Source organism: Benincasa hispida, chromosome 12, assembly GCF_027475165.1.
Source record: "Benincasa hispida cultivar pf3 chromosome 12, pf3_genome.v1.1, whole genome shotgun sequence".
NCBI classification, from domain to species: domain Eukaryota; kingdom Viridiplantae; phylum Streptophyta; class Magnoliopsida; order Cucurbitales; family Cucurbitaceae; genus Benincasa; species Benincasa hispida.
Window position 1 is genome coordinate 86,246,081 of NC_143489.1, and position 72,089 is coordinate 86,318,169.

Genomic DNA, 72,089 nt, shown 5'->3' on the forward strand with positions numbered 1-72,089 from the left:
ACTTCACGGGACAAAAGACAAAAATGAAAGGAAAATTGCAAAAACCACCCCTGAACTATAGAATTGGTTACAATCACACCCTTAAACTTTCAATTTGATCATAATTACCCTCTTATAGTTTCAAAATGGTTGCAATTAGGTCCTTTTATTAAATTAAATTACCCTCTTGTAGTTTCAAAAGCTATATGATCATATAGCAAAAAGGTAAATGATCATATAGAAAAAGCTATACGATCTTATAGCTTGTGCTATGCGATCGTGTAGCTTTTGCTATACAATCGATTATATAAATTTGTACGACCTAGTATATGACTCTATACGATTGATTATAAAAAGTTTCTTTCAAATGATTGGAACGGTAGAGACGAAGTTGAAACGAAGGTGAAAACATGTAGATACGATCGATGAGCAGCGAACGACGTCGAAGACGAAGGGAGATGTTGAGAGAAAATTGAGAGGAGTACTCGAATGCAAATGCGAATGGGAATGGGAAAAGGCAAGCTTGTAAACGAGAAGGAATAGGTACTTCTTTAGTTTTAAAAAGTAAGGGTATATCTGGTATTTCACATGTGGAAAAGGTCAGCCATAGAAAAGATTTTTTGTTTTTTTGGCTATTTTATGAAATTTTCTCTCTAACATTTTATCTTCATACACTTCTCATCAAACTTCATCAAATTGGTTTCTAATGAAAACTAGCACGACTGAAATAGCCTCTTCAAATTTTCACTTTATAAAATTAGTATGTATTTTTAAAACTCATTCAACTAGTTTTTCTCGAAACATTTCGGACAAGATCTACGATCGAGATTTTGTTAAAAAATCAACTTTTGGCCATTATGTAAATTTCCAAACTTTCAAATAAATTTTACAATTATACAGATGGGTCTAAGTGATTGCATTTTAATTTTTAAATTTTGGGAAAGATAATTTTGCCAAAAAAATGGTAAGATAGGAAAATTATATAAAATCTTAGTATTAATCTCGAGTATATTAGCACTGAGATTCTATATATTTGAGCTTTCTTGGTGAATTCTCGGGCAGTTTAACATCGAGTTTCTATATATTTAGGTTTTCTCAATGAATCTTGGGCAAATTAACATCGAGATTCTATACATTTCTCATGTTTTACTAAATCTTTTGCTAAATTTGTTTTTCTCAAATTTTAAAAATTACAAGTCAATCACTTGAAAACAATTTAGATACTTTGGAAATTCAATATTATTGTGGAACAACTTAAAGAGTTGAAAAGTTACATAAATATTTGATATAATATTTGGTTGAATTTGTAAAAAATTTGAAAATATAAAAAAAATTGGTATAAAATTTTTTAAGATTGCACAATATTTGAAAAAATAACAGAATATCAATGTGTAATGGTCGAGATGTAGCAAGAAGGTCCAAATCAATCTAAAAATGTTGCTTTTTTTTTTTTTATCAAATCTCGATGACCGATCTCGCACGAGGTGGATCGAGAAAAACTATTCTAACGAGTTTGAAAAAAAAAATGCTTGTTTTAAAAAGTAAAAACTTGAAGAGACTATTTCTAACCGTTTATTATTTAATTCTTTACTTTTAGTTTTTATACTTCAGAATTTGTAACCATCATGAAAAATTTATTAATCACTTTGTTGATCTCTATAGATAAGAAATTGTTGTACTTATCAAAATTTGAAATTAAATTATTACAAATTTAAGAATAAATTGTTGCTTTGATGAAAATCCGAGAACCTACAATATGATGTTGATTCAACAACTTTGTACTAGCTCACTTGAGCTTCAAGGTTCAAACTCTTGTAGCCCCTACAGTTTTTAACACATAAAATTGAAACATTGTCAACATAGTCGATCAATTGCAAATTTTCGTTTCTTTTTCGAGTTTAGCAAATAAAGGCAGAAAGATTCGAACATGCATTTTTTTTTTATAATCAAATACATTAGGGAGCGATGGAATACAAGTTTGTGGGGGCCAAATTTGGGCCTTTTATTAAAAGAAATTGACATGCTATATAGGAGGGATTGTCATAAAAAAGAACCACCCTCCATTTAATATTTCACATAAATTTCCATTACAGTGGGAGGAATCTCCTCGACGAATATAAAATTTTCCTGTATGTGAAATGTAATGAACACATAAAGTTGGACAGAACTATGTAAAAAGAGTCATATCCCTTCTTTTCTAAAAGCTTTCTACTGGAGCCCATCCTTTCTTCTCCAATTCCAGTCTAAGAGCCTGAAATTATTATGCAAAGCCAAGAATCAATGGATTAAATAAACACTCTTTATTTGGGGGTAATCAAATGAAGTAAGATGCCAAAAAAAAAAGTATGATATTTCCGTTTTTAGGGATTCATTCACCTTGATTCTCTTTCTATTGATATCAAAATCAAAGTTCCCGATTCGGGATGCTGATCGGTATTCTACTATCGACTTCTTGCCTGGTGGAAACCAAAACTCGACGTCATCCACAAACTAATTTGTACAAAGAAAATTAGTCACTTTCAGTTTCCCCCGAGTGCCATTAAGCTGTCTATACTTCACAAATGAGTTATAAACTTAAACATACCCCTAGTATGGGACTTTCATATTCCACTAATAAATAGTCATCTTTCTGCTCTACTATCTTCGGCGTAAACTTGTCGGGTTTTGTCGATTTTATCTGCAATGAAACAGAGGATTTCACAAACCGACACTAATCGATTGGCTTTTTTGTTACAGCAAAATAAGCTGAGAATTTAAAAAGGAAGGAGAGGTCCGTCTTGGTTTTTACCACTTGGGTAAGTTCCTGCATTGCCACTTCTCTGCTTATAGGATCTTTCTTGCCTCTTCCTTCTTCTGGGTTATAATTCCTGCCAGAATTAAAAATTAAATGGAATTCGATAATCATAACTCATGACAATCCTCAGAACAGAGAATTAAACCAACATCTTGAGACATCTCATCAATCTTAGAACTATTGAGGTAATCAACAGATTTGAGTTCATAAATTCTTGATTACATAGTTTTGTTTTGTAATTAGGGGGTAGAAATTTAAATCTTTGACCTTTCAGACGAGAATATAATACCTTAACCAGCTAAGTTATGCACAAGAAATTGGAAGCACAAAGGTGAAGATTGTCATAATAGAGTTGTAAGTTAAGAGGCATGTTTAAAGATAGATTTCATACTGATGTGAGGCTAATTACAAAGTAGTAGTCCTCATAACGAAAAGATCAATCACTTGAGCTGACAATTTTGCTGCTTTACCTTACCGCCCATGATATTATTCTTTAACTAATAATAATAAAAATGTCAATCATTATATTACCATTGATCACATCCCATTTTTTAATCAAAAATAAGAAAAGGCACGTGTTTTGTGTTCCAAAATAAAAATTGAATTCCCTGTTAAATGTGAAAGGTCTAACATGTTGTGCTTAGTTTTGACTTTTCCAGTATGGTTTGGCCAACATGTTATCATATGATCATTTCCTGTTTGGTTCTCTATCGAGATCTATTTTCACATTATCACATGTTAAAATCATCATTTTAGAAAAAGTGTGATGCCGACATTTGAAATCACTCATTAAACTAAGTCAAACTTATACTACGATATCAACACACACTTTTCAATTTTTCTGTTAAATAATATTTGAAAGTATTCTCACTTTTTGGAAAGACTTTGCGTAAGAAAATGTGTTGAGTTACGCAAGAGAAATTTAAATGTGTTGAGAATTATTATCAAAACTTCATTGAAACTTAAATTAACAGGACTTTTTTAGTGGGGAAATGGATTTACCATGGTGGAGCATAATGGGTGAGATCGCTGACATTTTCTGAAGTAGATATACAGTTCCTAGTTGCTGGACACAGTGCCAAACTTGGTTGGTTTTTCTGCACACCAAGATATTCAGGCTTTTTCCCACTGCATTAAAAACAGATAACATCGCTCAATCAAAATTTGTATCCCTGGCTAAAACAAGAGCCAGATTCCCAAAATTTACTTCCCCTTGATTTCGTTCAATAACCTTTTCTTAACACACCTTTTCAAAATCTACACCAAAATTTGAAAAAAAAGAAAAAAACAAAACAAAACAAAGAAAGAAGTAGTTCTTGAAAATATATTTACGTAGAAACACAATACAAGTTCTTTTATGTATAAGAGCCTCAGATTTTGGTATAAATTATATCTTCCTCTTTCTGCTTCTACGTTTGTGTCAAACTAGTACAGATGCTACTAAAATTCAAAGTTTCGTCCCAAGAATTAAATTTACTAGACTCAAAAAGTTTGGTATTGAAGAATAGTGTAGTGACCATTGTAGTTAATAAGCTAAAGTTCAATTACCAAATAGGAAGTTTCAAGAGTACGAAACGGACAAAAATATTGAGTACACTCGTACAATTTGAACAAATTTTTCAATGTTGCAAAGAGAAGGGTATTACTTGAAAAAAGAAACATGGACAGATTGATAAATTAACACCACAAAATCAGACAAGAAGATGAGGCTTCCAAGTCACAAACAAAGTTAGCACAGATCATTAAACTTCAACCACGGCAGCAACGGAAAGTCCACCGGCAATTCGTCGAATAGAAAAACACGCTCGAATTTTCATTTCTCAAACAAGAACAGGATAATATCAAAACGACTATCGTCTGAAGACTCATAATACACACCAACATTAAGCAGAGAAACGAGAACAGGGAAATGCGTCGACATACCTCAAGTTAAAAATCGCTCCAATGACCGCTAATTCGCTACTCCGCAGTACTATTTCCCTTCAAGATGAAACGATTCACATTTAAGAAACTTCAATTCTTAAGGAAACAGAGAGAGAGAAGGAGAGAGAGTACCTTCGATTGATATTTTCAGCGGATTGGTCGCGGCTTTGGTGCTGGTGACAGAGGATGATACGGGGGAAGGTGGAGATGGAAGCAGAGCGTAAGCGAGCATTTCTGTAACGGTTGCAGAAACAATAAGGGCTTGAAGACGCCATTGAAGCCATTGAGAAAAACTTTCAGAGGAAAACAAACCGTCTCCGTCCACCTGCTCGCGATTGGGATTGGGATTGGGATTGAGTTGATTTTGCATTGGAGCAGTATTTATAGAGGTAGAGCAGCCGAAATTTGGTACGCGCAGGACCGTCATTTCTTTTGACCTTGGAAAATGAAATACGTACCAAAGTCTAAATAAAAAATGACCAACCTTTTAGTTTTGAACACCATTTCTTCCTAATATTCAATACCAATTACTCGTATTCAAGACCCTCCTCATTTTTTTATTTACAATAAAATAACCAATATTTCTTCTTTTTTTTAAACAACAATAGTTTTAAGAATATTAGTTATCTATTTTATTTTTAATAGATAGACTAAAAATATTTTTCCCCATTTCTAAGGTTGATTAACATTTTCTTTTCAAAGGTATTGAGTTAATACCTAGGGTTTAGGAATCGAACATCTGAAATTAAAATTGACAGTATATGTACTATGCCAGTTGAGTAATATTCATTTTGGGATTGGTTAACATTTTAAATAGCGGTTTTACCAATTAAAAGTGGTTGGTAAAATTTAATATCAATTTATAAAATCAATCCAACTAATAATGATATCAATTTAAATCCTAAACTTTTGTAAGTGTATCTGTCTACACCCTCTTTCAGATTTTCTTCTTCTAATATCATGTGTAATTTATACTTTGAGTCAATTAAACTCTTAAATCTTCATAAGTCAATCAACTTTTACCCTTCCTTGCAATTTCTTTTGAAAGCCATCCATGCATTCATTTTTAAATGTATATAGACTTCTTCAAATATTAGTTTTGCAAAATGAATAATTAGAGTAAATGCATTGACAGTTTTGATAGAAAATTATGACTAAGAATATAAATTGATTCATTTATAAAAGTTTGAGTTTAATTGATACAATTATAAGTTCTATCTAAGGTCTTTTCAAATGAAGCCTAATGGGAGGGTAGTTTTTTTTTTCTTTCTTTTTTTTGTTGACAAAATGATAGAGTGGATGGATAAATTGATACACTAACAAAAGTTCAGTTTAAATTTATACATTCAGAGTAAAAATTGATATTTTCCCAATTTCAATAATCAAAAGTAGCTTGAGAGCTTCTGAAAGTAAATTTAAAAAAGACAATTTAGCCTCAATCATGGCTACTAATAAAATCAGACTAGAAACTAAAAACCAGACGGAATAGTAGGTATAAACCCAAGCAAAAACATCAACATACTCTAAAAGCAAATCAATTAACTTCTAGTGAGCTTCTACAAAGATAATATGTCAACTTTAACTTCTCGACCTCTGTTTGCAATTCCAAATTAATTTTAGGGGTATACATGGATTAGATTAAGTCAGGTCAAGTTGAGAGTATATTTTAACTAATCCAAAAATTCGAGTTAGTTAGGTTGACAATCCAAAGGACATTTGTGGACTAGGTTGGGTTTGAAAGACTTTTTGGACTTAACCCAATTGTTCAAATGGTAAATTTCTTCTACCCAAATAACCGTCTTTTAAAAAAATGAACCCAACCTAATTATGGAACATTTAGGTTGGATTGATTCGGGTTGCTCGGGTCATTTACTTAAATCGTTGATCTAAAAGAAAATAAAATGTTACTACGTAAAAGTTTGAGCTAATTATTTTCGTATATTGAATTAAGATTAACAACTCAATTTTAATTCATATAATGTAAAATCTGTTTCCAAAGTACCAAAAAATTATTTGAAGGAGTTGTTAGAGAATAAATTATTAAAAAAACTAATGAAATTAAATAAATAAAATAAATATATGTATATCTAATTATATCATAAGTAAAAATATATATATACATTTTAAAGTTTATAATAAGCTCGAGTTGATTTGGGATTTTTAAGTGAACCCATGAACCAACTCAACCCATAACTTTTTCATTTATTTGAACCCAACCCAACCCGAAAGAGTTGATAACCCAACCTCAAAACCACACAGGTTGGGTTGGGTTGATCGATTTTCTCGGGCCATCAATTTTTTAAACACCCGTAACCCAAATGTAACTCAACCCTTAAAATTCAGAAATTTGAGTTGGGTTGGGTCGAATTGTCGGGTCATAACTTATTTTTTCTTCTTAATTAAAAATATGTAAATTTATATATAACACATGACTAATAACTAAAATCTCATAAAATTCAAATGCTAAATATCAAATATCTGTTATATTTATTACAAACTTTAAATAACAAAAATATCATAACAATTTTAAAAGAAAGATATTAAAAATTCACAAATAATCAATACAAAGTAATCAAACTTTAAACAGAGATAAATGTGTATATATATATATATATATAAATAATTTGAGTTAGGTTGGATCAACCCAAATATTTTTTAGCCAACCCAATCCAATAAAAATAGAAAAAAGTTTAACAAAATTCAATCCAATCCAACTCTTATATATATATATATATATTGTTGGGATTATCTGTTTATTTAAACATCCCTAGTTAATTTTCTCTGTTGGCTCTTCATGAGAATCCAATTGTTCTAACAGTAACTCAAAAATGGACTATCCATCTTATTATTGAAGGTTTGCAACCCTCTCATATCCTATCTTCCAATGCAAAAACTATTGAACTAGTGAAGGAGTGCCTCAAGTATTTGTTTTCTTCCTCCCTTGAAATGACTTTTAGCGGGATAAAAAGAGTATTTTTTTTTTTTAACTTGTTTACTTTTCTAAAATTTTCTAGTGTTTATTTATATCTTTAAAAAAAAAGGAAAAACAACATTTTTAGTCCTGAGTTTTGAAAATTGTATTTGATCCCTAAGTTTGCAAAATATACCTTTTTAGTCTCTAAGGGTGTGTTTGTTATGTGATAAAAGTAGAGAGTTGAGTTGAGTTGGTAATTATTATCTGGAGAGTTAAATTATCTGAGGAGTTAAATTATCTGTGTTTGTTGTGCAGAGTTGAGTTGAGTTGGTAATCATTGTCTGTGTTTGTTGTGCAGAGTTGAGTTGAATTGGTAATTATTGTCTGTATTTGTTGTGCAAAGTTGCGTTGAGTTGGTAATTATTATCTGTGTTTGTTGTGCAGAGTTGAGTTGGAGGATCTGATGCAGTTTTTTTGTGAATGAGATTAGTTCTATTTTTTTCTATTTATTTTTTAGTTTTATGCTTTGCTATTGTTGATTACTTTCAAATATACACGTATTTTCTCAAATCATTTATGACATAAACTAGACAATCTCAATTTTTTTTCTCAATTTGTAGAACATAATAGATTATTTTTCATATATTCTTTTCAAAAACTGTAATAATTCTAATTTTCTTCCATCGGTAAAACATACCAACAAAATATATTTAATATTGTTGCTCAATTAATTGGTATATTTTATATTGTATGTATATATATTGAATGTTTGTATATATATTGAAGATATATATATTTCATATTGAATATTTGTATGTATATATCCAAAAAAAAAAAAATCACAAAATATATGTTCTTTTCAATACTTATAATATTAGTTATATTTACAAACACAAAAATTACATATTTTCAAGTATGCAAAAGTTATCATTCTTTTCGACATGACAGTCCATTGTCCATTTGCTGTTATCCAAAAGAACTATAAACAAAATATAGGTGTGTGGTCAGTCTACATGTTTCTTCCGAGTAGACGGAGGCAGTACCTCTTCCGTGCGTGTTCTGGTACTGCAAGGAAGCAAATTGTCTTCTGAATGTCTATGACAACAAGGTCAATAAGGGTGACCTGATCATCCTCATCCAGGCCATCAATGTTGTATATGGCATTTACTACTTCCTTCCGACGCCCGAACTCCAGCTCATACTTCTCCTTTTACCACGATGCAAGTCTACCCATGTGTGTGCTCTGCATTTTAACAGTCGATCTCATGATGTCGATCATTTCAGCTTGGAATGATGGCCTCTTCCTCTTACTGCCTCAAGATGACTCGGAGGTACACTCGTTCTACCTGTAGATTGCTCTACTAGCTCTTCATCTATTTCATCTTGATTTAATGGTGATTCTGTCTGGCAAACCTCAGGGATGTGACAGTCTTGTGATCCAAGTCGAATCTCATCTTCAAACTCTCTGAATGCATTCGTCCCCATCACGTATGGGTTCTCACTTGATTGCCCTACTGCTCTGTCTTTCCCAAATACGGTGGAGAGGTCATCATATTGTGGGAATGACTTGTTCCACATCCCCTTCGCATTGGGATGACTCTACATTGATACACATACACATTATTAATATTTATATTATAACACGTACCCGTACATTTTTTTTCTAGAATCTTACCCGAACCCAAAGATCGAAAATCTCCTTCTCGACCTGAACACATTTGAACTCCTCGTTCCAGCCGAACCCCGACTGACTTAACATCTATGATACTGCGTTGTATTGTTTCTTTAGACTCCTCACCTTGCACTCAATGGTGATCTGATTCAATGCGCACCCGAGCACTTTTTCATGCAGAATTTGCTCCAAGTGTTGTAGATATCCCGGTCGAAACGTCCCATTGTCGAACCTCCAACCGGTCTCCACCAAATACAATAGAGCTTCCACCAACTTAGCGTCCTCCACCTTCAACCATTTATTAAAGAGTGAAATTAATTTAACCTCATTAATTAAAGAGTGAAATTAATTTGAATGTTAGTTGAAAGTAAGTAGCAGCCACGTTGGTAGTAAAGTTAAGTAAATACAAATAGTAAAGTCAAGTAAATAGAAATAACATATTTCCATAAAAAAAAAAAAAAAAAAAAAAAAAAAAAAAAAAACAATGAGGATCTTGCTCATAAGGATCTTCATGAGCAAGATCCTCATTTCTAACGAGATTTCCTTCTAGAGCGAGATCCTCATCACAAAATTAGCGAGATTCAGTCCACATTTCTAGTGAGATTCCTTCTAGAGCGAGATCCTCATCACAAAATTAGCGAGATTCAGCCTACATTTCTAGCGAGATTTCCTTCTAGAACGAGATCCTCATCACAAAATTAGCGAGATTTACTTCTAGAACAAGATCCTCATCACAAAATTAGCAAGATTCAGCCCACATTTCTGGCGAGATTTCCTTCTAGAACGAGATCCTCATCACAAAATTAGAGAGATTTACTTCTAGAGCGAGATCCTCATCACAAAATTTGCAAGATTTCACTTGTCGAGGGTTGAAGTTTTGACTTATGTACAACTCTTTATACATATTGTTTCCAAGTTTTTTTTTTTTTTTGTTTGTCGAGTTATGTATGTCGAAACTTCAACCTTCGACAACCCTAATATACATATTGTTTTCAAGTTTTTATTTGTTTGTCGAGTTCTCAACGTTCAGCCTCTACATTAATTGAATCCTTAACCCTCGACTTCTAACAAAACAACAATATTTCTCTAATATAAAAGGTCTAATATTTCTCTAATATAATGAGTTTTGAAAACAACCATATAAATATAAAAGGTCCTAGTTTCGAGGGATAAAAAAGGAGAGTTTTGAGTGGGTAAAAAAAGGGTTTTAATAACCCATAGGTTTTCTTTATGGGCTTAACAAACATAGTAATAAAAATCCACCCAACTCAATAACTCATACCCATTTATCAAACAGTATGTGATAAAAGTAGTTGAGTTGAGTTGGTAATTATTATCTGGAGAATTATATTATCTGGGGAGATAAATTGTCTGTGTTTGTTGTGTAGAGTTGAGTTGAATTGGTAATTATTGTCTGTGTTTGTTGTGTAGAGTTGAGTTAAATTGGTAATTATTGTCTGTGTTTATTGTGCAGAGTTGAGTTAAGTTGAAGGATCTAATGCAGTTTTTTTGTGAATGAGATTAGTTCTATTTTTTTCTGTTTGTTTTTTATTTCATTCTTTTATTTTTTTTAGTTTTATGCTTTGTTATTGTTGATTAATTTTCAAATATATACGTATTTTCTCAAATCATTTATGACATAAACTAGACAATCTCAATTTTTTTTCTCAATTTGTAGAACATAATAGATTATTTTTCATATATTCTTTTCAAAAGCTGTAATAATTCTAATTTTCTTCAATCGGTAAAACATACCAACAAAATATATTTAATATTGCTGCTCAATTAATTGGTATATTGTATATTGTATGTATATATATTGAAAGTATATATATTTCATATTGAATGTTTGTACGTATATATATCAAAAAAAAAATTCATAAAATATATGTTATTTTCGATACTTATAATATTAGTTATATTTACAAACACAAAAAGTACATGTGTTTCAAGTATGCAAAAGTTATCATTCTTTTCGACATGACAGTCCATTGTCCATTTGCTGTTATCCAAAAGAACTATAAACAAAATGTAGGGGTGTGGTCAGTCTACATGTTTCTTCCAAGTAAACGGAGGCAGTACCTCTTCCATGCGTTTTCTGGTACTGTAAGGAAGCGATCTGTCTTCTGAATGTTTGTGACAACGAGGTCAATAAGGGTGACCTGATCATCCTCATCCAGGCCATCAATGTTGTATATGGCATTTACTACTTCCTTCCGACGCCCGAACTCCAGCTCATACTTCTCCTTTTGCCACGATGCAAGTCTACTCATATGTGTGCTCTGCATTTCAACAGTCGATCTCATGATGTCGATCATTTCAACTTGGAATGATGACCTCTTCCTCTTACTACCTTGAGATGACTCGGCAGGTACACTCGCTCTACCTGTAGATTGCTTTGTTGGCTCTTCATCTATTTCATCTTGATTTAATGGTGATTCTGTTTGGCGAACCTCAGGGGTGTGACAGTCCTGTGATCCAAGTCGAATCTCATCTTCAAACTCTCTGAATGCATTCTCGCCATCACGTATGGGTCCTCACTTGATTGCCCTACTGCTCTATCTTTCCCAAATACGGTGGAGAGGTCATCATAATGTGGGAAGGGCTTGTTCCACATCTCCTTCGCATTGGGATGACTCTACATTGATACACATACACATTATTAATATTTATATTATAACACATATCCGTACATTTTTTTTCTAGAATCTTACCCGAACCCAAAGATCGAAAATCTCCCTCTCGACCTAGACACATTTGAACTCCTCATTCCAGCCGAACCCCAACTGACTTAACATCTCTGATACTACGTTGTATTATTTCTTCAGACTCCTCACCTTGCACTCAATGGGGTTTTGATTCAGTGCGCACCCGAGCACTTTCTCATGCAAAATTCGCTCCAAGTGTTGTAGGTGTCCTGGTCGAAACGTCCCATCATCGGACCTCCAACCGGTCTCCACCAAATACAATAGAGCTTCCACCAACTTAGCTTCCTACACCTTCGACCATACGTGTTTAGACCTCTTACCATTACCTGTCATTATGCTGCATGCATATGTTTGTTGAATGAAAAGATGCTATAAATTTAACACATGCACAAACAAAGGATAAACTGCTGAAATTATATGTTCCAATTTAACTTGTTCATTTAGAGTCTTGGCACAAAATATTTTCACGACATACTTGGAATGTTCCTTAATTAAATTCCATTCAATAGTAAAAGAAAAGTAAGCAATGAACATTAAATAATCAGGCTCTTTGCCATTGAATAAACACTTCGACCGCTAAGTCATCCCTGAACTTGGTCCATTCCTCTGATGATTCAACAAATTCAATATGATCCTCATCAAGATCAACTGATGCAGAATTCTCCTCATCGGGCACATCAAGCATTGCACCGATTCCCATGTGATCAAGTTGTGAATAAGGCAACATGCAGTTATTGTTCGACATTGGACTTGTATTGGGTAGAATGATTTTCCCCTAAGAATAGCCCACCGCCCTTTTAGCAACCCAAACGCTCGCTCGATCACGTTCCTTGCTGAAGAATGTTTCATGTTGAAAAATTCTCTTGCAGTTGTCGGTGTGTTCCTGCTCCACGCCAATCGGAGAGATGGTATCACTCCCCTCTGTACGGTGCCAAGAATCCTTCAGCGTTGGGGTATCCAGCATCACGTAGGTAATAGTATCCTGTACACGTTTCGAAATGTCATGCACATGTGTTGTGGCAGGTACACATGTTTAAATAACGTACACGGTTATTATAATACCCTTTGGAACCCTCAATCCGTACGGTCGCGAAACTATATCCCTAAGAACCTTTGAATCGACTGCAGACCCTTCCCACCCTGGCAAAATGAAGACGAACTCCCCATTTTGATCACACAGCGCAAGAACATTTGTGGCAATCTCTCCCTTTCTCGTCCTATATCGAGGTCGATCGACGACACTAACATTCACTTTAATGTATGTGCCGTCTAACGCACCTAGACAATTCTGTTTCTCTTAAGTGATCAGAATGAATTAAAAAAAAAAATCTATCGTTGCATGCATATTTATGACGTATTCATATAAAAAACTGAGTACTTTTTGTACTTGAAACCACTTCTATCTTCCATCGGTGCATATATTTGTGATCGGTTCTGGTTTTCTTAACAAAACAGTGTGAAGTTGTAAGACTGCCCTAAGAACTGCGTTGAAATATCTCGAAACTGTCTCACCATACCTCGAAAAGTTTCTGCATACCACTCGATTCTTGACATCGTGTGCAAGAATGTGTAGGAATATCACAACCATCTCTTCAACATCCATACATCTTGTTGGTTCCAAACAACCAGTCGATCGTAGCATATTACATAGAATCGTAAAGGCACGTCTATCCATTCGGGTGCTTTCACGACATGCCAAGTCACTCTTGTAAATTAGGCGAAAGGTCAACTACCTAATGTAGTGCCTAACATATGTCGGTTGTCTCTTTATCCTTCGGTAGTTGTTTAATAGCGTGGTTAGTGTTATGAACAACTGTATTTGAGAGTGCGAAATAATTCTCATGATCGAAAAGAGGTCTTCAATAGTATCCATCTTTATAGAGAAAGGGATACACAAATTGTTCCTAAAAGGGTAAGGTATTTGGCGGATTATGTTTCATGATTAAGAAAGAATAGCAAACGATATCAAGCGTCGGTATTGGGCATATTGGGTTATAGTTTAGATTTATGGTGTTATTTCCCAATATACCTATAATAATCTAAAAATACATGTTTTCAAGGGCTTAGTGGGTTTTTTCCTAAGGATAGGGTTGAAGGTATTTTAGTTAAGTCTTTTTAAGGGCCTAGTGGGGTTTTTTTTTTTTTTTTTTTTTTTAGGGCCCAATGTACCTATAATAATCTAAACTTGTCATAATCCTAGTTCCTAGAACAACAAATTTTCACCGAAAGATGTGTTAAAACGATGTATATAGAAAAAAATATGCATTTTTCCATATTTTCAAAACTTGGTGAACCGATTGTATGAATATTGGCGTGCAATATTTTTTTAATTCTTATGTCACTGATTAGAAACTATAGTTTTCAAAAATTAAATATTAGTTATAATATTAATACCATCGTTTCATTACAATTACATAATTTTTAAAAAAATCAATTTTGATTGTGAAACGATAGTAAGACATACTAATTAATCCTGAAACTAGCTTGATAATAACACACCAAAATGTATAGAATATGATCTTATTGAAGCTGAAAAAAAAAAGAGAAAGAATTAAAATGAAGGTATTATTAGATAAAAAAAAAAAATTACATAACAGTACTATTTCACCCATAATTCATCAAAAATTTGAGAAGTATAAGAGGAGGTGAAAAACAATGAGGATCTCGATCATGAAGAGCGAGATCCTCCTCATGAGCGAGATCCTCATTATTTTTCACCCATTGAAATGAACGTATTATTAGATAAATAAAATTACATAACAGTACTATTTCACCCATAATTCATCAAAAATTTAAGAAGTATCAGAGGAGATAAAAAACAATGAGGATCTCGCTCATGAGGAGGATCTCGCTCTTCATGAACGAGATCCCCCTCATGAGCGAGATCCTCCTCATGAGCAAAATCCTCATTATTTTTCACCCATTGAAATAAACTTATTATTAGATAAAAAAAATTACATAATAGTACTATTTCACCCATAATTCATAAAAAATTTGAGAAGTATCAGATTAAAAAATATAATGTCGCCAACCATTAATAAAAAAATTTGTGAACTAGTATTTCAAAAAAAATGTGACCAACAATTAACAAATAACATATTTCCATAAAAAAATAAAAAAATTAATCCTAAAAAAAAGAGATACTCTGAACCTCAAAATAACAAACTTCCTCAAACTAATTAGGAATGATTTGTTAGTTTGGACCCCACAAGAAACACAAAATAATGATAGATTAGAATTAAAATAAAATAAATTGAACTAAGAAGTAACCAACAAAAAAAATAAATTGAACTAAAGAGAAACCAACAAAAGCATACCTCTTTTAGTGGAGAAAGACCATGGAAATATGAAACGTGGAAAAAGACAATGGAAATATAGTGGAAAAAGACAATGGAAATATAAAACATATGAATGAGAAGTCATCTATAAATAGAAGAGGGAGAAAGAAGTGGTTGTTGGAGAGAGTTGGGTGCATTTATTAAAGAGTGAAATTAATTTAACCTCATTAATTAAAGAATGAAATTAATTTGAGTGTTCGTCGAGATTTTCTTCTAGAGCGAGATCCTCATCACATCACAAAATTAGCGAAATTCAACCCACATTTCTAACGAGATTTCCTTCTAAAGCGAGATTTTCATCACAAAATTAGAGAGATTCAGCCCACATTTCTAGCTATTTATACATATTGCTTCCAAGTTTTTCTTTGTTTGTCGAGTTATGTATGTCGAAACTTCAACCTACGACAACTCTAATATACATATTGTTTCCAAGTTTTTTTTGTTTGTCGAGTTCTCAATGTTCGACCTCTATATTAATCCAATTCTCAACTCTCGACTTCTAGCAAAACAACAATATTTCTCTAATATAAAAGGTCTACTATTTCTCTAATATAATAAAATTTGAAAACAATCATATTAATATAAAAGGTCCTAGTTTTGAGGGGATAAAAAATGAGTTTTGAGTGGGTAAAAAAGGAAATTTTAATAACCCATAGATTTTCTTTATGGGCTTAACAAACATGGGTAATAAATACCCACCAACTCAACTCAACTCATACCCATTTATCAAACACCCCAAAGTGTTTTTAAAGTAGGTTCATTTGATCTATATGATTTCAAAATATACATTTTTAGTCCCCAAATTTTTAAAAATAGGTTTAAACAGTTCGTGCATTATTTATTATTATTATTTTAAATTAAAATAATTTTTTCAAAGATTACCTCTTCTCTCTAAATTTATTTTTTAAACATATTTTTGTAATTCAAAATGTCATATAATTATATAAAATGAAAATAAAAAATAACACAAAGGCCTTTTGAACTTATTCTTAAAAATTTGGAAACTAAAAAGGTACATTTCGAAAACTCATAGAATAAATGCACCTATTTTAAAAAGTCAATGACTAAAAGGATATGTTTTAAAAATTAGACGTAACGTACCAATTCTTCAAAATTTGGGGATTAACAAGGTAATTTAAAAAAAACAATTTTTTTTTAAGCACCAACAAATACTTGAAGGTGCTTTTAAAAGAAACACTTGATCAGTGCTTCTAGCAAAAGTACTCACAAACGAACTACTTTGACCTTAAGTTCACCCATAATTCTTATATAATTGCATTCTTTAATAATAAGAAGAATTTTCAAATAAAAACTTCAATCAATCCACTCACTTTTCATTGTATAAATTTTTAGAAGCTATGACTCCACCTAAGAACCATTTGAAAATTAAGCTTACATATACATACTACTACAAGTTTCATCCAATCCAAGCCAAAATCTGAAGTAAAAAATAGTTTTAAAACTTATTTATATTTTTGAATTTTGGAAAGAAAAAAAGAAATCAAAACATTTAAACTAAGCAAAAAGCATTAATAAAGAAATTGTAAGAAACCAAATAAATTTTAAAAATAGAAAATTAAATTAAGATCATTATCAAAAGAGTCTATTCGATTAATACAATTCAAATTCATTATGGTTAGGTTTCTATGGCAAGTTGATTTGGATTAGTTGAGAAATTATACAACTTGACTCGAAGAAGCAAATTTGTAATATAAATCGAATCAAACAAACTTCAAATATTCTTCATGAGAGGAATATACCATCAAATTTCACTTTAAAAAAATACTCATCTCTACTGAAAAGGCTCTCTCTTTTCTCAAGTGCATAACCATATCAAAGTTGATTAAACAGGTACACTGACTTGTTCCAACCTCTACTAATGTATGCTATAACTTAATAACATAGTCCAACATTTACGACATTTAAGACACCAATAACCTTTCTTCCTGGCTGAGGGATTGAATCTCCACATTTACAATGCAAAGTAATGTTCTAAAAAAGAATAAAATTCTATTAATTTCCCTATTCAGTATATCCAGCTCAAATGACAAATCAAAATAAGGTAGTTACACGCAGATAAGCCAAATACAGTCCCCTCCCTTGGCTATGTATACCAAAATTTCTACAACGCCTAACCAAAGCTCACATCTCATTCATACTTATCTACTATTAGCTATAGCCTTGGTATTTCACTACTTCAATAAGAAACATACCTGTATTTTCAGTGAGTGTATAAGCTAATGGACCTTTACCAATTCGACATCATACACGAGCCAGGAATCAGGTGGTATATTTCCTCCATCTCCTTCATTCCCATATCTACAATAAAAAATAGACATCTTAAGTGATGAAGGAAAAAGTCGGTGTAGAGGGAGGAAGATCAATGACTTCTCTCATACCCCATTGAGGGCGGAACAGTAAGTCTTCGTTTCTCGCCGACTCGCATGCCTGAGGATTTGTGCAGAAGATATATTCATCATACTGAGCTATTAAAAAAGAAGAAAAGCAGCAAGAGTTCATTTTGAAACTTGGCCATGAGATTTTTACCATCAAGACCAGCATTCCAACCCTCTATAACTTGCCCAGTTCCTGGAGGAAGCAAGATATAGAAGATAATTTAATTAGAAAGAAGGAAATAGATCAATGACACATTGTTACAAATGAGATCTTCTTACCCAAGCGGAATTTATAAGGAAGCTTGTCCTCCGTTGAGTCAACTATTTCACCACTCTCCTTCAATTTACCAACATAAAGCACACTAATCTGAAACCAAACAGAGCTCAAGCATATAAAGGACATTCTAACTTGTCTCGGCAGTAAAGAAAGTAGCATTCAAGTGGATCTTGCCTTTCTTTTCAAAGTTGCAACCTTTCCATTTGGTTTCCCAGCTTCTAGTTCTTCAATAACCAAACCACTAGGTAAAGTTCTAGCTTGAGATGACTTGGAGACACCATTACTTTCCTTATCCTCAGTTTCTGTAGTTGGTTTCTCTGCACCAGATGAAGAAAGTGATATATCTGACTTCAATGAATCCCAGTTTTCTATTGCTTTGGTCCTTTTCTTCTTGGCTACTTTCTTTGTCATTGGATGGTTTTCAGTCCTGAACACAATGCAGTTGAAAACATTGAACTTAGTAATAAGAAAATGCTACAATAATATGTGATAATTGTGTATTAGGAACAAGGGTGTCCATAGACATTGTAGCACATGCAAATACACAATTAGGACACTCAAGCTTGCAACTTTGCACGTACAAAATGGAATCAGAGGAAGTGAGTTTTATTTCTAGCTGCCGGACCAAAGACCCGTTGACAATATTTCCTAGTGAACAGAGAATGGAAGCAAGAAACCAAGGCCTCGCACTCATCAAATGAGATTCCAGATAGATGATCAAGAAAATTCCATCCTCCACAAGTTGAGGTATATGTTTATATTATAAAGATAACAAAAGAAAATTTTGGATTTTTTTTACCATGAGAATTCAGATGAAATAAGTTCCAATAATTTTAATACAATTTCTAGGTGATAGGTGCTGTCCAGTGAATTAGGGATATCTCATAAAAAAAAGCATTAGCATTAAAGCTGAGCTGCATTATCTTTCCCTCCTGTTTCAAGCAAAAGAGTGACAAAAATGCAGCATAAATTAAAGATCGTACACTAACTTACTGATCAGAAGTGGGTTGCACATCTTGGTCCATCTTGTCAGGCTTATGATCACATGGACCGTCATTTTCAATGATTTTCCCTCGCTCTGACCCTTTATTCTTTTTCTTTTTTGGTCTCTCACTATCTTCATGGCCCACATCAGCTGAAGGGAATGATAAATTATCAAGTAGTTCAGCTCCAGGGCTTGAGATTTGAATAATAGTAAAATCATGAAAAAAAAGAAAGAGTCAGCAGGCCGCCAAAATACAAAATATGCTAGAAGAACTCAAGTGAATATAACTTAGAAAATATGAAAATATGAAGCTAATACTTACACAGTCTCCTGTTTCTCTTCACACACACAATTGACCGTGTTATCCATCTTCAATTCATCTTGCTGGATCTCAACTCCTGAAGTGGCACAACTACAACTATTACCATCAGCTTCAACAGATTTCCTCTTAGACACCTCTCCTTTCCGTTTTCTCTTTCGTTTACTTCCAACTTTTGTGCTTACTTCAGAAGATTTGATTGGAAAGTCTAATTCCCTACATCTAATGCACAAACATGATAAGTGAATAACAAAAGCAGATAGTCCCATGAAACTAAAAAACACCAATGAACAACCTATTCGACAAATCCTATCCAAGACGTTCTCAAGGAAGTCCTTTAACTGTATTTTATTTATTTATTTATTATATTATTTTATTTTATTTTTTTGATAACTTGGAGTCCAAGCTTTGCTCCCCTTATACCTAGGAGACGAAGGATTTTTGGTATTAAGCTCACCCAAAGTATCAAACTTGAGACCTCTAAAAGCCAGTATGATCAAGAGACCTAAGCCTTCGCCAACAGGTTACCCTTTTGCGGCATACTTAACTGTATTGATAAAGTAGCAAGGATTCCTAACCTTTCAAAACATTACTTAGAGAAAGTCATAAATTACCTTGCGACACAAACCTGAGGTTTGCACTTTATTAAGAAAGAAAGCAAATTGATTATGTGACAATTTTTATAGCCAAAACTCACCCATTCAGCTGGCAATCATCAAATACACCATCAGTATTTCCATTAACTCCGGTAACAAAATCACCATCAAATTCTATCTTCAAATCACTGGTTTCATGCAAGACTTTGTGCTCTCTTGCTTCCTTTTCCTCTACAGCCATAGCATTCTCTCCCTTGGTTCTATTATTGCACAAGGAGGATATGGGACGGTTTTCTTCATCTAAACTTTCCAACTCTGAGAAAGGAATCCCAGATTTTAAAATATTCTTAGATCGAGAATTTTCTTCATCGTCAGATTCACTCAATTGATAACTCTTTCTGAGCCGCCTACCATTGCAAGTTTTATTTCTGATTTTGTTCTTGCCAAAAGTTTCATCTATAATCACCAGATTGAGAACGGTCAAACTAATGAATAGCGATCAGTATGATTTGACTTACAACTAAATATAGAAAAGCAAAACTTCCACCTTATAGAATAAAGACAAAATATCAATATATATTATTAATTTAGGCTTAAAAGAATCGTTGAAATATATATATATATAGGAGATATGATGTAGAGCAACACCAAGCAAACATATTACATTTTCAGGCAACAACCTTGTAAATGTTTGAACATAGGTCATATGGGCCAATAAAAGGTACCTAGCTCATTAACATCTAAGGTAAAGCCTTATCGATCCATAAACCAGATAAATTATGTCATTTTCTAGCACAAAACGTGCAGTTACATTCCTCTCAGCTAAGATTATTAATGCTCACAAAAACCTAACAAGATACAAACAACCAACAGGAAACTAATATAAACCTATATCTAAAAAGTTATTTTGTGGTAATTTAAATTTCATGACATACATGGCCATAAGAATACTATGGGAATATGCTATAGCATGTAAGAGCTACCATGGGAAAAAAAGTGAGTTATTGGACCTAGACTCATCAAACTTATGCCCTGGAGAATCTAAAACATTAAAACATGCTCATTGCCTGATAAATAATTTTAAAAGCATATCAAGTTCCAATTCATGATCAGAATAATATCTGTACATACAGTTACTTGAGAGAGGGAAAGAGAGTGCGGGGGATAGTAATGCAATCATAATACAAACCTTCTTCATTTGAAATAGGAGAAGGGGAGAAAACTTCTGGATCCTCGTCATTGATAAAACTATCCTCATAGTTGTCTTCGTCACCATACTCAGAGCTCTGTGTTTCAGTGTTTGCAATATCTTCTCCATAGGATTCTCTTTTTGTTTAGTTAGTTAAAGAAAGATAACAAAAATCCACCATGAAAAAATGCAATCAACAACATTTCCACGAGCCAAGACAAACTCCATTAATTGTATTTCCCATTTGTACTAAAAAAATAAAACCAAGGTTAAGAGGGAGAGGTCAGAAAACATGGTAATTAAATGTCAAAGATATATGGAATATATGCTTAGTGAGTTGGGCATCTGGAATAACACAAGCAATATAATTATACTAACTTGAAATATGAGTGATGCCAATCGCTTCTTGAAAGTATAAAAAAAGCTAAAGAACATTATATATTTCCTATCTTAAACTACTATTCTTGATAATTGAAGGATGGCAAATTCTACAACAAGAAAGAGATACTATACATAAATAAATAAAATTTACAGAGGTAAAACAGTTATTCACCCTGCTGCACAAATGAATGGATACGTGTTATCATCATTTATATTATTGTGTCGGCAACTGCCTAGAAAATAACCAGAAAGGTGAATGCTTCGAGGACCGATTACAGAAAAAATGACTTCATCAGCCTCTTCATATTCCAAATTTAGTTGCAAACACTCAGTCTTCTCGGGGAACAATGAGCATAGATAGACAGGACTCTTATTCCCCACATTACACTGAAGAACGCTCTTCTTTGTTGCTGTACCAAACCCCAATGTTGCCTGCAAATATCCAGATACCGCATGACATCAATGAGAAAAACTAAAGGAGTCTCCTGTTTTTGCTTCTTCTGATAAGAAACTGAGATGAAGAATATTAAAGCCACAAAAGAGGACAACTTAAGAGCAGTCCCAAAGAGACCCCCATCACAGAGAGAAACTAACATAAAAAAGCCTTACAGTTGCTAATAATCCAACTCATCATCCTTAATTTCAATTAATATTTCCCAAGCCCAGAACTAGAAATCAAACTCTACACAACAGTTAATCAGCTAACAAACAAGAAAATACGGCAAACCCAGCTCTAAGTTCTAATCAGAAGGAGCAAAGCGTGAAGATTGTAATCATTACCAGTGAAACATGAAGTCTTCCTTTGAAGTCATCAAACTTTTGAGTAAAGGGCTTTCCAGGCTTCACTTCAGTTCCTGGGAAACTAACAAGCAGAAATGAGAAAACTCGAACAAAACTCAGAAATCAAATCAAATGAAACGCACCCTACAAATACACCCGACACTCGAAATACGAACAAGCAACCGAATTCCATTACAAGATGGGGGGTGTGGGCGCGCTGGGGAAACCCATCAATAAAGAAGATAGAGCAGAAGGGGAATTTTAAAATAATAGAAAATAATATAAACAGGAAACAGAAATGGTGAAGATAATAGAAGGGATGGAGAAGTTTACCCCAGAAAGCCATGTTTGAGTAAGGTGGAGACCCAACCAAGAAGACAGTTGCAGAAGCTCTGCTAAAACCCTAACCCTAACCTAACCCTAACCCCTCTGAGAGCGAGACAGAGATGAATTGGGAACAGGGTACGATATTACTATAAATCCCCGTTTGAGGTGGGACCCATTGAAATCCTTTGGCGCGCTTTCTACGAGGACCGTTACCGCCCACCCACATACACACAACACAGCACACATGTAAACTAACCGTTGTTTTTCCTAACTGTTTTCCGAGCCAATTATTGCCTTCGCAGTATTTGGTTCCCATTCTGGTTCCATGCATTCTAGTAACTATGTGAAGTTGAAAATATATAATATTAATAAAATATAATATTAAAATAGATTAAACATAATAGGTAAATAAAATAAAATAAATTAGCAAAACATAAAATAAGAAATTTCTCTAAATTCTCTATTCTTCAATTTTCATGGAATTTGTTCAATGTGTGTCTTCCAAAACCCACCAAATATCATTAGTTATAGGCAATTTAACTAGTAGGAAGTGAACTACATGGACACTAATAATATGTAATGTTGAGACATATGGACAACACTTTGGAAAATGAAGGCAAGACACATGATCAATGGACACTAAGCATGAGCATCTAATGGGCATCTATTATGATAATATTTATCATACTCCCTTTAGATGCCTATTATATATATGAAATATGCCTCATTAAAACCTTATTAGGAAAAAAACCTATTGGGAAAAAAATTCTAGTGAAGGAAAAATAATACATATTTCATATAATCTAATACTTTTAAAAAGAATACAATATATTTACTCCCCCTCATGGGAACATCGCTTGAGATCTCTGAGTCGCCGCATTCCAATATTGAGCACCAATTTCTCAAAGGTTGCGGTTGGTAATTATTTGTAAATAAAACAAATTTGGTGTACAGTGATGTCACCATTTTCTTCAAGATCTTGAGTGTAGAAAAGTTTTGGTGAAATATGTTTTGTTCTATCTCTTTTAATATATCCTCCTTTGATTTGGTAATGCATGTTGTGTTGTCTTCGTATAATATCGTTGGAAGATTTTTACTAGAAGACAAACCACATGTTCCACGAATGTGTTGAGTCATTGATCTTAGTCATACACACTCTCGACTAGTCTCATAAATTGCAAGAATTTCAGCATGATTTGAGGAAGTAGCCGTTATGGTTTGTTTCACTGATTGTCGTGATATAAAAAATCTTCTCCATGTACTAAGTAACCTGTTTAAGATTTAGCTTGTTTGGATTAGATAACTAACCTGCATCTTCACAACCAACTAGATCATAATTAGATTTATTAGAATAAAATAAATCAATGTAAACTAATTTTCAGATAGAACGTACCATATGTTTAACTCTACTCCAATATCCTCCTTTTGGAGGAATATCAAATATATATATATATATATATAACAAAATTACTGAAAAATACTACAAATTGTAGTGTATAAACTAGTCAAGCTATATAAATGCACTTACTTCTCAAAATTTATGGCTTTTTAGGACCTAACATTCTTCACCATCTTTCTGAGATCAGATGATATATCATTTTCATATCAAGTGAATGAACCACCGTAGAAGTATTCAATGATGTACATAATCTAGAAAATATCTTTAATGTATAAATTGATAAATTTCTATTTGTCCTATGCTTTATTTGCAAGCTAAAGCAAAAATTATCATCTCAATTTCTTTCTTAAGAAATTCTATTGTCTTTGAAATCTCTTTCATGAGTTTTTGCTCAAATCATCAACATATGGTAAATCTCAGGTTGTGATTTCTTTATACAAATACATGGATATATTGGATTGTTTTGATACCTTTCTTTCAACAAATATCCATTCAGGCGATTGTACCACATTCGTCCTGATTGTTTCAATCCATATAGCAATATCTGTAACTTTATTTAATTGACTGCATCCATAATATGTATATTAAACTTTTCATACACAATCAGATAAATTGAATATCTCATGGTATTGTATATCGACCATTAAAGAATATGTTTTCTCATAATTAATACCAAACTATTGCGAGAATTATTGTGGAATCTATCTCGCTTTATATCTTATGACTTCACTTTATTTGTTTTACAAATACTCCACTTGTATCCCACATGTTTGATATTCTCTAATATCTGGACTACTAGTTCTCACGATTTGTAAAATGAGTTTATTTATATTGGATTGTTTCTTTCCACATAAGTCAATCATTTCTATGTCGATATTTTTCATACTCACTTTTGTAAATAATATCGTGAATAACATTATATGCAAAAATGTTGTCAACTTATATGGTTCCATAATTTATTGAGATCTCATTTTTATCCTCATTTACTTCAATATCCTTATGAGTGCTCATATCTAGGATTTTTTTCTAGAACGTCCATATTATTAACTGAGTCATTTATTGACTATTTCTTTTTCGAGAATTTTTATATTTGGAACTGAACGATCTATCACACTTCTGTCGTGTCCCATACTCATTAGTGACAATTTACGGCATTTAATGGAGCTTTTATAGCTGGTATATGTGACTTAGTTACTTTCTTTGCATCTATAAATGCATCTGGTAACTGATTTGCTAAATTTTGCAAATGAATTATCTTCAGAACTTCAGGTTCACATTGATCTGTATGAGGATCTAAATGAGACAATAACGATGCATTTCATGTAATCTTTTTTTCCAACTTCTTAACTCTTCCCCCTAATGTTGGAAAATTTGTCTCATTAAAAAGACAATGAGCAAATTGTGCAGTAAATGTTAGGGTTAATGCCCTAAATCTCATGGGTCCTGTAGTTTGTAATTATAATGTACAAACAATTTTATTTATTTAATAAAATATGAGATATTTTATTCGACATTTAGTAGCATTAACTCAAAAACCAATAAACTAACATCCAAGGTTATCTTTTGTAGCTTAAACATGTATGTAAAGACATATAGGTGGATCATGTTTAAGTGATAACCTAAATAGTTTGTAGTGTTGGGAATGTCCTAAAACTCGCAGTTCATGTTAAGCATTCTATTTATCAATAATAATAAGTTGTTGATTTTGCATTCTATTATGAAAATCCAATAAACATATCCATGGCTATAGTCTGAATACTTTAACTTTATGTGTTGACATAAACAGGATCAAGTTAACAGTATATAGCTTAAATAGTCTAATAAGTATATGGATGAAGTTGGGTATCTCATCCTAGTAACACTATTGGATGCGGCCCACTCTGTAGTTGTTACAAAGAGTTGTAAAGTGTTATAAATGATGTGATTTATAGATCATTCATGTTGAGACATGTGAGTGGGGACATCCTATGCAATGAGTTTGCATATAGACTGGACCACGAAAATAGTCACTTTTCTTTGTTAACGACTGTTTACTATTAAAACTGACTATTTCATTTATAAAGTAACCTAGGTTAACTCGATCTTAATCCTGAGCTAGCTATGAACTCCTATTTGTTCGGGATTATCCTTTGACATGCTTGGGTGAGAGTATTCCAACAGCACTGCTCAATAAACCTGAATAAAACCGAATGAATAATTGGGGACATAGCCCTGCAAGATGGAATTCACTCCTACCCGATTTAGGGTCAGCAGATAGGTTGTTCTCTTAAGTACTGATTCTAGGTCTTGAACAATTGGGGTCCCGCCTTCTCTGATAGAGAAACGACTTGATTCATAGGTATTATGAATCAAAATTGTTCATTAGAGGACTAGTAGGAACTTAAAGAACAAGATGTATTCACAGGGGTAAAATGGTAATCTTGACACAGTGGTGATTACGAACAACCTGTGAAGGATCGACTTACTGTTATATCAAGTGGATATAATACATCTACAGTGAGGGGAGTTTAACTATGGGTTATAGTGGAGCGACTCATTAGTTAACGAATGGGGATTAATTCAGTATAATAAGTTTAGCCAATTAATCTTGAATCGTTAGAGTTCATGATCTATAGGTCCGCGAGGTCCCCCTACTAACTCGTAAATGGATAAGCTTTAGAGTAGCATGATAAGTTAATTTCAAACGTTCAAATTAGAATGAAACGGAGTAGGAGAATTTATATTTAAATATTTTTAAATATATGAAGATGGATTTGTGTATAACTTAATTTTTTATATTAAATTAACTAGAATTATTAAAGTGATTATTTAAATAATTATTTATTAATTTTATTAGAATATTAATTTATGAAATTAATAATATTTTCAATTTTAAAATCAAATGGATTTTGAAATCTTTTTTTTTTTTTTTTGGAAAAATTGAAAAATTACAAGATTTGCACAAAATGGAAAATAGGTTTTTCCATTACCATCTTCTACTAGCTCACACATAAACCACTTACCTTGGCTTTAATTACTCCAAGCATGAGCTGTATCTCATGTAGCCATCTTATTTGCATGTTCACCTATAATAAATAAAAAAGATTAAAGTGGAATTGAAGCAGGCATTCAAAGGTTTTTTATTGAAAAATTAGGCAGAAGAATTGTTCTTCAAGTGGTTTAATAATAGTGAGCTTCACACTTAATTTCTCTTCATTCAAGCTGTTATTGAGTCCCACAACTCGTTCTAAAGCTCCAAGAGGATAGTGGGGAAGATCTTGAGGTGGTTCACAACAAGTTTTGGAGAAGACAACTACTGGGGATTAAGATCTTGAAGAGTTCTACAAAGGTATGACTTCAAACTCTCTTATATTAGATGAACATGCTTTAGTTCCTGCCAAAATTAATAAATTAAAATGCTTATTGATTCTTGTTATTTCTGCTACATGCTAATATAATCTTACAATATCTCACACATAAACCACTTACCTTGGCTTTAATTACTCCAAGCATGAGCTGCATCTCATGCAACCATCTTCTTTGCATGTTCACCTGCAATAAATAAAGAAAATTAGAGTGGAATTGAGGCATGCATTCAAAAGATTTTTACTGAAAAATCAGGTAGAAGAATTGTTCTTCAAGTGATTTAATAACAGTGAGCTTCACACATAATTTATGTTCGTTCAAGTTGTTCTTAAGTCCCATAACTTGTTCTAAAACTCCAAGAGGATAGTTAGGGAAGATGTTGAGGTGGTTCACAACAAGTTTTGGAGAAGACAACTATTGAGGATCAAGATCTTGAAGAGTTCTACAAAGGCATGACTTCAAACCCTCTTATATTAGATGAGCATGTTTTAGTTTCTGTAAAAATTAATGAATTAGAATGCTTATTGATCTTTGTTATTTCCATTACATGCTAATATACTCTTACATGTAGTAGATTAATAAGGCTGGGTACTTTATCTTGGTGACACTATGAATACGACCCGCTTTGTAGATGTTATAATTTTTATAAAGTACTACAAATGATCTAATATTGATCATTCATGTAGAGACATGTGAGCGGGGGTATTCTATATAAATGAGTTTGTGTAAGACCGGACCACAAAATGAATAATCTCATTATATAACACTATTAATAATAGAAACTTAAATTTCACCAAGATGGCCATAGGTGACATAGCCTGAATCTGGAGTGAGTTGTGAACTCATGCCTATGAAGGCGGTCCTTTGATTTGTATGGGTGAGAGTTGAAGGAACTCTTATAGAAGAGTACCTATGAGCAAAAACGGATCTTTCCATTTCATTGTGACAGAATTTACACATATACATTCAAATATATAGATATGCATTGCTAACGCTAAATTACTGGCCTGCATTAAAAGGTAAAACAAAAGACCGAAACAACATACCAGTTGAAGTCTTTCTTCAAAAAACTCGGGTTCTCCGTGAATGAACTCCTCTCACTCTTTCTTGTCCAGCAAGTGATCGCCCAGCAACACCACGGTTGTCTACACGAACAGCAATGCATGAACAATAGGCAACGGAGATGACACCACCACTCGGAGCCCTCAGTATTCTCAGAGTGATAATCCAAAGGGTGGACTTTGATGGAATTGGTAGAGGGGAGGAGGAAAAGCTATTGTGTACTATGAACAAGTAAGTGGGAAAAAGGGAAGACTATCATATAGTGGGTGTTTGATCGTTTAGAGCGAGATACACGATCGTGTAGTAAAAGCTAAGGGATTGTCTATGAAAAGGTAATGGATCATTTAGATACGCTCAGACGCTAAGTGATCGTCTAGGAAGAGGTAAACGATCGTTTATGAAATCGCGGGCGATCGTTTAGAAACGCTTGGGTGTACGATCGTTTAGTAAGCGGGCATTATCGTATAGGCTCTTAATACTAAGCATACAATACGTATCACACCGTGAGCAATTATGCGTCTCTTTTGCAAAATGGAAACTATTTTCATTTTATTCTTTAGTTACTAGAACTGAATTGAACTTCCCACTATCGCATGAATTCGGATAAATCTTCGGCCAATTATCTCATAACCGCCCAATTATTAAATTAATAAATATAATCATATTATATTCATAACCTATAGTTTGATATCATATATCAACTATAATGTTTTCTCCTCTACTTGATATAAATCATATTTATATCTAATTTTCTCCAAAATAATGTATCTCATACATTTAGTCAATCATATCATATATAATGAACCAGTTCAATTATATCATATATAATCAAACTCCCTCTTGTCAATTTGAACATTTCAAACTGACCCAAAAACTTATTCTCAACTTTTATCCAAGCTACCAAGGGGATCTTATGAACCTATGGCTCGAAGCTCCAACAGTACATGAATAGCTGACTAAACTCTTTAGCCATGAGATCCACCATCCGTTAACTGCCAAATATTCCACTAAAGACCGACAGCTGAACTCTTCTTACCATAGATATATTTCTGTGTCCAATGGATATAACCAATCATGAGTACGATAACCCTTCACAGATGCTCGTAAGTACAACTAAACCAATTTACCTTTTTTCCCCTATAATTACATCTCATTCCTTAAGTATCATTGATCCCTCTAATGAACAATACAACATAGTCCAACTATGTCGGAATACCTCTCGAGTCATGAGAAGTTGTGTGGTGCCATCGTTCAAGCCTTGGAATTAGTCCTTCAGGGAGCTATCTATCTACTTGCTCCTGCCTCGGGGAAGGCGTGAATTTCATCTTATGTAGCTGAGTTCCCAGCTCTCAAATCAGACGAATCCCCAAAATGGTAAATTTGAATCGATGACCTAGGCACTCGCACCCATACAAATCAAATGACCACCCTCAATGGCAGGAGTTCCCAACTCACTCAGGATTGAGGTCATGTTACCTATAGTCATCCTAGTAAAGTGAAGTCTCTGCCATGAACGGTGTTATATAACGAGACGTTAACACTTCATGGACAGGTCTTATACAAACTCTTTGTATAGGACGTCCCTACTTGCATGTCCTTTATACGAATGATCAGGATCAGACTATCTATGACAAGTTACAACATTTGTGACCATTCCACAAAGCGGGCCACATCCATAGCATTACCAGGATAAGGTTTCCTTCCTATATTCATATACTATAGACCATTTTGGTTATCACTTAAGACATGATCCACTTGTATGTCACCATATACATGCTTAAGTTACATAAAAATAACCAGGGATTTTAGTTAGACCATTTTGGTTATCACTTAAGACATGATCCACTTATATGTCACCATATACATGTTTAAGTTACATAAAGATAACCAAGGATTTTAGTTTATTGGTTTGTGGTAAAGCAAATAAAACATCCAAATGAGTAAAATCAAGAAGTGAAGTAAATATCATATATTATACATCACAAGCTTTCGTACAAACTGTTTAAAAATTACAGGACACGAGACTTTAGGTCAACCCCAACACTTTAGGAATTCGTCTGATTAGGGAACTGGAAACACAACTACAGGACACAAACTGACCAGATTGTCGACTCAATAAGCCTACTACTTTTGGAATTCGTCTGATTAGGAAGCTGAGAACACAACTGCACAAGACATAATTAACTCATTCACTAATATCGAGGTAAGTAGATAAATTGCTTCCTTAAAAGCTGATTCCAAGACTTGAACAATGTGATACCACACCCTCTCTGGCCCGAGAGGGGTTTGGTCATGGTTGGAATATAACTTATTGTTCATTAGAGGGATCTGTAGTACTTATGGAGTTAGATGTAACTACATGGGCAAAAGGAAATTTTGGCCCAACTGTACTTACGAGCAATTTGTGAAGGATAACTGTACTGTTGACTGGTTATATCCAATGGATACATAAATATAATTGTAGTGCGAATAGTGCAGTTGTCGGTCTTTAGTGCAGTGACCGACAGTTAATGGATGTTGAATAATTTAATTAAAGGAGTATAATTAATTATTCAAATAGCATTGGAGCTTCAATCTACAAGTCTATAAGGTCCCGTCTATAGCTCAATTGGGATTGTTGAGAATTAATTTTGGATTAATTAATTCAAATTAATGGAAAATTTTAATTATATATGATATAATTATTTAAATTAACTATATGTCATATAACTAATATAATGTGTTTGACACACTATAAAATAAAATCTATTAAGAAAGGAATTAAATATTTGAATATGGTTGAAATACTAATTAGATGAGATTCATATAATTATGTTTAGTATAAATGTGATTTATATTAAATACCACAAATGATTGAGAGAATTAAAAAATAAAATAATATAAAAATTATAGGTTATGTGTTATATTTGATATAATATATAGTTTAATATATGATAAGGTAGTTATCATTAAATTTATTATTGGGAGGGAGTTGTAACTCCCCCCTTAATTGTCTCAAAATCGTGGAAGGTTTGGGATTTTTTTTTATTTTTTTTTGACGTTTTCTTCTTCACATAATTGAATATCTCTCTTTGATTTTTTTTCTAAAGAACTCTCTCCCAAAAATCAAAATTTTTCCTTTCTAAAATCACTCTCCCTCTCCCGAAAGAACACGGAGGCCATACTTCCTGTGATTCTCATCTCCTACAAAGAATACAGAGAGAATTCTTGTGGTGGTGTCCAAAGTTGTGTTGCTGTAATTTTGTTCAAGGTGTTCGTGATTGTTCGTGATGGATCGAGAAAGAATTTCGTGAAGACTTTTGCCTTCAAGGGTGAGTAATTCTTTGAACCTTAATTATTCATTCTCTAAAAGCATGCTTTAAATTACATTAAATTGCATTTTTTATTTGGTAAGTTTTAATTATATGATAAAAGTGAAATTGGGACAATCCCCGCTTCCGCTATGGACCTTCGGGTTCTTTCAATTGGTATCAGAGCGGAGGTTCTTAATCCCAATTTTTAATTTTTCATAATTGATTTTACAGAATTGGTGGGCTTTGCATTATGCATTTTGTTCATATTGATGAATTTGTGTGGAACATGAATGGTTTGCAATTTTTGGATGTTTCAGGATTGGTCTGTTAGTCTTTACTGCTTTATTTTTACGATTTGGTTTGAAAGGGCCCTTTATTTTTTTGGCATAAATTACGATAGAGTCTGTAATTTGTTTGTCTTGAGTTGTTTGTGAGTTTTTCGGCATTTTTCTGGAGAAAACGAGGCCAAAATCAAAGAAGAATCAAAAGAGTTCGTGACTGTACAGTAACGTTGCAATGCTACGAAGGGCGAAATGGAAAAAAATTCTATAGCATTGCAACGCTAGGTCACAACGTTGCAATGCTCTAAGACGGAAAGTTTTTCTGGTTTGCACACGGTTCAGTTCAAGGTTCAAGTGGTTCACATCCAATTTGCTTGGTTCGAGTGCTAGACGATCCGAATCGTGTGGTTCAAGACTCGGTTCACCTGCTTTGAACTGGTTTAACTATTATTTTGTAATAGTTAGTTTTTTCATTAATTAAATTAATATAAAGGTTATATTAATTTAATTAATTGCTTAGGAGTCCAATCCCATCCAATAATTGTTGTTTAAATTATGCATTTGATGTATGGTTTAATTTAATCTATATATGTCATATAGTAAAATTCCACCATAGGTTATGCATTATTCATGCATCATTTATATTATAAATGTTATAATATATAGTTGTGTGATTTAATTTTATAGCATTCTCATGCATCATTTATATTATAAATGTTATAATATATAGTTGCGTGATTTAATTTTATAGCATTCTCATGCATCATATAATATAAGTGTTATAATATATGCTTGCATGCATTCATAACATAGCCATGCATCTTTTATATTATAAAGGTTATAATATATAGTTTAGATGTATGGATGTATGTATGTTATTAATTATTTCATTACTTTAGTATATAAGTGTTATGTATGTTTAGTAATGAAATGGGAATTGCATGATGCATGACACTACTTTAAACAATCTAATAATTGTTATAATTTTATTGAATATGTCATTCAATGCAATAAATGATTTTAATTTGTTTTTATTTACTTTATAATTGTTATAATTAAATGAAATTAAAAATTAAAAATCTGTTGGGGTTGATGCCCTAAATCTCGTAGTGTCCTATAGTTTGTAAACATTGTATGAACAATCTTTTATGTGATTAATAAAATATATGATATTTTATTCACATTGTCTATAAAATATGTGATATTTTAGTTGCATTAACCACAAACTAATGAACTAATGTCCAAGGTTATCATTGTAACTTAAACATGTATGGGGAAACATATAGGTGGATCATGTTTAAATGATAACCTAAATGGTCTGTAGTAGATGGATAAGGCTGGGTACCTTATCTTGGTGATACTATGATATGACCCGCTTTGTAGATGTTACAATTGTTGTAAAGTGCTACAAATGATCTGATCCTAATAATTCATGTATTAGACATGCGCAGAGGGATATTCTATACAAAGAAGTTTGTATAAGACCGGACCATGAAATGTTTAGTCTAATTATATAACACAGTTCATAATAGAGACTTAAATTTCACTAGGATGACCATAGGTAACATGACCTGAATCTTGAGTGAGTTGTGAACTCCTGACTATGAGGGCGATCCTTTGATTTGTATAGGTGAGAGTGGCCAGATCGCCGACTCAACAAGCCTACTATTTTGGGGATTCGTTTGATTGGGGAGCTGGGAACACAACTACACAAGATGGAATTCACTCCTTCCCGATGCATGGGTAGATAAATTGCAATATGGAATTCACTCCTTCTCGAAGCATGGATAGATAAATTGCTCCCTTAAAGTCTGATTCCAGGTCTTGAACAATGTGACGTCACACCCTTTCGTGGCTCAAAAGGGGTTTCATTATAGTAGGACTATGATCTATTGTTCATTAGAGGGATCGGTGGTATTTAAGAACTTAGATATAACTACAGGGGCAAAACGGTAATTTGGCCCAACTGTACTTACGAGCAATTTGTGAAGGATCATCGTACTGTTGATTGGTTATATCCAATAGACAACGAAATATATCTGTAGTGTGAATAGTGCAGCTGTCGGTCTTTAGTGGAGTGCCCGACAGTTAACGGATGATGAATAATATAATTAAAGAGTTTAAATTATTCATGTACCATTGAAACTTCAATCTACAGGACCATAAGTTCCCCTTAGTAGCTTAAAAGGATTTAGTTGAGAATCAATTTTTTGGTTAATTTGAATTGTTCAAATTAATAAGAGGGATTTAATTATATATGATATAATTAAATGTTTCAATTATATATGATATAATTGTCATAATGTATTTGATACATTATAATTTAATAGGAGGAAATAAATATTTGAATGAGATTCAAATATATTTTCTATGAATGTGATTCGTAGTTGTTAAATTTAATATAAATATGATTTATATTAAATGTCATAAAATAGAGAAAAATAACTATAGTTTATATTTTATGTGATACAATATTAAAACTATATATAATTTATTTTATGTGATACAGTATTAAAACTATTTTAAAATAGATATAATATGATAAGTTCATATTTATTTATATTATTTGAATAATAACTTCCCCATCTTTTCTCTCCAATCTCTTTAGTGGATGATTATTAATTTTATGGCAAGAGGAATAAAAGAAATGTGGTTTTCTCTTCTTCCTCTAGACAACGATTTGTTATTGCAGATTAAATGATTGAGAGTCTTTTACAAAATTGTTCTGTGTTCTTGATTTATTGAGAGTTTTCTCAATCTTCTACATCCTCAATAAAAAACTTATCCCTCCTAACCAAAATAATCAGAGCCCACCACTTCTGAGTTCTCACCCCGAGAATACCAAGGACTCTTTGTGGTTGTGTTCGGATTTTTGTTTGAGACAATCTTGAAGAAGTTGCTGATTTCACTCGAGGTTTGTAATTGTTCGAGGGAGGTTTCGTGAAAAAAGGTTCTTCAAAGGTGAAACTCTTGAATCATTTTTCTAGATAAAGCATGTTGTAATTTAACTTTAAATGCATATCTCTCGCATGTTTACTGTAAATTATGTTTTCAATAATTAATGGAATTTAGACGATCTACTTCCGCTCAAGTTCCTTCAAAATCAATAATTCAAAGTTGCATGCAAACTTAGGTTAAAATCATTTTTTAAGAATAGTTTTAAAATATGATTCACATAGACCTAAGATCACAAAATTTCTAATGAGATTAGAAATTAGTTTAATCTTTTAATCAGTTTAATAGGATTAAATCAGTTTTAATTAAAATATTAAATTTGTAGCAAACGTATCTATAAGGGATCTTTTGTCTAAGACTAGTTCTGTCTAGGTTGGGATATTTACATTGACGAAAATGGAACATCCTACCTAGGAATTGACCTGGAAAAACGAATTAGATAGATTTGTTACCATCTATCATCTGTAGACATATTTACGTTAGGATATTTATAGGCAATTTGACAAGTAGAAGATGAATTACATGGGCACTAATAATGTGTAATGTCGAGACACATAGACAACATTTTGGGAAATGGGACATGACATAAGGTCATAAACATGAGTATCTAATGGACATATATTATCATAATATTTATAATAGTTTGATCTTTTTTAAATCGAAAAACATTTTTTGAATTTTTATTTTTATATGAAACTTTAACCTTGAGCTAAACCCAACTTGAAAAACTTCAATTTTTCAATAGACTTAAATATATATATATATGTATATATAATCAACAACATTCTCATTTCTTATTTCTATCGTTGACATATTTCTAAAAAATATAAATTTGAGTACTATTTCATTTTTTAAATAAAATATAAATAGATTAACATGAGAATTTTAAATGTTAAAAAATGGATAAATGTACAATAGTTATATGATTATAGTGAAGAAATTGTTTGACATAATTGACTGTTAACATTTGATGTATTATAGAAAAAATGCAAACATGCTTCAATTTTGTATCTAGTTGTTATTAGGGTAATGCAAATTTTTAAATCTCTATCCAATTATTATTAAGAAACAATTACATTGTAATAGTCTCATTAAAGATTATTTTTACTAAAAAATGGTTTGAATTACATTTAAATGGCTATTACAAACACGAATTGTTAGTTCAATCCATTATAGTCAATCAAGAATAATTTAATAGTGTTACAACTTTTACAACCTTCTTATATTAGTTATTCTTGTATTCTATATTCGTTCAAAACAAAATTGCAGACCTCTGAAGAAAAATGGAAGGAAAAAAAAAAAAGAGAAGAAATGAAAGATTACAAATATGATTTATAATGTGTTTGAAGTATGTTTCACTTCCTCCGTAATCACAACTGTATGTTAAATTGTTGTGAAGGGGAAATGATGTTAGCTTTAAGCAGTAGTACACATTGATATAACGAGAACAACACTACAAGAAGAGTTTTATTTTTTAGTACAACAATAATATATGAGATGAGGGATTTGAACCTTTGACCTATTGGTCGAAAGTACATACTTTATGTCAATTGAGCTATGCTCGTATTGACACATGGAAAAGAGTTAAAAGTTGAATCATTGTGTAGTTGGTGAGAACCACTTTTAATTATAAGATAAAGAACGACCACTAAAATCTGGGGGCCTCCACTGAAATGTCTCTTTCCGACAACAGCTTCAATTTCTGCAACATATTATTGTGAGGTGTAGAAGAAAATGAGCTGCCAATATCTGCCAATAGACTCACTAAAAACAATATTGAAATGCCCTGGTTTCAACTAAAATTATTTAGGCTAACAAAACAAATTCATGGTAGAGACTACATAAAGTTTAATTTGTTTGGTATAATTATGAGGTAAGGCTTTTTAAACTAAATCAAATTTTAGTTATGAAAAATCAATGACTATTTTTTTAGCCTCTTCAATAATTTTAGAAGATAAAAAAAATTGAATTGACTTAAAAGCTATTTTTAAGAAACTCTTGATATCTTTTACTTGGGCCAAAGTCTTCACCTTGAGAGGGAGAAAAAATCGTCCTAATCAGGCAAATGAGGATTGGTGCCTAAGAGTCTTTTTTCTAAAGCGTTCATTTTTATTTTTGTTTTTGTTTTTACTTGAGTTAAAGTCTTTACTCTTTTTGGCTATTTCGTTCCTAATAAACCATCTAAAACATTAATGATCAATAGACAACATAAAAAGCTAGAATGAACGCAAACATACAAATCTCAATTATGGTGTGGGGAGACGAAAAAAAATAGAGGTAAAAGTTAGACAGCAACAGAGCATTCTATTATATGTCATGCCAATCAGAAGAAAAAAAGATTAAGGTAATGGGCGGCGAATTAGTACTGTGATATACTGGGGAGGATCATCCAAACTGGAGCAACCTAGCACTACTTCTCTCCTTAGTTTTGCTGTGAGCTTATGACAAACTCGCAACTGAAAATAACAATAATAATACAAAATGAAAATCAATTAAAGATCAAATGTAGGAATGGATACCAAATTAATTGGGACTAAGCATGGTTCAGAAAATCATACCTCGGATCGAGTAGCCCCGCCAATAATAAATACGAAAACACGTTGTCCCATCTTCTTAAAATCAAGAGTTGCAGCTCTCAAAATAGAATCACTGTAACGTGCTCATAGTCTTTATTGATGAACTTGAATGTTAAAGCTTTGAAACACTCAAGAAGTGGGAATATTAATCCCAAAGCAAATATGTAAAAATATCTTGCAACATAGATTAATATGGAAAGCTCAAAATCATCGAGAACAGTTAAATCCTAAAAGCATGGATATGAGAGACAGGGTGTTTTAAAAAATCTAAGATATTGGCATTACATGACACATTTATTAAAATATACAATTTCTTCTAATTACTCATAATTTTGTCCAAAGAAGTTCAAATTCCTAAGTTTACATATTTTTATGCTTCAGAAAATGAGTTTGAGCCTTGAGGTCTCAAAATTTATTATGCTGAGGAAGTGCTCAATGTGTGCCTAATAACTGCTATTTTGTACCACTAGTATTTGACACATGCCTATTGTTGCTAGCAGGCATTGTACAGTTTACCCAAACTAAAATGTGCCTGCTCATTAAATCCAATAGTTGGTCCAAACAGAACAACTAAATATTAAAGGAAAATAAAAGAAAAATTAAAGACTAATTGACAGACCTTCCATATCCGTCGTCAGAGATACTGGATCGTGCCCAATTTGCTGTTCGTCTTGATCTCATTGATTTTGGGCCACCAGTAGATTGACCTGTTTGGCTAGTTGCACTCTGAGTACCTTTTGGGGCAGCTTTTTCAGTCACTGGAGGAGGTTCGTTCATACATGAATATTCACTTTTTGATAATTCACCTTTGCACATATTTTCAATAAGCTCCTGAAGAAAAAAGGATGTTTATAAGTATTTGACCATAGTTTTGCAAGTTCAGTCTTCAAGCAACACCAAGATCAACTTGGTTTTACTTGTGTTCTTTATGCGAAGGCACTCCTATTCCGAGATATTCTGGTCTCTATGTTTCTTCTTTAACTATATAATTGTTACTATATTACAATCCGTCGAAGTGATAGATCAAAGTACCAAGTACATAAAAAGATCATTTTTATTTTTTGATAAGAAAAAGTAAAATCATGAAATTGATAAAAATTTAAATACGTCACATATCATGTCACCATGGAAAATCAAAATTGTTTTTCATAGAGATCAGTCAATTTCAATAACCCGATGGAAGGGCTTAGATTTCTTTTCCCCTTTTATATCAACCTCAAAGTTGATAATTTTTGTGGAAGAGACAAATGATAATAATAATAATACCAAATGATCCAGACTGGAAGTTAAATACTTCAACCAAAAAGTAACAAAAGCTCCTTATTAGCAAACCTCAACCATGGGGTAAAATCGAAATAGTTGCCATGTTTCTTCTTCACCAGTACGGTCCTTTCTTGTTGCTTGTTTAGTCTGATAATAAAAAAAGTGTTAAATCATTAGGATGCTCGCACCAGCGTTGCACTAAATTTCAACATTTGAACTTGAATAATATCTTGAAATAACTTATTACCTTCTGTGCATTAAATTTTAAGGAGAAACTATGGGCTGATGATGCCTTTTTGGAATCCGACCCAGCAAGCAACCGCATGTTCTTCACTACCTTCATATCTTCAGTCGATAGCTTAGCCAACTAATATAAAATTGAAACTATTAGTAAATGCAGTTATTCTCAAAGCTATTTATCAATCTTTGAAGTAGAGATCAAACGCACAAGGAGCAGATGAGTAAGAAAGCTAAAGGAGGTGAAACGATTAAAATGACTAATGCCCAACTCCACAGACTCCTATCTCATTTATGTTCCATAAATAACTCAAGAGAGGTTCTATAAGATGTACAAAAGTATACATACATTGAACAAGTTGCTGTTTTCCTTCCATTGATAAAAATTCTTCTAGAATGTATGCAACAAGATATCCTCTCTCCATAACTCCTTCCCCATTTTTTTGGTTAGTTTCTTCAGAATTATTTAGTATTTCAACCGGCTATGTACAATCATTTTTTTAGCACAAATATTTGCTGCTTACAGACTTCGTTTATTAGAAGAAATGCTTAGCATTCTATGGTAAAAATCCTTTTCTCCGTTACCTGCATTATCTTTAAAGCTTTGTCGTCCTCAAACTTTTCAGGATAGACAGACGCATAAATCATCAACAAACGTAATTTATTTTCTGGACTTGCATTCTGCACAGGAATAGAGAAAGTTGAAGAATGATTAATTACTAACAAGATCTTTTCTAACCATATTTGACTATGTATCTTCACTCCTTTTAGCATATGACCTGATTTGTCCTTAAGAAGCTAATAACATCCTTAGCTCCGGCATCTCCAAAAACCAAATCCTGTTCCAATTGTCCAAGGTCTCGAAGGCCCATTTCTCTAATCAGTTTGTTTATTTTTCCAGCAATCTGTATCGGATAATAAAAAAGATAACGGTCAACACAGAAAACAATGCGATAGTTTATTATTTTAACAACTGTTGGCCTCTGATCAAGCCCAAGCGATCATATCTTCTCAACTTCGTTATATATTTCAGTTCAACAGTTGACAAGTGTAGTAATAGCTTACATATCTGAATTTCCAAATCATGCAAAAAGAGGAATGAGTTATCACAGATAATAACCTCCTGCAGCATGAGAAACAAACCTCGACATGAAGAGTAATCTTTTCAACTTGTTCCGTGTATTGTGGTAAAGCTTGAACCATTTTTTGTAAATCTCGAGTAGAAATTTCACCGCCATCTCTGCAAAGAGCAACTTCAACATTCAAGAGGTAGCAATATGAAAGACGGAAAACAGAAGGCCTTCAATTTAGAACCAGTGAAAGTAGTGTCAAATTGACGTGATGAACTATTAGGGAACTGAATTCCACGACAAACTTATATTTTATTTTAAATAAAAGTGAAATCTGAGAAGTCTCAACAGCACTGAAACGAACCTTGCACTTTGCTGAATTTGCGCAGCTTTGTTTTTAGATACAAAATTGGTCATCTTCTCATGTAAACGTTCACTAGCCTGTAATTCAGTTGGTGAAAAGAGTCGGTGAACCAACAAATCATATGATAGGGGAAATTTTTAATGGATAGGATAAGACATACATCTGCAATATGTGAATGTCGAAGCTCAAGCCAGACTGGATCAGTGTCTTCCAAAAGGGCCTCTCTTCTATCGGGCGCACCTCCTGTCTTACTGGATACCTATGAAGATAATGTATATAATTTTATATTTGGAAAAAAAGGGAAAATGCAGGGAAATTGAGCAAGAGAATGAATTTAGCACATTAACTAGTAAGATCCATACCTCATATATGTACTTATTTCCGTCCATTTCTAACAAATCCCGACACATAGCATCATAAGTCCACTCATGAATAACAGGGGCAATCTATAGTTTGAGTTCAAAACAGTGAATAAACTACCAGAAAAAAAATTACATCATCACTTGAAACAAAAATTAAAGTAACCTGATCAATGGATCTATCCAAGATGAGCAGCTCACATGTTTCAGACTGAGGGTAGTTGGGAATGGTAGTTTTATACTTTGAAATACAGTTCCAGATGGCAGCAGCAAGTTTTGTGGGTACTAGTTCACGAAGTGATGCCGCAGTGGGATCCTCTAAAGCCTTGGAAGTTCGATATCTCACAAATGGAAACTCCTAAAGAAGGGAGAGGATTTCGTTAGTATCAATCACTAAACATCAAATACAAAAGAATTGCGGTTTGTTAACACTGATTACTTTGATCCATGACTAAGTAAGAATTTGATGTAGAGAGCCGGTGATAAATACTTTTTATAATTACCCCCAATTTAAGTTTACCAACAGAAATTAAATGTCTTCTTATACACTTTTACAGCCATACAGAATAAATTGTAATCTGTCTGTCTGCTATAGTTCTTAAAATTAAGAAGTTAAGCGGGGAGGAAACCAAAGCAGAGCAAGAAAATATTGGACCATTAAGTCAGCTGAGCATGCTTACTGCTAAATCGTAGTAGCTAGTGCAGCAAAAGATAATCGCTCTAATCTAATACATAATTCAAACTCAATAAAAACACAAAAAAAGATCACAAGTAGAAAGCTTAGACACACCATTCCTAAGGTTGCATACCTTTAGTGAGGCAAACACAGTAGCGATTCTAGTCGCCATTGTGTTCAAGCAATTATCAAATTTACGAGAATTCTCAATATCACCAAATAGATCTTCTAATGCCCGTTCTTGATCAGTGATAAAGGCCTGCATTAAAGTCATAGTTAGTTCACTGTTCATTGTAAACCAAAAAGTGAAGCAAAAACTTAGGACATGGAAGATGTAAAAGCATCACTCATTGCGTTTGATTGTAACAAGCAAGCTGGAGAAAGAGAAGGCAATATATTCAATGCTCCTCGATGGAAGATGTTTTAGTTTTCTGACATCAAATGGCTTGTCCTCGTGGTGCTAGATAAAGTAGCCAGGTCAAGATCTTAAAAGTATGATAATAGAATTGCAGTCCATTTCTTTATCAGTCAAAATCTCCAGTCGAGTTTTACATTATCTAATGGCCCTATAATATTTGGGCGTGCCAGAAAACTCATAGAATATTAAATCTTAGGTTGTTGGTACCATGGATTGTACTCGTTCCTTTAGATTTCTCGAGAACTCTTCGTAATGACTAGGCCAACATATGATGGCTACTGGTTAGAAATTAATTTGCAAAGACCCACATCCCCAAGAGAACTTCATCCTTAAAGGCTTCTCTACTTCAATTTAGCATTTTCATGGAAGCAAGTGACAAGACAGGACAGGAAATTTGCACCCAGTGGTTGTCATGGAAAATGCATTTGTGCATTCTTTGAGATTTTTATCTTTACAATAAGATGTTTTATACTATGTTATCTTATAAACCATATTCTATTTATAATAACAAGTTACATTATCCCTGTTATGCCTTAGTCAAATCCAACTCAATAGCCTATCCATACTGAAAGATCAAACGACACCCTGATAGGATAAGCAAGCACAAAAGAAAACTGTCCACTTTACTTCTATTCCTCAATTGGGATAGGCGATGAATGAAGCTGATGTAAATATTATAAGATGCTTTTGCAATAAACTATTCAAAATTGTCAAAACGAAAATGCTAAAACTAAAAAAAAGACAGGAAAAAAAATTAAAATAATTTGGAAGAAAGAGACTTGACTTGCTCCCACGTGTCCAAACAACTTATGGTGAATCCTTAACTATCACCCAGTCAAGCCACATAAACGACTAATAAAGATCACAAATCATTCATGCATTATGCTTAACGTCTACTAATAAGAATGTGGGGAGATAATTCCAACCACAGCACACTCACAGGGTTAAGAACCTAGCATCAGAAAAGAGAGAAAACGAATGTATCAACTACCTGGCTATCAATCGGAAAGTATTCGAGGTTCATCTGGAGGAAACAAAGAAAAGAAAAATTATATGAAATGAAGGAATGGATGGTGATTAATATCATATATCTCAAAAGAAGTTTTCAAGAGTAAAATGAAGACATGACCAACCTCTCGCAATGCACCTATGCGGGGTAAGACACTTGTATCGCACTTAATGTGATTGACAAATTCTTTTGGGACGGGTGAACTGAAAAATACAAATGCTCTGGAACCGAAATAAAAAATTAAAAACAAAAAGGCATTAGGAGCGATCAGGAATTGGAGCATGTAACCAATATGAATATTGCAAAAAAACTTTAGGGGGAAAAAACTAAACCATTTTACGTACTTCTTGTATAAAGGTTCCCTTCCAGACATGTCAGACAAGAACATGACAACACTGCATGCTAGAAAAAGATACGGTTAAAACGAGTTCAGAGTTCATAGCATACATTCAAGTAAAGGGAATCCTTTTATAACTTTCAATAAATGCAGAATCAAGTTCAAAAGTAAGCATACATTTTTTAAAAATTTAAATATAACCCCTCTTGAGAATACTAATGATTTAAGAAATCAAATTTAGTACACTTAACCTAAAGAACACAACAATTTGTTTCACAAAAAACTAATTGCAACTAAAATAAAAAAAAATGATTAACAAAAGAGGACAACAAGAAATTCCAATGCATCTGCAAGTATTGCAAGTTCATTGAAAATAGAGAGTACTTGAAGTCCAATTGAATTTTTGAAATGCAAAAGAAAGTGATAAATTGTGATTTTTAGAGAATGCCTACCAGTCTAAAGAACATGACAACTAGTTTCAAGAAAAAGCAAAAATCTTACTTCTCTTTGGATGGCTGGATAAAATAAATAGCATCCATAGATGGCAATGGTTGCCTTCTTCTGAACAGGTCTTCCACAACTGCAGTAAAAGAAGAATTTACAACGAGCCATCATAAACAGAGACAACGGATAATGGAAAATATTGGAAAAGACAACAAAGAAAGAATTTAGGATGGTTATATAGAATAACGATTACAAAATAATGAAAATTATTGAACAGAATTTAGAATGTCACATACCACATACCAAAAAAAGAATGAATATAATTCACATGAAAAATGATACAAACAAAAGAAATAAATAAACATATTCGAACGTACGTGAAACTCCTTGGTCTGTGATATCCGCCATTTTACAAGAGTGAGACATGACTTTCACAGTCACTTTATCCATGATTAGTACCTGATATAAGTTAATGAAGGATCAGCAAAAAAGGAAGAACAAAAGTTTCATATCACATGTAAAATGTGGATTGAATACAATTTTGAAGAACACACCTTCCAAGGTTTTGAATTCTCCGTATTAGCTGCTCCAAGCATTTCGAACAATAATCCTGAGAAAAATTCAATGCGATCATACAATTGAGTGAAGACTAGCATTCACGAAACAACATCAGAAACTCAGATTCTTTAATTGCATCAGTCCTGGATAAAAAAAATTTGTGCAAAGACTCCAAACTCCAAGTATTCAAACAATTAGACAGCAGAAAGACATTGTTGAGGCTAAAAGTTAAGAGAAAAGAAGAAAATCTTACGATCACGACTGGCTTGACGGAAGTTCTTGTACTCATTGGGTCCCGAGGACGTATCAGAATCGGAGAACGACATTGTTGAGCAGCAAAACAAGAAGATGAGAAACGATTGATTTTTCAACTCAGATCAAAAGAAACATAAAAACAAAAATTCAGAGAAAAAATGAGAGAGAAATCTGCCATTTGTGTTTCAGGAAAATTGGAGAAATGGAAGGGAAGGGGAAGGTCCTGTGAAGCGCAAGACAAGCGAAGGCGGGAACTTCGGTAACGTTTTCAACCAAATAATTTCTTCCCCCATTTTTCTTTTTCGAAATTCATCATTTAAATCCTTTTATTTTTAGTAACTTTCATTATTGATTTATAATTTTTATTTTAGTTATACTCTAAATTTTGTCTCGTGGTTTCGCTTGATTTTCACTTTTTTTTTTCTTTTTTTTTATTTGGTTCTAAATTGATTGGCCAAAACGTAATTGACATGTAATATCGAAGGTTCAAATCTTCATATTGAGATACTTCAATATTTTGTACTAAAAAAATTCTCACGAACCATATATATTATTATATTCAATATGTTATCGGTATGTTACCTGACTCTAATTTAATTTAGGCCTAAAAATGAATAAGGGAAAATGGGAGAAAATTGGAGTTTACCAAAGATAGTTTATGAACAATTTATAAATTTTTGCTAAACTATATAGGCTAATTTAAGAACCACCAAGTTTAAATTGAATCTAAATCTAAATCATAAAAGTCAAATTAATTTTTTTTTAATTAGAGGTAAATTTAAAATTCAACTCAAACGACAGCGAACAACTTATTTGCAGTTTAATTAAACATAGATCAAATTGAAATTAAGATGAAATCATAAAATCAAACGGTAACTTTTAAAATTATAAAATCTAGATTTAGTCTTCTAAATGATTCTTTGAAAAACCATCGTGAGGATGTGTAAGAGAGTATTTTTTTTCCCCCTTGATTGGATCTCTTCAATCATTAATGAAGAGAAGTGCGCTCGTTCTTTGGTAGTTGGCAGTTGATGAATTTCTTTTATTATTAATATATATATATACATAGAATCTACACTACAAAGTACAAACATTAGTGAACAAATTTATAATTAACTTCCATTTTAAATATTATATTAGTCGCACTACCTTTAGTTTTAATTATTTTGATGCACGTCCTTCTAAAATATTTATTTTAGTATATTTACTTTTAAAATATCTTTATTTGTCTTACCTTTTAAAGTTAGTCCCTCTCATAATAATGTATCTCTCACTTGACCGTTTTTTTCCTCTTTTCTATTCAAAAAAGTGAAATATTGTTATGTGTCTCATCGTTCGTTATTTGCTCGTGTGTGTGCAAGTGGATGTTGAGACTTCTTGGCCGAACTCTATTAAAGTGAGGATGTACAAAGTCGATTATAAGATCTTAGTTGATTATATACATTGAAGATGCTCTCATCAATATGTTTATGGGCTCTTTGATGTTTTTTTGTTATGTCTGTGATAGTACACATTGTGGATTATATATTGGAGATACTCTTGTTATTTTTATTTTTTTTGACACTTTGATGTGTCGTTGTTCTGTTTGTGATAGTTACATTATGGACTACTACTAGTTTTGATGCCTAAATGATTAACTTTAAGTACATGGTTTTTTTAAAATAAAAATTTATCACAAAGAAAAACGAGCTTTTAAGGAATATATTAACACAAAAAGAGACATCAATTTTACAAGTTTAAAAGGTGTGTCAATCAAATTAAAAGATCGAGTACATTGTGTCAACAACTTTTATAATTGATGGATAGTTTTTTGCAAATTTTTTTGAGGAAAATTATAATGGATAGCAAATTATGAATAAGGTTTAGCAATCTTATCTTCAACTTTTAACATTTTTCAAAAAGGGAAAAATCTTAAATTATTTTGAAGTCTAAAGTCACGTTATTGATTAAGAAACTTGCCGCTTTTTCGAATTTTTTGTAAAAATTCTCTATAGTATTTCACAGAAAAGTGATGTTGTTAGGTTTTCTTAGACAGCATTTCAAAAAAGAAAAAAGTTCTTTTAGACACAATTAAATTTTATATAGGGTAGATTTGTTAATTTTTTTTTAGAAAAAAATGTTGAATATGTCATGGATGTAGATACAAACTTAAGTTCAAAAATTTACTGGACATTTTTAAAGTCTAAAGTCTTAATAGACACAAAATTAAAACTTCGATTAGAGACCTATTATATACTTTTTAAAGTGTAGAAACCTATTAAACAAAATATAAAAGTTCATGAACTAAAACTCATAATTTATCCCAAAAAAATCTTAATTACTTTTGCATCGATGGATGGGTATATTTTATTCTTATGCTTTAAAAAAATCTCAATTATGTATACTCTAAACTTTGAGATATGACTTTGTTAATAATAGACGTATGACAAACTACCATGATAAATCATTATTGGATTACATAGAGTGGGACATCCTACAGCCATTTAATTTCTAAAGTAGGATATTAAACACTTTATAAATCAAATAATTTTAGTTATATATATACTCTCCCTTATATAATTTGTTATATTCTTACTAGATTGTGTCAAATCAACCAATGTTTGTTGAACAAGCATGTTGCCTATTGTTTAGTTACCAACATAGATTAAAAACTCATAATTTATTTTGTCATACTTTTTTAGGGCTTTGAAAGATGTCAAATGCTATATGTTCACTGATGTCTCATCAAAGAAGCTTTTAGATATTGGCTTTCAAATGACTTGTTAGATAGAAAATTGAAATTAATTCAAAGACTTATCAAACATAAAATGCTTACATTTTTTTAAAGTCCATAGATTAAGGGCGTGTTTGGTTTAACTTTTCAAATGTTTAATTTTAAAAATAAGTTCTTTTAAAAAAAATTAGACAACTACTCAAAATAGCTTTTGAAATATATTTTAAACAGTTTTTATTAAAAGAGTTGAAATAAAAATGATTTTTTTGAAAAATATTTTTTTCTTTAATAAATCCAAACCGACCCTAAAGCTTGTAATTCTAACCATTTCTATATCTAACCTTTTAGAAATTAGTAAAAGTAGATGATAATAAAAGGTGGGTATAGAGTTGAACTCACTCTAGAGATGGAATTTGAAATTGTTGGTACTTGGCAGAGAGGAATTTAGCCAAATCTTCAATTGTGATTATGTGGGAAGAGCAAACATATCTCCCATTTGCATTTGGATGTTCAAATAGAAAAATATGTGCTCTTGCCACATCATCTACATGCACCATGTTTGTTCTTAAAATCATTCCATATTCACCTTCATTACCTGCCATATAAATTTCATTATCATTTTACTATTGACAATGAGAGGTATGATCTACAATTCAAATACAATATTAAAATTCTTTAAATTTTAGAAAACTAAATAGAATAAATACTCAAATTTTGACTATATTTTAAAATTGACTCAAATAAATACTTTCCATTCAAATTTTCTTAAAATTTAATCCTAAAATTTAATTTGTATCAATTTATTCCTTGTACTTTCACTTTTGTAACAATTTAATCATTAAACTTTAAGGTATAATAATTTAATCTATATATTTGAAAATTGCCACGATTTAGTCTTTAAATATAGTACTATAAAAAATATTATTAAGATTTAATAGACTTTCTTACATATATGAACACATCATACAATAAACTGATTAAGTACGTTAAAGGCATATACTTCTTTTCCCAAGATTAGATATTCAAGTCCTCTACATCACACTTGTTTTAACTAAAAAGAAAAAAAAAAAGAAGTTAGTATTATAACTTTTAAATACTAAAGATTACATGGTTACAATTTTAAAGTAAATAGATTAAATGATTATATAATAAAAATCGATACTTATTTTTTATGATATTTTTCATGATAAATATTGTATTTTTACAAATTTTAAAGACATGGATTAAATTATTATATGCTAAAGTTAACAAACTAAATTGTTAAAACCTCGTTTGGTAACCATTTGGTCTTTAATTTTTTGTTTTTGAAAATTAAACTTATAGACACTACTTCTACTTCTAAATTTCTTCTTTTATTATCTACTTTTCACCAATAATTTAAAAAATAAAACTAAATTTTGAAAACTAAAAAAAAAAAACTTTTTAAAAGCTCGTTTCTGCTTTTTTGAATTTAGCTAATAATTCAATCATTATACTTAAAAAAGATGAAAATCATTGTGTAGATATGGGAAGGAAATAAGCTTAATTTTCAAAAACCAAAAATAAAAAACAAAGGCCCCATTTGATAACCATTTAGTTTTTTATTTTTGTTTTTGAAAATTAAGCATATCTCATCCACATTTTTTATAGCATCTTTATTAAGTACAATGGTTGAATTCTTAGCCAAGTTCCAAATTTCAAACACAACTTTTTGAAAGCTACATTTTTTAGTTATCAAAATTTGACTTAATTTTTTAAACTATTGATGAAAAGTAGATAACAAAGGAAGAAATTTGGAAGTGAAAGTAGTTGTCCATAGGCTTAACTTTAAAAAACAAAATAGTTACCAAATAAAATTGAAATGGTTACCAAACAGGACCTAAAAAATGAAGGGCCCAATCACAAAAGTTGGAACAACACTAACAACTTTCAATCCATATTGTTGTGAAAACTCAAGAACTGCTTGGTCAGTTAATGTCTTGGAAATTGGGTATGATTGGTACTATTATTTATGTAATCAATCTCACTCCAATTACTTTCATCCAAAAACTCCACTTTCTTGCTCTTATTATTAATAAATTGTATGGTTGATGCACTTGAAATGTACACAACTCTTCTAACTGTTCTTGAATTTAAACAAGCTTTCAATATCCCCAAAGTTCCATCCACTGTTCTTCTTATCACCACTTCAACATCTTCTTTGTCCTCAAAATCCACAGGAGCAGCAACATGAAAAACTCCAATACACCCTTCAATATGGCAGCCCCAAAACTATCTGGCTCATTCAGATCAGCATAATATATTTGTAGATTCTTTGATGCTCCTGGTAGATTTGTTAAGAAGCTATAATCTCTTTTCTTTTCTGTAAAAGTGTAAACGAGAGAAGAAAAAAATCATGTTGGATTGCTAGTCCAAGCATAACTCAGTGAAAAAAAACAAAACTCAAAGCATGGTTTGTTTAGATCTTTCGATTCTAAAAAATTTTATATATACTTTTTGAATTACGACAAACTCGTAAACGTACCTAGATCAGGTCGTACCGTGGTTGTGACGGAGTAACCGTCCTCGAGAAGTCGCTTGACGAGCCACGACCCTATAAATCCAGTGCCTCCTGTTACACAAACGTTTCCCTTCATCCCACCTTCCACTTTTCTCTATACTCTGCAAGACTAAGAGATGGTGTTTAAGAATATTCATGGCTCTTGTTTATCTACCTTACTTATTATTATCATTATTTTTTGTTGGACATAAGTGATAAGGTGCCATATTTTCTAAATTATTATTGGAGGACAAGAAATACTACAAGAGGTAGTCTGATAAAAAGGAAAGTTTTTCCTTTATCAGATATCATTTTCATTTTATATTATTGAATGTGATGACTTTGCTTTTTCTCTACTCAACTCTTCTTTCCCTTTCTTCCTTCTTCATTATTTAAGATTATTCTATTTTAATTCCTAAATTTCTTGTTTTAGCTGTTAAACTTGTTTTAAGAAAATATTCATTTGGGGAGTTTATTCTATATTAGATATGATATGAGTGACGTAAACATGAGTAACAAATGATATAAATATGTATTATATTATATAGTTTGGAGTTACATTTTAAAACTAATTAATAATGTGAAAAGTATCCCATCGATCTTACAAACATTGTGAGTTTCTCTATGGCCCGTTTGATAACATTCCCGTTTCTGTTTCAGTTTCTTATTTATTAAGAAACTGACATGTTTGGTAATCATTTCTATTTCTTGTTCCTAAAATTTGAGAAACGTTTCTAAAAATGTGGCTAAAATTGAGATTTTGTAGTTTCTCCTTGTTTTGTTTCTATTCTATTTAAAATTGTTTCTAAATTGTATCAAAGTGTAGACTTTGCTAGTGGGTGAGGAAGTGATAACTTGTAGAAATACAAGTTATAATTGTACCTCTTTTAGTTAAAAGAATAGGAAAAAGATATGAAATTATGATACTTATATCAAAGAATTCATATAAAAATCAAAGTACGCAATCATACAACTTCAACATCTGATATATTTAAATTACTGGCTGATATTACTATGTTTATGTAGAAAACTTGCCATCGAAACCAGATGAACATATGATCGCATGAACCAAGCACTCACTGATGCAATCAAGCAAAAGCTATCAGATACAAACATACAATTGCAAAACCAGCTATGGTGATAAAAGAATGAAATGGGCGGTAGGAGTCAAATCACAGATTGAGTTGGTGGCTGACAAGAGAATTTTGTTGAAGATTCAATGAACTTCTGACATATTGCCGGCGGTGCATCAGGGTATGGAATTTAATGCGCCACATCAACATAATCATGACTAAGAGAAAAGAAAAGCATCCTCAAACATCTATAAGTAGCCATGCAATCACCATGCAGATGTTGGGATTGGTGTCCTAATTCTCCCAGTGGTCTTGTAATTTGTAAACATCTTGTACACATATTATTATTAATAAAATAAATGTTATTTTATTTGCATTTAATCATATCCAATAAACTAAGATCCGTGGTTATTTCATGTAACTTAAGCATGTATGTGAGACATACAAGTGAATCATGCCTTAAGTAATGGCCTAAATGATTTGTAGTATAAAGATAAAAGAGGGATACCTTATCCTGGTAATACTACGGATACGACCCACTTTACAAGTGTTGTAAAGTGCTACAAATAGTTTGATCCTAACATTCATGTGGAGACATGCGAGCGGTAGTGTCCTATACAAAGAGTTTGTATAAGATCAGATCACGAGATGATTAGTCTCTTTACATGATCTTAATCCTAAGTGAGTTGGGAACTTCTACCTATGAGAGCAGTCCTTTGATTGGCATAGGTGAGAGTGGCCAGATTGCCAACTCAATAAGCCTACTTTTTTGGGGATTTGTCTGATTGGGGAGCTAGGAACTCAGCTACACAAGATGAAATTCACTCCTTCCTCGAAGCAGGGGTAAGTAGATAAATTGCTCCTTTAAGGACCGATTCCAGGTCTTGAACATATTGGCCACACCCTCTCTTTGGAAGAGAGGACTTAGTCCTAGTAGGACTATGACTTATTGTTCATTAGAGGAATTAGTGTTACTTAAGGAGTTAGATGTAACTACAGGGCAAAACGATAAATTAGCCCAACTATACTTACGAACGATTTGTAAAGGGTTATCACACTGTTGATTGGTTATATGAACACAGAAATATATCTGGAGTGCGAAAAGTGCAACTGTTGGTCTTTAGTGGAGTAACCAACAGTTAACGGATGATGGATCTCGTGACTAAAGAGTTTGGTCAGTTATTCACGTACCGTTGGAGCTTCAAGCTATAGGTCCATGAAGTCTCCTTGGTAGCTCAATGGGTTCAAGTTGAGAATCAGATTGGGTTAGTTTGAAATATTTAAATTAACAAGAGGAAATTCAATTATATGCGATATAATTAGTGTGATGTATTAAATACATTAATTGGAGGAATTAATATAAATATGATTTATATTAAGTACCATAAAATAGAAAAAGAACTATGATTTATATGTTTTATATAATGAAATATTAAAACTATAGGTTATAAATATAATATGATAAGTTGGTTATCATATTTGTTTATAATATATTGATGATAATTAATTCTTTTTCTCTAATAACCGATTTGAGTGGGAAGTTATTGGAAGTTTTATGGTAACCATGAGATAAAAGAAAAATTGTTTTTCAAATTTAGTAGTTGATTCATTCGGAAATTCTTACGAAAAGGCTATCAAGTAAAAATAGTTTTACTAAGTGATAGTCGTTGAGAGCATACACACAATCGCTTAGAGTTTACTATATGATAGTTACTCGTTGATTGTTGCTACACGATCGAGTAGCAAAAGCCTATATGATATGCTTCCATTATCTAAACGATTGAGTATATCGTCTATACGATAGACAGTCTTCATATCTCCCACTTACTTGATCGTCTACTCGATCATATACCTCCTGTTTTCCTCAATCCAAGATCATATAGAGTCCATAACTCCTGGGTTCTCATACTGAGAATACCAAGGTAATACTTGTGTTGGTATTTTAACTCAGTTCGTGGATTGAGTTGGACTCGATTGGGTTCGAGGAGCATCAAATTGTTCATGTTGTTGGCTGGTCCGTTCATTGCATTCGAGTGCTGCTTTGGACACATTGGAGACTGTTCGAGGGATACTTGAAGAATAGTTCTTCAAAGGTACACATACTCTATCCCTTGTATATTCTTGTAGCATGCTATAATTTCTATTTATGCATAGTCTGTTCGTTTTCGGTTAGACTATAATTGTTGTGTTCATTCTGAATGGAATTTGAAATGATTTACTTCCGTTGCTCATGGAGATCTCTGTTTGTGATTTCCTTCAGCAAAATATAAGGAGAGACGAGAGAAATTTTGAGAAGAAAAAACTCTGCTAAAAAACCTTTTCATTCAGCCATAGAAATACCTTAGCGAGAATTCAGGATTTCTGTGGAAGTACAAGAGAGATATCGTTGTTCGATAATTTGAGTGAAGCAGTTGCCAGTAGAGTCGGAGGGAGCAAGACATTACACACCACGACTTGATTCTCTATCCCTTTCTTTCTCTTAAAGTGTATTTGCATTGTAATTTTGACTTTGACAATTCAAACGTTACAATATGAATATATATTCATTCTATTCTATGTTTATCTTATCCATCACTATCATACATAGCTAAATTGTCTAATGGGTTGATAAGTATGTAGCTAACACTACTAAGAAACAAGAGAATTATGCGATCAACTTGTTTTATGTATGCTTATATGCGTTACCTGAATAAATCAAAATATTGTTCTAAATAAATTTATGAGTTTGATAGAATTTAGATTTGGAATTCATAAAACAAGAGGAGATATTCCTTAGAAATAAGTATATCTTCTGCACAATGTACTCATCACATGCATCTTAGAGATAAGATAATATGGCCAGATACACTGAGAAGTGATGATTGTAACATTGAGTACATCGCTTGAACGCATAGTCCATTTCATTGCTTAGGAAATGTTAGTGAAAATTCTTCTCAACCCTCATCGCATATCTATCACCAACAACCATAGTCCACACTGTTTCACTTGGGTATAATTTTCAGTAATTAGAATGTAACACCCAACATTTTTTTTAGTAATAATGCAATTTCAGTAATTTATTATTTGAGGGCATTTTTGGAATTTTGGAGTTCAAGTGTGAGTGCGAGAATTTAATTTTTGACCTTACAAAATTGTTCAATTTAGAAATTAATGGCAAGTTTTATTCACTTTTTGGGAAAGGAATGCAGTTAATAAAATAAAGTGGAATAAGGAAAGGAAAAAAAAATAAAGTTTATCTTTCCTTTTTAAGTTTTATTATTATTTTTTTATATTTTTTTATTAAAAAAAAAAAACAAAAACTTCTTCTTCTTCTTCCACACTGTGCCCCCTTGAGAAAACCCTAGCCGTCGCCCACGTCTGCCATCGAATCAGCCGCCGCAACCGTTCACATAAGCTCTAGACAACGTCGCGTAGTCACGTCTAAAGGTTTCGATCGACGATCGGTCGTGTCGCACGCCATAGATTTGTCGAGCCGCGCACCGATCTGCCTTCTCCGTTCGCCGCGTCATTGTTGAGCCAGTCGTCTTCTGTCAGTTTCGTCTGCGCCACTCTTTTCCAACAAGCCGACGCCGCCAGATCTCTTTAGCCCAGACCACTCACCGCCCTCGGACGTCTTTGGCTCATTCTCTTCGAATTTTGTTTTGATTTCGCCGGAATCCTTGATTTTGGGTTCTAGTTCACACTCTTTACTTTATCATCAATTGCTTGTTTGGAGAACGATATGTTTAGATTTAATTCTGAGGAAAGTAATCTTACTATTGGAACCATGAGGCGGTAAATTTATGATTTATGTTGAGACAAGGATAATTTTGATTATTATGATATTGAATGAACGGTTTAGAAAAGATATATGAGCATGTAATAATATTTCTGAATCATGTTAATGTATGAGCATGATTTAGAATTTTATGAGATATATTAAAAGGACGATTGAGCATGACCCTAAATTATAAGTTAAGCGACACTACTACTGGAATGTCTTAAAGCTAGGCAAAAGTTAGGACTTTTGTTGATGTACACATTTATGTGATTCATTATGAAAGTGTATAAGGCAGTGTTCTTCTTTGCATGTTCACCTACAATAAATAAAGAAGATTAGTGTGAATTTGAGGCATGCATTTAAAAGAAATTTTAGAGAAAATTTCGAGTTGAAGAAAAAGTTCTTCAAACAGACAGTCTAGTGAACTTCTCCCTTATTTTCCATTGCTTCAAGCTGTTCTTGAGTCCCACAAATTGTTCTAAAGCTAGGATAGTATGGAATATCTTGAGATGGTTCACGGTGAGTTTTGAAGAAGACAACTGCTGTTGATCAAGATCTTGAAGAGTTCTACAAAGGTATGACTACAAACCCTCTTATATTAGATGAGCATGCTTTAGTTTCTGCCAAAATTAATGAATTTGAATGCTTATTGATCCTTGTTGCTTCCACTGCATGTTGATACACTCTTACAACAAGTCCCCAAAAAGGGTAGGCATGTTGAGTTGTCAATCTGGCCACTCTCACCCATACTAATCAAAGGATCACCCTCAAAGGCAGGAGTTTCCAAAATACTCAGGATTGAGGTCATATCACTTATGGTCGTTTAGGTGAGATGTAAATCTCTAGTATCAACGGTATTATATTCAGAGTCTAGTCATCTCGTGGTTTGGTCTTATACAAACTCTTTGTATAGGACACCCTCGCTCCATGTCTCCACATGAATAGTCAGAATCTACCATCTGTAGTAGTTTAAAACACTTGCAAATCCCTACAAAGCGGGCCGTATCCGTAGTGTCACCAAGATCAGGTATCCCACCTTAATCCTTATACTACAGACTTATTTAGGTTATCACTTAAGGCATGATCCACTTGTATATTGCATATACATGCTTAAGTTTACATAAGATAACCATGGAACTTTTTTATTGAATATGAGTAAATGTCAGAATGAAATAACACTTATTTTATTCATAAACAATGTGTATAATTACAAACAACGAGACTTTGGGAGAATTAGGATACCAATCCCAACATAAGTGAATTTCATCTTGTGTAGCTGAGTTCTCAGCTCCTCAGTATGAATCCTTAAAATGGTAAGCTTGTTAAGTCAGCGATTTGGCCATTCTCATCCATACAAATCAAAGGTCCGCCCACTTAGGCAGGAGTTCACAACTCACTCAGGATTAAGGTCATGTTACCTATGGTCATCCTAGTGAAACGAAAGTCTCTATTATGAACGACGTTATATAATGAGACTAAACATTTCGTGGCCGGTCTTATACAAACTTCTTTGTAATTGAATATCCCCGCTAGCATGTCTAATATATGAATGATCAGGATCAGATCATTTGTAGCACTTTACAACATTTGTAACACCTACAAAGCGGGTCATACTCGTAGTGTCACCAGGATAAGATGCCCAGTCTTATCAATATATTGTAGACCATTTAGGTTATCACTTAAACATGATCCACCTGTATGTCTCCACATACATATTTAAGTTACAACGATAATCATGGATGTTAGTTTATTGGTTTGTGGTTAATGCAACTAAAATATCATATATTTCATAGACAAAGTGAATAAAATATCAAATATTATTAATCACTGAAATGTTTGTTCATACAAGGTTTACAAACTACATGACCTTACGAGATTTAGGGCATCGACCCCAACATAAGCATGCTATAAAACTAAATCAAGCATATACATATATTATAACATTTATAATATAGATGATGCATTAAATTAAATGCATAACCTTGTTGGAATTGGTGTCCTAATTCTCTCGGAGTCTCGTTGTTTGTAATTACACACATTGTTTTATGAATAAAATAACTGTTATTTCATTTTGGCATTTACTCATATCCAATAAACAAAACTCCATGGTTATATTATGTAAACTTAAGCATGTATATATGATATACAAGTGGATCATGCCTTAAGTGATAACATAAATAGGTCTGTAGTATAAGGATTAAGGTGGGATACCTGATCCTGGTGACACTATGGATACGGTCCACTTTATAGAGGTTTGCAAGTGTTGTAAACTACTACAGATGATGGATCCTGACCACTCATGTGGAGACATGCGAGTGGGGGTGTCCTATACAAAGAGTTTGTATAAGATCGGACCACGAGATGACTAGACTCTGTATATAACGCCGTTGATACTGGAGACTTACATTTCACCTAAATGACTATAGGTGACACGATCTCAATCCTAAGTGTTTTGGGAACTCTTGCCTTTGAGGGCGGTTCTTTGATTATTATGGGTGAGAGTGGCCAGATTGCCAACTCAACATGCCTACCTTTTTGGGGACTTGTCTGATTTGGGAGCTGGGAACTCAATACACAAGAAGGAATTCAATCCTTTCCCAAAATAGGGATAAGTAGAGAGATTGCTCCTTTAAGGGTTGATTCTGAGGCTTGAACATAGTGGCCACAGCTTCTCTTTGGAAGAGAGGACTCAGTCATAATAGAACTATGACTTATGTTCATTAGAGGATTCAGTGGTACTTAAAGAGTTAGATGTAACTACAGGGGCATAAAGGTTATTGGCCGAGCTGTACTTATGAGCGATCTGTGAAGGGTTATCACACTGCTGATTGGTTAAGATTGACACATATATATCTGTAGTAGGAGAGTTCAACTGTCGGTCTTCAGTAGAGTGCCTGGCAGTTAACGGATATTGGATCCCGTGACTAAAGAGTTTAGTTAGTTATTCATGTACCGTGGAGCTTCGAGCTATAGGTCCATAAGGTCCCTTTGGTAGCTCAATGGATTTAGTTGAGGATCAGTTCTTGGTGTTGATTTGAAATGTTCAAATTGACAAGAGGTAATTCAATTATATATGATATGATCGGAAGGGTGTATGAGATACATCAAGTGGAGGATTAATGTAAATGAGATTTACATTAAGTGTCATGGAATAGAAAAAGAGCTATGGCTCGTATGTTTCATGAGATGAAATATTAAAACTATAGGTTATAAATATAGTATGGTAAGTTAGTTATCATTTATATTTATAATAATATTAATTATTGGATAATTATCTCTTTTTCTCTAATAACCAATTGAGTGGGAGGTTATTGGTGGTTTCATGGTAACCGTGAGATAAAAGGAAAAATGTTTTCTTAATTTTAGTAAGAAAAGAAAAAACAAAATTTTGAGATTTCCAATCTCGAAAAAATTCTCACGAAAAGTTGTCAAGTAAATTGGATTTACTAAGCGACAACTTGGAGTTAGCTAAACGATCATGGAGTGTTAGCAGGCGACAGACATTCAGCTAAGCAATGAGCTAAACGATCGCATAGCTTTTGTTAGACGATCTCTTAGTTTTTCCTAAACAATTAGGCATCGACCTATACGATTCCATCTCCCATTTGCTTAATCGTTTACAAGATTGTGGTTTCTTCTTCTTTCTACCTAAAACCTAGTTCACACAGAGCCCACCCTCTAGATTCTCACACCGAGAATACCAAGGTAGCCTTCTTGGTGGTGTCATACTCAACTCGACACTGTCGAGGTTCTATGGATGCCATTCGTATTGTTCGGGGTGTTCATTGTTGGGGTTGATGCCCTAAAGTCTCGTGTCCTGTAGTTTGTAAACAGTACATACGAACACCTGTGATTGTTAATATATAATATTTACTTCACCGCTTGTTGTTTTGCTCATTTACTTGTTTTATTTGCTTTACCACAAACCAATAAACATAAAATCTCTGGTTATCTGTATGTGACTCAAGCATGTATGTGGTGACATACAAGTGGATCATGTCTTGAGTGATAACGAAAATGGTCTGTAGTATATGGATATAGGAGGGAAACCTTATCCTGGTAATGTTACGGACGCGACCCACTTTGTGGAATACTCACAAGTATTGTGACTTGCCACAGATGGTCTGATCCTGATAATTCGTGTTGGGGACATGTGAGCGGGGGCGTCCAATACAAAGAGTTTGTATAAGACCTAACCACGAAGTGTTAATGTCTCGTTATATAACACCGTTCATGACAGAGACTTCATTTCACTAGGATGACCATAGGTAACATGACCTCAATCTTGAGTGAGTTAGGAACTTCTGCTATTGAGGGCGGTTCTTTGATTTGTATGGATGCGAGTGGCCAAGTCGCCGATTCAAACCTACCATTTTGGGTATTCGTCTGATTTGGGAGCTGGGAACTTAACTACACAAGATGGAATTCACTTCTTCCCTGAGGTAGGGGTAAGTAGATAGATGGCTCCCTTAAGGGCTGATTCTGGGACTTGAACGATGTGGCACCACACACCTTCTCTTGGCCCGAGAGGTGTTCACACATAGTTGGACTATGCTGTATTGTTCATTAGAGGAATCAGTGGTACTTAAGGAGTGAGATGTAACTACAAGGGCAAAACGGTAAATTGGTCCAAGTGTACTTACGAGCATCTGTGAAGGGTCATCGTACTCATGATTGATTATATCCAATGGACACAGAAATATATTTGTGGTAAGAAGAGTCCGACTGTTCGTCTTTAAGAGAATCACTTATAGTTAACGGATGGTGAATCTTATGGCTAAAGAGTTTAGTCAACTATTCACGTACCGTTGGAGCTTCGAGCCACAGGTCCATTAGGTCACCTGGGTAGCTTGGATAAAGTCAGGAACCAGTGTTTGGGTTAATTTGAAATGTTCAAATTGACAAGAGGAAGTTCGATTATATATGATATAATTGGACTGTTAATTATATATGATATAATTGGCTAAATGTATAAGATATATTATTTTGAAGGAAATTAGATATAAATATGATTTATATCAAGTAGAGAAAAAATTACTATAGTAGATATATGATATCAAACTATAGGATATAAATATAATATGATTATATTTATTAAATAAATGATTTGATTGATTATTTGATAATTAACGAATTTTTTCACGTATGAACGTGGGTTAGTGGGCAGTGTTAGTTATGGTAACCGATGGTTTAAAAATGATTTTTTTTTTTTTCATTTTTGGAAGATGATTCAATCGCCCAAAAAGATTTCGTGAAACGCACGTTGGTGTTTCAAAAATGATTGCTCGAGAGACTATATGATAGATCTTCTCCGCCTAAACGATTGTCCACCTCGTGTAAACGATCGCACACTTCCGCTTATACGATCGGGTAGCTTCTCTAAACGATCGTATAGTGTGTCGATTTGGCTAAACGATTGTATACTGTTTCATGATCATTCAGCTTTTCATACACGATTGTGTAGCTCTACTATACGATAGCAAAGTTCGTCTTGTACGCGCTTGTCATCTACACGATACTCTTTCCTCCGTCCTCTACCAAACTTACCAGAGCCCACACTTTGGGTTTTTGATGCCGAGGATACCTTGGTTTCCCTAATGGTGGTGTTGTCCCCGAATCCTTGTTCATATACGTTCGGATCGTGCAGTAACAGTCGGTGCTGGTAGATCGGTGGAGTTTTTCGCTGCTGTGGGTTCACACCGAAGAAGATCATCTTCCTCTGGTATGAATCCTTTCTCTATATTTTATCGTATTCTGAGCATGTTGTTGTTGAGTTTAATATGCATAACTGTTGGTTTTAAATGTATATCTCTTATGTTTCGATCACTTGTGAAATTGAAGCGATCGAAGCCTACTCATGGAATTTTCATTTTGAGATCCTTCAATTGGTATCAGAGCTAGGTTTCTGATACTTCGATTTCATTTTTTGCAACAAAATAACGATTACATTCATGGTGGGTGCATTTCTACGTTGTTTTAAATGTTAATATTGTCGTGGATGTACCGGATTAATGGATGGTTTCGGGATAAATTGCCTCGGTCTGTTTAAATTCCTTTTACATTTGTGATTGTATGTAAAGGCCCCTGCATTTTTTGGGCATATATAATTGTAATCGAGTCTGTATTCAAAGTGTTTGAAGTCTTGAGTCGTTTTTCGAAGTTTTGGGCAAAGGTTGCGGCTCTTCGAGAGAGGAGATGATCTAGGGTTAATCGCATCGTGTAGAAAAGGTTCTATACGATCGCTGTCCATTGCATGATGAAGATAAAGGACTAAGTGATCGTGGTTGAATGCATCGGTTAAACGATGGGATATGCGATCAAGAGTTGGTCGTATCGAGAAGACGATCACGCACGCGATCGTTGAGTGTCGTTTAATGCGCGTGCGAGCTAGATGATCATTTAGGTCAGAAAGTTTCATCGTTTAGTAACTGACTATACGATCGCTTAGCATCGCAAGGTAAATCGTTTACCAAGTTACACACATCGGTTAGATGATCAGACGCTTGCATATCGTTTAAGCGCGCTAGACGATCGTTTAGGTCAGCAAGCTTCATCGCTTAGTAACTGACTAAACAATCGCTTAGTAACTCAAGGTAAATCATTTACCTATCATCGTGCTGCACGATCGCGTGGACGATCAGGCCTCGCAGCCTCGTCGTTGTCTACGAGGTTGCGGCTCTTCGAGAGAGGAGATGATCTAGGGTTAATCGCATCGTGTAGAAAAGGTTCTATACGATCGCTGTCCATTGCATGATGAAGATAAAGGACTAAGTGATCGTGGTTGAATGCATCGGTTAAACGATGGGATATGCGATCAAGAGTTGGTCGTATCGAGAAGACGATCACGCACGCGATCGTTGAGTGTCGTTTAATGCGCGTGCGAGCTAGATGATCATTTAGGTCAGAAAGCTTCATCGTTTAGTAACTGACTATACGATCGCTTAGCATCGCAAGGTAAATCGTTTACCAAGTTACACACATCGGTTAGATGATCAGACGCTTGCATATCGTTTAAGCGCGCTAGACGATCGTTTAGGTCAGCAAGCTTCATCGCTTAGTAACTGACTAAACAATCGCTTAGTAACTTAAGGTAAATCATTTACCTATCATCGTGCTGCACGATCGCGTGGACGATCAGGCCTCGCAGCCTCGTCGTTGTCTACGTGATCGTTTGCGAAAATTTCTATCGTCTAGTGTGTGATGAACGATCGTCTACTTGCTAAAGATTGCTACATGATGGAGACCTCCTAGTGGTTCAAGTCCCAGTTCGCCTGTGAAACGGTTTGCTCGATGAAAAATGTAATAGATAGGGTTTTTCATTCTGGTTCTTTATGTTTTAAAGGCTCATCCCGGTTCATTAATCCATTTGTTTTATACATGCAATGTATGTTTAATATGTCATATGGTATGCACATATAGTAAATCCTACCTTAGGTTATGCATTGATCATGCATTATCTCTTTATTGTAATTGTTATAATTTAGATAAACATGTTTTAAATATATAAAAACATGCTCATGCATCATATAATATAAGAGTTATATTTATGCATGCATAAAAAGCATTGACATGCATCATTTTGATATTATAATTGTTATAGTATAAGGGTGAATGAAAGCATATCTGCTTGGTTATTACGCATTATATAAAATTTATATAGTAATGACCAGACATTACATTAAGCATGACACATAGGTTACTTTATAATTGTTATAAACGCCTAGTTATGCACAATATTTTTTTTAGTTGTTTCTTTTTAAGTGTTAAAGAAAAATTAGAACTAAATGAAATAAGAAAGACATGCATGCTCACTTAGGTTTAATTCATGTTTTAAAATGTTTAAAACTTGGATCACATAGACCTAAGATCACGGTTCTAATATGATTAGAAACCCTAAGGCTTTAATCTTTTAATCAGTTTAATAGGATTAAATTGGCTAATAAAAGGTTAAAGTGTAGCAAATTTATCTACAAGGGACCTTTTGTCTAAGGCGGGTTCTGTCTAGGTTGGGGTATTTAAGTTGACGAAAACATAATACCCCTATCTAGAAACTTACCTGGAAAGGTGAATTAGATAGATTTGATGCATGCATGCAAGTTAAGGACAGTCCATTAAAGTGTTTAAATGTGACTACATGAACTTGTTCATATTTCATAGACAAACGTTGTTTATGAGCAGACTTTAAAAAGACCACTTAGACTAAAATCAGTAGTTAGGTTGTCTAGGTTAATGAATCCCTAGGTAGAACATTCAGTGGGAGGTACTTGGAGCATAAGATGCTTCACTTAAACCTTTCACTTTTCTCCTTAAGTCCACATCGTGAGATCTATCCTCGGCCTCGCGGCACCTTTGGTGTGTCCCCCTAACAGATGGTGTTTGGGTAGGTCAATATCGAGGTGGATGGAGAGAATGTTCATAGTAAATGGGAGCGGAAAGTGCGACAGTATATCCCTCGGTCTCCCTCGTTAGGTTAAATAAAGTTACTGCGCATCGCCTCGAGGCACCCTGGGAGTGTCCCCCTAAAGGATGGCAGTTTTGCGCGTTTCTTTATTTGATCTCCTGTAAGAGGATAAGTTAACTTAGTCACTTGTCTAGTATCTTGTCCTAATCTGTCTTTTCCCTACGGTAAGCGCATTAGTGTGGGACTCTGGCACCAAAAACGAGGGGTTACACTTACACGGAATAGTTAAATGTTAACGATTCTGGACCGAAAAATGGTGGCTGTTAGATTCAATTCCAAGAGTTGGTTCTGCCTAATGGTTAAGAATGTCTCATCCCAGTGAAAGGAATCCTGATCACCCCACTGATGGAATTTGTCCTGACTCACTGAGGCACCATTGCAAAATAAAAGTCTATAACTTAGGGTACTTGAAACTGTTTTGCAAAACTAATTGGTTTAAAGTGGTTTAGAAAAACTATGATTTTTTCGTATTTTCAGCAACTTTTTCAAATGGCTACAGCCACCTTATCTTTGTTAAATGCCAAAAAATTAACTGGCGATAAATTTTCAACATGGAAACACATGATCACAACGATCCTAATCATCGAGGACTCATGTTCGCTCTCACGGAGGCTTGTCCTTTTATTCCAGCTTCAAATGCCGCTCAAAATGTTCGGGAGGCATATGAGCGATGGATAAGGGTGAATGAGAAAGCCCGAGCCTATATCTTGGCAAGTCTTTCTAACATCTTGGCCAAGAAGCATGAGCCTATGGTTTCAGCCCATGAGATCATGGAGTCCTTGCGGGGGATGTTTGAACAACCGTCTGAACAACTTATGCATGAGGCTCTTAAATACATATTCAACTCCAAAATGCAAGAAGGCACCTCTGTTCGTGAACATGTGCTAAACATGATGGTCCACTTCAATGTGGCAGAGTTGGATGGGTCTACCATCGATAAGGGCAGCCAGGTTAGCATAATCCTGCATTCTTTTCCGAACCCTGCACTTTATTAGTAATGTGATTCTTAACAAAGTGAAGTATAACCTTACAACTCTCCTCAACAAGTTGCAAACATACCAATCTTTACTGAAAAGTAAAGAGAGGCAGAAGGGTGAGGCAAATGTTGCTTCATCCTCAAGGACGTTCCATAGAGGTTCGACCTCATGAACGAAGTCTGCACCTTCTACTTCTAACTTTGCAAAGGGGAAGAAGAAGAAGGGTGGTAAGGGAAAAGGGAAGGCACCTACTAAACCACCGCCTGTCACCCTGAGGAGGCGTCCACCAGTTGCTAAAGGAAAGTGTTTCCATTGCAACTAAGATGGACATTGGAAGAGGAACTGTCCTCGGTATCTGAAGGAGAAGAAAGCAGCCAAGGTTAAGGCCAAGGCAGATAAAGGTATTGAAACTTGTTTAGTGGAGAATGATTATTCGGCCTGGATAATTGATTCAGATGCCACTAACCATGTTTGTTCTTCTTTTCAGGGGATTAGATCTTGGTGACAGCTGGAGGCTGGTGAGATGACGATGCGAGTAGCGACGTCTCAGCTGTGGCAGTGGGAGGGATCCAGTTGACTTTACAAAATAGGTTTCTAAATTTAAATGATAGAGCGAAAAGGAGATTCCCGACACCACCATCCTGTGCGCGACATCATTATCAGAGGAGGTTTTTGTTCCCTTGTCTTTATTCTTTTTTAGCTATATTTGAGATATATTGGGGACAACGTATTATTTTAAGTTAGGGGTGGGGTACCTGTTGGGTAGTTTTTTATTTTAGCTTGGGATCCTTGAGCGATATCCTCAGACTATGATGTGATTGCCTTGTTAGCTTATTGCTCTATTGTTATCATGATAGTTTATGACACACTTTCCATGTAAAGAAATTTGCATGAAGGAATGTTAGGAAAACATGATCATGATTTTAGGCCAATTTAAAAAAAAAAAAAAAAAAATTATCTCTCATACATCTTTAAGTCATTGTTTTACGAAATTAAAGTCTTGAATGTTTAGATTTGGGTTATCTGGTTTATACTTCTGTTGTTACTCTCCACCTTTGACTTAGGAGTAACCATGTTTGTTGTAGAGCAAAACTAGACAAAGTGGATGAAATAGGGCCTACGGTGAATAAGGGAAAAAAAAGAAAGTTAGTTGAAGAAAAAAAAATACAAAATTAAAAAAAAAAAAAAAAGCATTAGTCGAAATGCCTGCAAATATATATACATACGTGTGTGCATGGATATACCTCCACCGTGTCTAGTTAGGGCCCGTAAGAAAAGAGTGATAGGTTAAGAACCGTTCTTAAACTTGTAATTCATTGATTGATCATAATTGATTTTCATTCTTAATTTCAAATTTCATTCGATTTGGCTATTGAGACTGGAGTAACAACATTGCGAATTAAGCTAACATGCATTTGATTGTTTTACATGCTATTTGATTGTATATTTTTACCTTCCTCAGGACGAGAAAGAATTAAGTTGGAGGTGTTTGATAACTCTCAAAAAGAGCTATTATTCTTAGCTTAATTCAGGCTTGTTATTAGATTTTACGTGTTTATTTCCCTATTTTGTAGGTATTTAGCAACTAGGAGGTAAAATTGGTGATTTGGAACAGATCGGGTTAATTTGAATCAATTTGGAGTTGATTTGAGCATCTAGGCTTCAAAGGATTCAAAAAGACCAAAATGTTCCTATTGGAGCATCACAACGCTCATGATTTGCCTAGGTCTGATGCTCGTTTGATGCTTGGAGGCAATAGTTTAAAGTGCAGGGGAGCGTTGCAACGCTGCTCCTAGTGTCGCAATGCTTTGAGATTTATCAATGCCACCGTTGTGACACTCCAGCCCAACGCTGATGGACAGAATGGTAATATTGCAATACTCCCTAACAGCATTGCGGCGCTACAGACTTTGACAGATAAAGAGCCAAGCGTGCGCGCAAGTAAGCGTTAGGGGCAGCATTGGACTTTTTCATCTGATGCTCCTGATCGATTACTTCAGCATTGCAAATGTTGCCTCGAATTTCTATAAATATCTCCTTCGGTTTTAGGTCAAATTATGCCGAAAATAATAGGGATGTGCTGAATTTCGATAGAGCCGAGGAGAGGCTTTATTTTCTTCCTTCCCCTCTATATTTTCAATATCGTTAGGATAGTTTTTAGTTTTATTTTGGATTATGAACATGTATTGGATCGTATCTCGTTGGTTTATCTATGAATCGCTGAGGTAATCTTTCTGTCTAGTTCTTAGATCGAGCATTCATGTAATTTATTAAGTTTTCTACCCAACTTTGTGTTTTAGTTCAAAATTATGTTTTCTTTGAATCTTGATATATTTAGATTTGCATTTATGTGTTGAACTGACGCCCCTATCATGATTGCAATTCTATCTCTAGTTAATCTTGAGCTCGAACGTATCCTAGTAGTTCATCCATGCTTTGAGTTTACCCCAGTAGCAACAACTGAATGTGTACATGTTTATAGGCTACCCTTGAATCTTTGCCTTGCATGTTTAATTTAGATTTGAAGAATATTTGGTTAATTGAACATGGCTATCCTAACAATTAATCGACATAGTTGAATCCTAAATCTCAATGCATGTGTTTCTAGTTCTTTATGGCCGCTAAGAACCCAATTGAATCTAAGAGCATGTAGGTTAGTTAGGGCATAGTCTTTCCAACCTTGATTATTAATTAGGACACTTGATTGGTTTTGAATTAATTGATTGTCGACCTTTGTAGAGATTAGTTAATTCGCATAAATTGGGCGCATAATTTAATGACATAATCAATCGACAGAATTCAATGATTTAAATTACATTGAATGGCTACTTGATCCGAGAACTAGATGAACTAATTACCGTTTCATTTATCCCTTGTAATTTATCTTTCTTGCATTTTTTTTATTCTACTCAAAATCAAAACCCCGTTTTTACTGTTTTCCCCAATCAAATTTAGCATAAAAGAAATTAATTCAATGCTTCTCTATGGTTCGACCCCACACTTACCACTATTCCTACATCTCAGTAGTGATAGGAATAGTGTGGTATATATAAATTTTCTTTTGATCAAGTTTGAAGCTTATTAACGACGTAAGTCTCGGCCCTCTCACTTGAGAATAACAAAGAAATCTTTTTGGTGGTGTCCCCTATTTATGACCGGTTGTGTTTGTGGGAAGATCTTGCAATACATTGAGTTCGAGGGAGATATTGTTCGTGTTATCCCAAAGGAGGAGAGGAGTTATATGGAGAGTAGTCTTCAAAGATAAGTTCTTCCTTATCCCTTCTCCTCTCTCAATAGTATGTTATACCTTAGATGTTTATCTTGTTTTCGTCTTTGTATTTCTCTAAATTTTGTGATTTTTGAGATTATTTAACCTTGGCAATGCGTTCACACGCTTCCGCTTGGAATTCAATTTCTTCAACTATTTCATTAGAAAGAGGTATAACATCATCAATATCATTTGTCATTGTATGTGAGTTATGAGAAAGTATATCGAAAGCAGCATTGGGTTGATCTTCATAAACAATCTGAGAAACAATAGAAGGATTAACAATTTTTTGTAGAATAATGTTAGGGTAGGATCAATAACATCATCTTGTGGAGAAACCCCATGCAAAGGAAACAAATGTTCATGAAATATAACACCGATGAAGACAAAGAATTTTTTGTTAGTAATTACATATAAGAGAAACTATATCATTCCAAGAGGATGCTCGAGAAAAACAGCAGGAATTGCGTGAGGACTGAATTTAGATCGTTGAGAAACAAGTATGGAAGCAAATGAAAAACATCCAAACGCTTTAATATGTGAATAATCAACATGATGTCCATCCAACCGAAAGTAAGGAGTAGAGGATTTCAATAAAGGAGAAGATGTACGATTAATAAGAAAACACACAGTAAGAATACATTCTCTCTAAAATTGAATGGGCACACGAGATTGAAATAGCAAGGATCTAGCCATATTAAGTAAATGTTGATGTTTTGTCTCAATGACTTAATACTATTTAGGTCAGACAACACAAGAAAATTGATGTATTACTCTTTTTTTCAAGAAAAAAATTAGCAAAGGAAAGCTCGAGAGCATTGTCAGATCGAAGTTGTTTAATGGAAGTTGAATATTGGTTCTCAACAAGATTAAAAAATGTGGGACAAAGAAACCAATGTGTATCGTGAAAAATCATCCACAAGACTAAGAAAATAACGAAAATCAACATGTGTAGGTGTTTGATAGGGACCCTATATTATTGGGGTTGATGCCCTAAATCTCGTAGGGTCCTATAGTTTGTAAATAATCTGAATAAACTCATTGTTTATTTAATAAAATATATGATATTTTATTCCACATTTTGTTGCATTAACCACAAATCAATAAACTAACATCAAGGTTATCTTGTAGCTTAAAGATGTATATAGAGACATATGGGTGGATCATGTTTAAGTGATAACCTAAATGGTCTGTAGTAGATGGATAAGGCTGGGTACTCTATCCTGGTGACACTATGAGTATGTCCCGCTTTGTAGGTATTACAATTGTTGTAAAGTGCTACAAATGATTTGATCCTTATCATTCATGTATGACATGTGAGCGGGGATATTCTATACAAAGGAGTTTGTATAAGACTAGACCACGAAATGTTTAGTCTCATTATATAACGTCATTCTTAATAGAGACTTACATTTCACTAGGATGACCATAGGTAACATGACCTGAATCCTGAATGAGTTGTGAACTTCTGCCTATGAGGGTGGTCCTTTGATTTGTATGGGTGAGAGTGGGCAGATCGTCGACTCAATAAGCCTACCATTTTGGGGATTCATCTGATTGGGGAGCTGGGAACACAGCTACACAAGAAGGAATTCACTCTTTCCCCAAGGTCGGGATAAGTAGATAAATTGCTCTCTTAAAGGATGATTCCGGGACTTGAACAATGTGGCGCCACATCCTCTCCTGGCCCGAGAGGGGTTTAGTCATAGTTGGACTATGATCTATGGTTCATTAGAGAGATCATTAGTACTTAAGTAGTTAGATGTAACTATAGGGGTAAAATGGTAATTTTGGCCCAACTGTACTTACGAGCAATTTGTGAAAGGTCATTGGACTGTTGATTGGTTATATCCAATGGACACAAAAATATATCTGTAATACGAAGAGTGCAACTGTCGGTCTTTAGTGGAGTGTCTGACAGTTAATGCATGATGAATAATTTAATTAAAAAGTTTGATTAATTATTCATGTACCATTGGAGCTTCAAGCTATAGGCCCATGAGGTCCCCTTGGTAGCTCAATAAGATTATATGAGAATAAGCTTTTGGATTAATTTGAGTTGTTCAAATTCATTGAGGGATTTAATTATATATGATATAATTAAGTTATTGTAATTATATGTGATATAATTATTATAATGTATTTAATACATTATAGCTTTAGTGAGAGGAAATAAATATTTGAATATAATTCAAATATTAATTATATGAATTGGATTCATAATTGTTAAATTTGATATAAATATAATTTATATTAAATGTCATATGAGAGAAAAAAGAATCTATAGGTTATGTTGTAAATGTATATATATATATATATATCCGCTATTATTTTAATTTAAATGAGAGAGGGAGTTACAACTCCCTTCCTCTCTTTTCTCTCCACTCACATAAGTGGGTGGTTGCTGTATTTTGGCTTTTAAAAGAGAGGAGATACTCTCCTTCTTCGAAAAATACAAACTGTGAAAAAAAAAAACAGAAGTGGCTAGGTAAGTTTTGAATTGTTGGTGAACAATCTCAACACTTTCTCCTCTCTCTAAAAAATTCTCTCATTCCAAAATAACCAAAACCCACCACTCCTGGGTTCTCTGCTTGAGAATACTTGATCGAGTGATACTTGAAGAAAGCCTTCAAAGATAAGTGTTTCTGAAATCCTAATTTTTCATTTAATTAAGCATGTTGTAATTTATTCAAATGCATATCTTGTTCTTTCTTTTATGTAAATATTAAATTCTATGAGAAATGGAAATTGGGACGATCCGCTTCCGCTGAAGATTCCTTTCAATTTAAGTTCCTTCATATACGTCATAATGTATCAAATCAAAACGTGACTAGCCATATTATTATTAAAATGAAATGACAGATGCTTTTGTTTAGTAATAGGGCAAATCAAACATGGATCAATAATAGAAGTGTTGTCATGTTTAAAATGTAAAATATCCTTTAATGCATATAAATGTTTGAAGGATGGATGATCGTCTATCATGCCAAATGCCATATGAAACAATAGTAGAAAATGAATGACAGCCACTAACTGGCAGCACAATAATAGGTAAAGAAGTAACATTAGATTGAAGCAAATATAAGTCTTGCTATAAATCAACCTTCCCCTCGTCTTCATGGATGACTTGGCCTGAATAAAACATGAATTCTCAATAAATTTAACAACAGGCTGATACAAATAGCAAAATATAGTGAAATGAAGGAACATATCTTCCATCAACTTCATCTTTTCAATGAAAGAGATTCTCTGATTTTGATTAGGGATTTTGTTCAGATTCAAGAAAGTCAACAACTGGCTTTTTGTATTTTTCTTGAAAATTGTATTGTTTTTTGAAAAGCAAAGAAACAAACTACAGTTTATGGATCGTCTACTGAAGCACAGTACTGAGTGATTGCAGCAACAACTGGTGAATTGATTTGGCTTCAGCACTTGTTGTCTGATTATCATGTGACAACTCCAAAGCCAGAACTGGTTTACTGTGATAATCAATCTACGATACACATTGCTTCCAATTCGATCTTTCACGAATGAACGAATGAACGAAGCACATTAAGCTGGATTGTCATATTGTTCGAGATCAGATTGTTTGTGGTGTTATTAAGCTTTTGCCAATTCGTTCATCTCTTTAATTGGCTGATGTTTTTACTGAGGGTTTGCCTTCATCTTTTTTTTTTTTTCTTTTCCTTTGTTATCCAAGATAGGTATCATTGATATTCATAATCCATCTTGAGGGAAAGTATAAAAGTTTGTTGTATTAATTATTTTCTAACAATTTTATGTTTCTTCCTCCTCCCCTGTATTCTCTGGGTATTAAGTCTGAGAGTACTGGTCCTTCAAGCCATCTTTTCCATATAATCCATTTCTTTATGGAATCAACGATAATCATCATTCCTTCACTTTGATGTGATTTTCAATTTTTAAGCCCCTCGGTCCATCCAAAAGAGCAAACAAAGAACAAGAAAAATGCATCGGAGAAGAGGAAGAGGTTGAAGAAGAAAAGAAAGGGAGGGAAGAGAGAGAGGGATAAAAAGAGAGAAAAAAGGGCAGAAAAAAAAGCCATGTAATCTAATATAAAATTAGTAAATTTTCCGATTCATTTAAAATGTGACATCTCAATTCGTCATATCGTTTTATCGTTAATTAACTAATAATAGACATTAAATTTAAATCTCAGACCAAAAGTATAATTTGTCCTTTTTTTCTTTTATCACTTGAAAGTCATTTTTGAATGATGCATATTTCGCCTATTTTCTCAAGAAAAGATTTTAAATCATCCAACTTGTTTAAAGTGCTCTTTATTTATCAACGATTAAAAAAATATTCGTTTGTTCCTCTATTATCAATAAAGTTATTAATTTTCTCCAAAAGTGTTTATAAAAAAATTATCCTACTTGCCACTTTGCCTATAAATAGTGACATTTGATGGATCTTAAAATCACACGCACATTGGAAAAATCCATACAAATTAGAGAAATGGTGAATTTTGAGAATTTTCTCATTTCTTATTTTGTTATTTTATTTTATGTTATTTATTTTAATATTTATTTCTTTTTTTATTATATTATATTTATTTTAATATTATATTTTTTACCACCTGTGTTCCCATTGTGCTCCTCAAAGTCACAACGCACAAGCTCCTATCCTTTTCTTCGTTAAAGGTAAGTCCTAAAGATATGTTGGTTTTTCCTCTTAATTAATAAATTTAATGTTGTTTTGCATATTCAATGTGTATTAAATTTCTAACACAAGTACAATATTTTATGATAGTGTTGCCATGATAAATCTCACAAAATTAGAATTTGTCGTCTTTGATATTAACGACAATAATTATTTATCA

The 72,089-nt window shown here is 33.3% G+C and overlaps 4 protein-coding genes and 1 pseudogene across 8 annotated transcripts; all 5 read right to left on the minus strand.

Moving 5' to 3' along the window:
* Window positions 1–1,956: 1,956 nt before the first annotated feature.
* Window positions 1,957–5,136, minus strand: LOC150032276 (uncharacterized). Of its 2 annotated transcripts, none has more exons than XM_090307771.1 (7): window positions 4,829–5,136; window positions 4,697–4,753; window positions 3,776–3,901; window positions 2,768–2,846; window positions 2,564–2,656; window positions 2,356–2,469; window positions 1,957–2,230 (listed from the first exon to the last, which is right to left on the minus strand). In XM_090307771.1, exons 1-7 carry the CDS (start codon window positions 4,978–4,980, stop codon window positions 2,177–2,179), a joined length of 675 nt encoding a protein of 224 aa, XP_090163897.1. In that variant the 5' UTR covers window positions 4,981–5,136; the 3' UTR covers window positions 1,957–2,176. The 2 variants fall into 2 exon arrangements, 1 of the variants encoding a protein (XP_090163897.1); XR_005486200.2 differs by having other exon boundaries at window positions 2,185–2,230; window positions 2,356–2,435; window positions 4,829–5,067.
* Window positions 5,137–17,121: 11,985 nt separating this feature from the next.
* On the minus strand, window positions 17,122–22,892 carry LOC120069608 (peptidyl-prolyl cis-trans isomerase FKBP43-like). Of its 2 annotated transcripts, none has more exons than XM_039021402.2 (12): window positions 22,585–22,892; window positions 22,252–22,325; window positions 21,668–21,903; window positions 21,091–21,227; window positions 20,003–20,357; window positions 19,309–19,521; window positions 18,995–19,177; window positions 18,176–18,428; window positions 18,004–18,091; window positions 17,876–17,917; window positions 17,728–17,776; window positions 17,122–17,647 (listed from the first exon to the last, which is right to left on the minus strand). In XM_039021402.2, exons 1-12 carry the CDS (start codon window positions 22,595–22,597, stop codon window positions 17,566–17,568), a joined length of 1,725 nt encoding a protein of 574 aa, XP_038877330.1. In that variant the 5' UTR covers window positions 22,598–22,892; the 3' UTR covers window positions 17,122–17,565. The 2 variants fall into 2 exon arrangements, with proteins under 2 accessions (XP_038877330.1, XP_038877329.1); XM_039021401.2 differs by having other exon boundaries at window positions 19,309–19,527.
* A 13,329-nt stretch (window positions 22,893–36,221) lies between these two features.
* On the minus strand, window positions 36,222–44,770 carry LOC120069599 (protein transport Sec1a-like). Of its 2 annotated transcripts, none has more exons than XM_039021390.2 (21): window positions 44,478–44,770; window positions 44,221–44,276; window positions 44,044–44,125; window positions 43,724–43,802; window positions 43,230–43,280; window positions 43,010–43,106; window positions 42,868–42,900; window positions 41,592–41,717; window positions 40,949–41,140; window positions 40,786–40,869; window positions 40,584–40,682; window positions 40,424–40,500; window positions 40,133–40,229; window positions 39,769–39,894; window positions 39,575–39,670; window positions 39,000–39,119; window positions 38,822–38,899; window positions 38,109–38,320; window positions 37,472–37,562; window positions 37,280–37,369; window positions 36,222–36,615 (listed from the first exon to the last, which is right to left on the minus strand). In XM_039021390.2, exons 1-21 carry the CDS (start codon window positions 44,548–44,550, stop codon window positions 36,562–36,564), a joined length of 2,013 nt encoding a protein of 670 aa, XP_038877318.1. In that variant the 5' UTR covers window positions 44,551–44,770; the 3' UTR covers window positions 36,222–36,561. The 2 variants fall into 2 exon arrangements, with proteins under 2 accessions (XP_038877318.1, XP_090163859.1); XM_090307733.1 differs by having other exon boundaries at window positions 43,230–43,287; window positions 44,478–44,713.
* Window positions 44,771–47,441: 2,671 nt separating this feature from the next.
* LOC150032277 (dihydroflavonol 4-reductase-like) lies at window positions 47,442–47,806 on the minus strand. Its single transcript, XM_090307734.1, has one exon. The coding sequence runs from the start codon at window positions 47,792–47,794 to the stop codon at window positions 47,588–47,590; it is 207 nt and encodes a 68-aa protein (XP_090163860.1). The 5' UTR covers window positions 47,795–47,806; the 3' UTR covers window positions 47,442–47,587.
* A 1,157-nt stretch (window positions 47,807–48,963) lies between these two features.
* On the minus strand, window positions 48,964–49,825 carry LOC120069605 (vestitone reductase-like; annotated as a pseudogene). Its single transcript, XR_016525008.1, has 2 exons — window positions 49,696–49,825; window positions 48,964–49,533 (listed from the first exon to the last, which is right to left on the minus strand). The product of XR_016525008.1 is annotated as a vestitone reductase-like (transcript).
* Window positions 49,826–72,089: the final 22,264 nt, after the last annotated feature.

Excerpts from the sequence above, each read along its gene's own strand:
- LOC120069608 (XM_039021401.2), bottom strand. Across the intron at positions 21,228-21,667 it reads AATATAAATGATGATAACAC|AGAATCCTATGGAGAAGATA; the intron begins GTATCCATTCAT and ends CTAAACAAAAAG. Across the intron at positions 19,528-20,002 it reads GATGATTGCCAGCTGAATGG|ATGTAGGGAATTAGACTTTC; the intron begins GTGAGTTTTGGC and ends TTTGTGCATTAG.
- LOC150032276 (XM_090307771.1), bottom strand. The coding sequence starts at position 4,980 with ATGGCTTCAATGGCGTCTTCAAGCCCTTATTGTTTCTGCAACCGTTAC. Across the intron at positions 4,754-4,828 it reads GCTGAAAATATCAATCGAAG|GGAAATAGTACTGCGGAGTA; the intron begins GTACTCTCTCTC and ends TTCATCTTGAAG. Across the intron at positions 2,470-2,563 it reads ATGAAAGTCCCATACTAGGG|TTTGTGGATGACGTCGAGTT; the intron begins GTATGTTTAAGT and ends TGTACAAATTAG.
- LOC150032277 (XM_090307734.1), bottom strand. The coding sequence starts at position 47,794 with ATGGCAGGTAATGAAGGTGAATATGGAATGATTTTAAGAACAAACATG.
- LOC120069599 (XM_039021390.2), bottom strand. The coding sequence starts at position 44,550 with ATGTCGTTCTCCGATTCTGATACGTCCTCGGGACCCAATGAGTACAAG. Across the intron at positions 44,126-44,220 it reads AGAATTCAAAACCTTGGAAG|GTACTAATCATGGATAAAGT; the intron begins GTGTGTTCTTCA and ends AACTTATATCAG. Across the intron at positions 43,803-44,043 it reads CACAGACCAAGGAGTTTCAC|TTGTGGAAGACCTGTTCAGA; the intron begins GTACGTTCGAAT and ends CTTTTACTGCAG.